This window comes from Mycetomoellerius zeteki, unplaced genomic scaffold (genome assembly GCF_001594055.1).
Source record: "Mycetomoellerius zeteki isolate Tzet28-1 unplaced genomic scaffold, Tzet1.0 scaffold135, whole genome shotgun sequence".
Lineage (NCBI taxonomy): Eukaryota > Metazoa > Arthropoda > Insecta > Hymenoptera > Formicidae > Mycetomoellerius > Mycetomoellerius zeteki.
Window position 1 is genome coordinate 4,590,463 of NW_017256287.1, and position 72,089 is coordinate 4,662,551.

The 72,089-nt window shown below is 35.5% G+C and overlaps 4 protein-coding genes across 6 annotated transcripts in view; 1 reads left to right on the forward strand and 3 right to left on the reverse strand.

Moving 5' to 3' along the window:
• Nedd4 (E3 ubiquitin-protein ligase Nedd4) overlaps positions 1-35 on the reverse strand; it is a 12,379-nt gene extending 12,344 nt beyond the window's left edge. Inside the window, 1 exon segment of the mRNA XM_018462222.1 lies at positions 1-35. This exon segment is cut by the window's left edge and continues 42 nt beyond it. The gene's annotated coding sequence lies outside the window, so the exon portion shown is untranslated.
• A 3,765-nt stretch (positions 36-3,800) lies between these two features.
• GPHR (golgi pH regulator) lies at positions 3,801-6,920 on the forward strand. The gene is made up of 8 exons (XM_018462010.1): positions 3,801-3,925; positions 4,419-4,582; positions 5,066-5,172; positions 5,267-5,677; positions 5,755-5,936; positions 6,011-6,196; positions 6,435-6,500; positions 6,581-6,920. Exons 1-8 carry the CDS (start codon positions 3,884-3,886, stop codon positions 6,779-6,781), a joined length of 1,359 nt encoding a protein of 452 aa, XP_018317512.1. The 5' UTR covers positions 3,801-3,883; the 3' UTR covers positions 6,782-6,920.
• A 161-nt stretch (positions 6,921-7,081) lies between these two features.
• Positions 7,082-11,048, reverse strand: GCS2alpha (glucosidase 2 subunit alpha). Of its 2 annotated transcripts, none has more exons than XM_018462235.1 (7): positions 11,006-11,048; positions 10,333-10,428; positions 9,840-10,250; positions 9,451-9,774; positions 9,123-9,372; positions 7,478-9,035; positions 7,082-7,396 (listed from the first exon to the last, which is right to left on the reverse strand). In XM_018462235.1, exons 1-7 carry the CDS (start codon positions 11,020-11,022, stop codon positions 7,284-7,286), a joined length of 2,769 nt encoding a protein of 922 aa, XP_018317737.1. In that variant the 5' UTR covers positions 11,023-11,048; the 3' UTR covers positions 7,082-7,283. The 2 variants fall into 2 exon arrangements, with proteins under 2 accessions (XP_018317737.1, XP_018317738.1); XM_018462236.1 differs by having other exon boundaries at positions 10,593-11,027.
• Positions 11,049-15,703: 4,655 nt separating this feature from the next.
• kon (chondroitin sulfate proteoglycan 4-like protein) lies at positions 15,704-58,350 on the reverse strand. Of its 2 annotated transcripts, XM_018462211.1 has the most exons (11): positions 57,982-58,350; positions 50,607-50,770; positions 43,692-43,923; positions 33,043-33,259; positions 26,508-27,102; positions 25,511-25,765; positions 24,144-24,341; positions 23,119-23,320; positions 20,205-22,919; positions 19,339-19,745; positions 15,704-18,884 (listed from the first exon to the last, which is right to left on the reverse strand). In XM_018462211.1, the coding sequence occupies exons 1-11, from the start codon at positions 58,079-58,081 to the stop codon at positions 16,926-16,928; spliced, it is 7,044 nt and encodes a 2,347-aa protein (XP_018317713.1). In that variant the 5' UTR covers positions 58,082-58,350; the 3' UTR covers positions 15,704-16,925. The 2 variants fall into 2 exon arrangements, with proteins under 2 accessions (XP_018317713.1, XP_018317714.1); XM_018462212.1 differs by lacking the exons at positions 43,692-43,923; positions 50,607-50,770; positions 57,982-58,350 and adding an exon at positions 33,414-33,495.
• Between the last annotated feature and the right edge of the window lie 13,739 nt (positions 58,351-72,089).

A 72,089-nucleotide genomic window follows, 5' to 3' on the forward strand; every position in this document is an offset into this window, starting at 1 on the left:
GATGACAATCTTTATTATTTTATATATAAGTCTTGTTATATGTTTATCATATATATGAAGAAAATATATATTTATGTGGAATTATAGAAATGGGAAAATAGCTATATATTCTTCGATGAAAACAAAATTTCGACAGAATTAAAATATCTGACGTTTGTATGCAGTTGAATTTCCTATTCGATTTAACAGTCGGTTCATTCGTAAGTCACATTGCAGCACTGATCTGTGTGCACTTGCCACGATCTTTGCGGAAAGAAAAACGAGCGTGAACATTCGTTCGTATTCAGACACTTGATCACTAACGCGAGGCAAATGTTAAAATTTTAGATAAGGCAGTATTGTTAATCATCGAGATAACATGCCACGATATCCAGCTGCCTATTGTACGACAATTTCGTCATTTCGCGTATGTGTCGTGTTTGTGTATGTAAAGGTGGATAGATAATCATTAGCATTTCTACTTGTCTCAAGTTTTAGCTTATTTAAGCAATAAGCTTTCTAAATCTAAAACTATCACATTAAATGTGCCTTACAATACGTTCAAATCTTTTATGTAGGACGGTATTCATTGTCCGTTATTATTTTAAGACATTTTAGCATCCGAAGTAATGTCTTAAGATGCTAATATAGCTCTCTGATAGGTTTTCCACACAACAAAAAGTGCAAAATCGTGTCATAAGACGTTTGATTTAAAGATGTTTTTTTAGACATCTTAAAACGTTTTTTAAAAAACTTTAAGACGTCTTATGTCTCGTTTTTAGACATGCATGTTGTCTGGGTATGACATTTTAAGATTGTACTCAAAACAATCTCAAATATAAAAATCGATTACGAATACCGGCCATAGAAAGCATACTTCTATATTTCGCTTGTGTCATATGAACTTTCGATATTCATAGAGGATGCTTTCCATTTAGTGATACAAATTGACACAAACGTTATTCTATCTTTCTTAGTATTCCATGAGTAACAAAGATAGAACAATACTATGTCGATTATTTTTCAAATGGAAAGCACTCATACTTTCTTCTTCCCTCTTCCATCATTTCTTATCAAGCTTAAGCTGTAATCATACTACCAGGCTGCTGGTTACGATTGCTAGTTAACGATTCTACATTTTAGCCAATCATCGTTGCATTAGTCCATATTCCCTGCATGAGATTGACTAAAATAGAACCGATAACCGGCAATCCGTAGTGTGATTACGGTTTATAATTGACTTTTATTTTCATTCGCAGAATTATCAGCAAGAACTCGGAAGTTAATGACACGAAGTATGCAACTTCGGCTATATTTATATTTTATCTCTTTTTTAATATCACGGTACTTAAATTATTTTATACAGTCATTAACAATCGCATTTGTTGCTATCTAATAACCCATACAGCACACTTTATCCCACAGATGTTCCTGCGAACGTTCTCAGTACTTGGGACATTTTCAAAATGTTCTTCAGAATATCCCCTGGATATCTATGCTATATAGTATATTGGAATATAAACTCCGATTAATTAATTGTGTTTGTGATTAACGATTAATTTAACCGGTATAAATTAAGTTGTTTGCAATAAAATTTCCAATGCGTAATTCATTCTTATAATAATCATCTTTTTCATCTGTCAAACAATATAATTAAAGAGAGAGAAGAGATTAATAATTCTATCCACTTTAATAAGACCTAGAGTGTTATAAATGTTATTTGACAAATTAATCGAAATTTGGTCGAAAAGTCTTTTTAAATCATATATTTATAAACAGTGTTTTTCGTAAACAAAAACTGTAAATAAAAATTATTATCACACTGAAAAAAATATAGTCAATTTTAATAAATATTTATTAGTTCAATACTGCCAACTAAACGTTTACTTACAGTAAATAAATATTTGTTCAGTAAAAGGAATGATTGTTAAATCAAATTAATGTTTCTTGTATCAAATAAATATATCTTTATATTTAATAAATATTTAGTTGGCAGTATTGAAATTGAACTAAATATTTGGCAGTATTGAACTAAATATTTGTTAAAATTGACTATATTTTTTTTCAGTGTATAAATCGGTATTGACTGCATTCTGGCAGAGCTTGCGAACATAACATAACGGTTATATATTGATAGTACATCGATTTTTCAAACGTAGGTTTTTACTTGGTTTCTACCGTCAATCTGTCTTGTACCATATGTTGCAGACCTCTCTTATCAATCCCTTATCAATTTACCATCACATATCTTATTAACAAACTTCAGTATACATAATATTTTTTGCCAGTAATCTATCGACAGCATTGCAAAATGTCTGTTGCAGACAAACAATTAAGTAGCAAGTATGTATTTTGTAAAATCTATATTTTTGACAATTCTTGATTGTTCAAAATTATCAAAGCAATTATAATTATCTTAGGAATACATAAAATTATCTTTTTCGTAACTTTAAATTGCATCTGTTTCTCTCACTCTCGCATTGTATGCATTTCTTAATAAATTAAATAAATATATAAAAATAGCAAGGCTGTGTTTTATAATAATATTACTAATAAATAATAAGGAACATTCAAGCCTAAGTATATTATGCTATAATTTTATTATAAGCAACGAATTTAAATAGATTATTTTGCAAAAAAGATCTTATGTATGCTTAAATACTCCTTATTGTTTATTATATGTATAGTGATAATTATTGTAAAGTGCAATTTTACTGTTATCTCATTGTTAAAAGTAGGATAAGACCGCCCACTTGAGTGGATCTAGAAAGACTACGTAATTATACAAGAGTGTGCACTTTTTCTTTCAGGCTATATAACTTAATTGTACAAGAATCCAAGTTTGAGCAGTAAAATGTTGCTTTTTGGTTATTAAGTTATTATTATTCTTATATATTATTTGAACTAAAAGTTTATCAAGTTTATCAATTTAATACACTCATTTTTATAAGAAATTAATGTTACTAACAATAAGAAGATAAAAATGCGAACTCTTGAGCGAATTCTTTTCGAAAGTTCGCAGAGTTCGCATAATACGCACAAAGGTTTACATTACAAAAAAAGTTTCACTTATTAGAAAAATAATGTTAATTAAGGTAAAAATAGCATTTATTTTTAAAAAAAAACATTGTTTATAAATAGCTAATAGTGTATTGTTTTATATGCAGAGTTCATACAAATATACTGAAAAAAATTTACTGAATTTTATTAAATATTTGCTTGTGGATAGTACTAACAAAATATGTACTTACAATAAATAAATATTTATTTAAAATAAAAAAATTATATTTAAATTAAATAAATATATATTTACATTTAGTAAATATTTTGCTTTAGTGTGTACTATTTAAATATCAGTAATCTGTAAAACGTGAAACCATAACGGCGGATCGCTTCTGATTGGTTACGCGTTTCCACGCTCATGTAATAGCACCTTGAGAATTATCTGAGAATCGATGTAAATCAAAAGCAACTTTTGCTAGAATACGTCTTTGGCTGTATTTGAGAACACTTCAAGATTCTCATGTAATTGGCGCCCATTGTTGCCAAGTTGGAACATTTCCCCTAAATTTGGAGGTTTCTCTTTCCACCGAGGGATTTTTTTAGGAATACAAGCAGTTTAGGAGAATTTTTGAGAAACTTTTTGGGAGAAAAATACAAAGAAATATCTAAATTATGGCTAAAATATTGAGAAAATCGCAATATATGGAAATAACTTTCGAACAGACTTGGCAACACTGTTAAATTGCGCCACGTGGCCACAAGACTATGTGGATTGATCTGAATCAGCCTTTAGGTATTTGCTGTCGTGTTCGTTTTGTTTGGAACCACCTGCGTCCTGTCAAGTGCTGAGCATCGCCGGTCAAAACTTCGCAATGCGAAGTGAAAATCGCGATAGTGGAAAATGGGTTTCATCGAGGACACTATCGTGATTCTCGTAACACAGGTGGAAATTCGTTTCCACTACAAAAATCAGATTTATCAATACTTCCTGAACTGATTAAGGTTATAAAGAGAGTACGGTGCTCTATACGTATATCTCGAAATAATGTGAACAATTGTTTGTTTCGCTATTAACAAAATGTTTAATGTAAAACATAATATAAAATTATACAAATCATTTGGTTGTATTCTGAAAAGATTTCTTGTTATATTCTCAATCAGCATTAATTCCTTGCGGATTATTGTCTATGGATTTTTCTCTCTGCATAATAACATATTTATGAAACTGTAACTGAATTGTGTGAGATGTATGTATTTTTGAGATTATTACAATAAATTTTGTATTGTAAAACTTTGCAGTTTATTTAGTAAAATAAAATATCGAATCTGTACGTGTTTCAATACATTATTTATTTTTGGACACACTTAATGTGTATGTGTGTGAATAGAATCTCTATATACAGATTCCATTTATTTTTGTTTCCTGTATATTTCAGATAATTTTCTTCTTAGGAGGATGGGTGTTCTTTGTGAAGAAATTATTCAGAGATTATGAAGTTCATCATAGACTAGTACAACTAATTTTCTCAACTACATTTTCGTTATCATGCACCATGTTTGAATTAATTATTTTTGAAATAGCGGGAGTACTTGATTCAAGGTAAAAAAATAAATTCACATTTTGTTTTAAGATGATACATTGTAAAAAGAAATGTAAAATTATAGCCAATAAAAGCCCATGTGGCTGTTAGAATGTACAATATACAGATATTTATTAGTAAAATATATAAAAAATACAAACTTTTCAACCTTGGATTTTGGGCCTCTTCAACAACAAGCGCAAAAAGATAATAAATTAGTAAATGGTTGGGAATACTAATGTCATTGAGCACGTTTGCGTTTTTTATATAATATTTTACTAATAAATATCTACATGTTGCGCATCTGTATGGGCTTTTATTGGGTGTCTTCCATTTAATACTAACTTTGAATACTACTCATGAAATCCAAAGAAAGATAAAACAACATTTGTGTTGACTTGTGTCACTGAATGGAAGGCATCCATTAGCTACTTTACTTTTTTTTTTTACTGATGTATTCTCAGAATCTTTTATATTTGATTATAATATATTATTTTCCTCAGTTCTAGATATTTCCATTGGAATGCTGGCCTTTACATGCTTCTATTTATGGTGATAGTTCTGATACCATTTTACATAGCATATTTTATTATCAGCAATATCAGATTTGGTATGTATTTATTATATTTTAACTTTTATTTCTACTGAGATTATCTTTGCCAAACATTTATATTAAATCTAATAAATTTTTTTAATCTGTGCAGTAAGACTGAATCTAATACGGCCATTGACAGTTGTCATATATCTTTTTTATCTCTACCTGTTCTGGAAAGTGGGTGATCCTTTCCCCATACTGAGTCCCAAGAAAGGACTGCTATCTATAGAACAAGGCGTTAGTCGAATAGGTGTTATAGGTGTCACAGTAATGGCCCTTCTGTCAGGTTTTGGCGCTGTAAATTATCCATATACTTCAATGACTTATTTTATGCGCCCAGTTTCTTACACGGATGTACAGTCTATAGAAAAACGATTGTTGCAAACTATGGACATGATTATCGCGAAAAAGAAACGAATTGCGCTAGCTAAAAAAGGCGAAGCTGATGGACAAATCGAAACTCGATCTCGACTGTGGGGAATGTTAAATCCATTAGGTGGTACAAAGGGAAATCAAGAAAGTATATATTTTCTTTAATTTTGCAAAGAAACTATAAATACGATTTATCCTAATGACACAATACATGTCGTTTTATAGGTATCAAACAATTACAAATCGAAGTTACCGCTTTAGAGGAATTGTCACGACAATTATTTTTGGAAGCGCACGACATACAAAATGCAAGAGAACGTCTAGAGTGGGCTGCCACTTGGCAAGGAAAATATTTTAATTTCTTAGGTTATTTCTTTTCGCTGTATTGTACGTGGAAGATATTTATTGTAAGTGTAGTTAATTAATGATTAAAATTATCTTTTTTGAAAAAATAATACATAATTATATTATATTTCTATAGTCTACAATCAACATAGTATTCGATCGAGTCGGTAAAAAAGATCCTGTAACTAGAGGAATCGAAATTGCAGTGCATTGGATTGGTTTCAATATTGATGTTACATTTTGGTCGCAACACATTTCTTTTTACCTCGTCGGCTGCATTGTTGTAACGTCCATACGTGGATTATTGTTAACTTTGACAAAGGTATGTAAAATATACATAACAATTATATACCGTCTTATATAGTAATTCTGCACTTTTTAATTTCTATAAAATGATGATTTACATGTATGTACTATCTATCTTATATAGTAAAAATTTCTAATATTATGTAAAACAAGATACATATGTAAATACAGAGTAAAAAACATGAATATTAATTAATGTTTTGTTGCCTCATCAATTTTAATAACAATACTCACTACCAACTTTTCTATTTTAGTTTTTCTATGCCATATCTAGCAGCAAGTCGTCAAATATTATTGTACTTATACTTGCGCAAATAATGGTAAGGATAGTCTATATAAGACATGTAAATCTTATAGAGTTTATTCATATTCCAAATTTTATGGCATTCTCTTTTTTCAGGGAATGTATTTTGTATCTTCTGTACTTCTTATGCGGATGAATATGCCAGCAGAATACCGCATTATAATAACGCAAGTATTAGGAGAATTACAGTTCAATTTTTATCATAGATGGTTTGACGTTATTTTCTTGGTATCAGCATTATCATCAATAGTGTTTTTATATTTAGCTCATAAACATGCACCAACGGAACGCATATAACGAAATAAAAATACTTTTTATTGAGAGAAATCTCATCAGCCTTATTTTATGAAGTAGTTTATTTAAAATCTACATTTGATATTTTGGTAGATAAGTTATTATTAAAATATGTTCATTCCTGGCAGAGAGAATAATGAAACTTTAAATGTATATATTTTTAAGTGTTGGTAACGTTTTTAAATTATATACATAAATGCTGTCGACATGTAACATTTTTTATTATGATGTGTGTAGTCTGAAATATTAATCTTTATTTTTTTATTAAATCAGAAAATAAAAGAACTAAATTACAGAAGATTGTATCTATAGCTTTAAAAATATTCTACTGTTTATATAATTGATTATCTCAGGAAGCAATTGACAATCATTTTACTGTTACAATAACTAAATTGTATATTTGTTCTAAGAAACAATCATCCAGATCACAGATAACTGAATAGTAATAGAAAATTGGCATTATGGTATGGATACTGAGTTGATTATGGATAATGAACCCATAACTCTAATGTAATAATTCGATGGTCCATTCCTCGCCCATATTTACAGCTGGTTTACGTATCGTTAATACATTGTTATGTGGGTTATATGTAGTTTCCAATGTTACTTTTCCCATATCTGTAAGAGAAATATAATATAGTATTATTAAAATATAGATTTGTTGCACAACTAATTTCACACTTGAATCTGATTACTCACTGTGAGATTCCAATTGGGCAGATTTAATTCCTTGTGGTGGATTGGCTATATCTATTCTTTCTAACCAGCTTTGTGTTTCATACGAAGCTAGTTTATCAATTAGAGTTGATGTTATTTTATTACTGTCCAACATTATTCTTAAATATAAATATTTTCCATGACGATATTCAAAGCTGACTTCGTCATCAATGTATAGATTACCGCTAGCTCTGCCATTACTGTCAGCAATTATTATCAATGTGTAAGGATCATTTCTCATAGCAACTGTACTACGTCGTATTCTCATTTTTCGGGGGACGACAGATCCACTTCTTTGGAATACAGGAATCTTGTGAATCGTTACCGGTATTTTAACATATCCTCCTTTTTCGTAAGCTTGCATTGTATCAATATCGTACCATATTACTTTGCCCTCTCCTGGAAAGTAAACTGCTACTTCAGTAGCACTGGATTGGAATACTGGGCGCACGAGTATTGAATCGCCAAGTAACAACTCATCATCAATAGTGAACGTTTCGGATTCGGTTGGATAATGCGTCCATAAAGGACGTATAACGGGATAACCGTTTATTTCGTGTTCTCTAAAGAGTGTGTACCACAACGGCAGATAAGAGTATCGTAATCTTAATGCTTCACGAACTATTTGAGTAGTTTCGTCATTGAATGTCCATGGCTCACGCCTCTTTGTTTCAATGTGAGAATGCTGACGGAAGAAAGGTAGCCATGTTGCAGCTTGATACCATCTAATGAATAATTCTGAATCTGGATTCTTGAAGAAACCTCCAACATCGGCACCGCAGAACGACATTCCGGATATAGCCACTGAGAGACACATGGGATAACTTACACGAAGGTGACTCCAGTCAGCCATATTATCGCCAGTCCACATTGTTGCATAACGTTGTGATCCAGCAAAGAAGGATCTTGTTAAAATAAACGGTCTCAGAGAACCGCCTGATCGACGGAATAAAGCATCGTATGTCGCACGAATGTACATATGTCCATTAATATTGTGAACGTCTCTGTGTTCCCAACCTCCATGATGAATAAGATCCTTTGGTGCCGTTACTTCAGGTCCATTAAACACACTTGGTTCGTTCATATCATTCCAAATGTAAACGTCGTTAGTAGTACCATGGAATTTATCTAAACTGTACAATCCAGTATAATAATCAACAACTTTTGGATCGAAAAAGTCTAGATACGACGAGGCGCCTGGCCAGCACCAACCCTCATAATCTTTTCCATCCCTGGTTTTGATGTAATAACCCAAACTGGTGGCATCATTATGTAAGAAATAATTGTTATCACGTTTAATATGAGGATCTATGATAACTATCAATTTTCTGCCTTTAGAAGTAAGGTTGTGTATCATATCAAGGGGATTTGGGAATTTACGTGCATCCCATGTAAAATATTTTTTGTTATCAGTATATTCAATGTCAAGCCATATAGCTTCTAATGGTATATCGTGCGTATCAAAACTTTCGGCGATCGTTGCAACATCATCTTGATCATTATAATTCCAACGAGATTGATGATATCCGAGTGTAAACATCTAAAATGCATATTTTAAGAAAATATTTCTATTTCAAAATATTTATATTTCACAACTTTTAATTTTTTAAATATTTATTTAACATACCTGTGGCAAAGGAGCTGTGCCAGTTAAAACAGTGTACTGTTTGAAAACGTCAAGTGGTTTCGGACCCAACATGAAGAATACATCAATCACTCCAGATTCTGACATGAAATGAGCATCCACCTGAGATTTCTTAATTGACCTAGATACAAAATTAACAATGCTTTCTACAACATTATTATCTGCACTCGATAGAATGTCGATCCATGTTTCTGCTGTATTATGCCAGAAAACAGCCGATGATCTTTCTTTTCTGAAATGTTACAAGAACAAATTTTACATGAATATTTTTCAAACATCCGATAGCTCATTAACTTTAATATGTTCTTACCCATGAGCGTAAAGCACTGGAATGGCACCGTATAAAGACATACGTTCATTTGTTTCATATTCAAATACATCTAAATTGTATAGTCTATATGGATCAGTAGATTTCGTTGATTGCAATGCTACTGAGTCAGCATGTTCCGGAATACCATAGGCATGTTCTGATCCAGGAAAGCTGAAATCCATAGCAATAGCTTCTGGTCCATATGGTTTTGCATCATGATGCTCTTTGAAGTTTTCTTCCCAAGCGCCGGAATCATTATCAGCACCATCGCCAGGATACGTAGTATTATTTGTTCCTGCCATTTCAGCGTTTCCATCTTCTGGTCTATACAATACATATAATTTTTTAGAAATCTTAATATAACAATTTTCTCTTCTAACAATACTCACTTTACTGGTTTTGTACGCGAATGCTCAAATCTCATAAGACCGCGGGCATTTGCAGATATTGTCAAAATACCTTGGGAATACAGTTCTACTTTAAATGGATTAATATATAAAATGGCTTTGTTTTCGCCTTTGGTTATAGTTATAGTTTCAGCAGTGCTCTCCACAAAATCCATCTCTACCGTTTGTGGTTGATCATGAAGGGCATATTCATTTTCATATCTAGGATGCAGTGGATCCTTTTCATTGATGTGCAACCGAAATGTGTTTTCTTTTAACGTGATGAGTTGTACCACGTAAGTGACACCGGTATCCTTATTAAATAAATCTACTATGATCATTGATTCATTCTGTACAAGTTTATCTGGCAAAAGCTGATACGGAGATTTTCCAGATTCCATCCCTCTGCACCGTCTACAAGAAACAAAATAAAGATTACATAGCTTTTCAGATAGTCTTTCAGATGACAATATTTACAATAGTAGATAATTCTTACCGGCAGAAACTACTCTGATCACATCTTTTGAAGTTGTCTCTGTTGACTGCGTCAGTAATGAATGGAGAACATAGTAGTATTAATAATAGAGCCAACCTGAAATATTTATAAAAATAAAAAGAGAACTAAAATAAGAACAAATAGAGAACAAAATTAAAATCAAATCTACATTTAACGAGACACAATGGATCACGTTCTACATAAATCACAGATTAAAGAAATATTCCTAAATCACATATACGCTAATAGACGAGTATTACATTGTGCTCTTTCACGTCCAGCTGGGTAACGACCTCAAGAGGAAATCCTGCCGGAAAACGCAGCCACGCGACAATTTGTATGGCAACGTTCGTTTATAAAACTGTACAGCTTCACCGTGGCGTATGGCGGCCGGTATCACAGTCGTTCGGCGACAGATTAGATTAGATTGGCGGCCGGCGACGCGAGGAGTTAATTGAAAAAAAAGTATTTATATCAGAAACAACATTGCGCGGAGGGGACACGTCAGCGGCGTATCAATGATCTGTGAGATCTACGTCACGATTTTATGCCAGAAAAATAGACGAGGACCGCCGCGACCATTCAGAATGTCGCGCACGAACGATCTCACGTACGCCCGCGATAAATCTGTATTTTCGCAGTCCAAAGGTTAAAAAGCCGAAAATAAACTCACCGAACACACGAAGCCATGTTGAGGAAGTGAAGTAACTACTGCCTTGGCTTGGCGGCGCTAAATCATGCGGCGTCGTGTGAGATTGATTTTACAGATGGCGCGACGAGGTCTATTTTGCGATTTTGCGACACTAATTTGAATTTGACGACGCGAAATATAATTCTCTCTTTCTCCAAGTATATAATATAATAATATATAATTAATTTAAACAGGGTATATAATAATATAGGTTCTATTTAATTAAATAAAAATATTATCATATATAGAAATTCCACGATTATAAAAAGATAATATATTATCTTATATCATGCATATAATAAATTACTATCATGCATAATTCATTGTTATCATCGTTATCATTTAATAGATTATCAATAGGTTATCATTCAAAATTCGTTACCATTCGTTATGTTATCATATATTCAAATATTTTAGATATATTCGGATAAAATATTCATTATTTGCATAAACAATATATAATTTTGCTTAGCAATAATAATAATAATAAATAAATCTTATTATTGAATAATAAATAAATTTAAAATTTTATTTTTATTTTACAAGATACAGTATCGTTTGTAATCTTTTGAAAAAGAGCTCGTATATGTATATTAAAGAAACTATTTGGTTCATATTTTTAATATTTTAACATTTTATTTTAATATTTTAATATTTTAATTTTTATTTAATAATTTTTATTTAATTTTTTATTTTCTTTATTTTATTTTAATATTTTGTATTTCTACCAATTAATTCACTGCTTCGATCGTTTCGATAATACCACAACTTGATTGTCGACAGACTTCGGTGCAGTTAATACATTTCAATTGCGTTTTCTGTGCTCATCTTTTGATGTTTCCTATATTCAGTGACACAATACAAACGTCATTCTATTTTTTGTTGATATTCAGTGAGTAACAAAGAATGGCACTAATTGTATCGATTTGTGTCACAAATGGAAAACTCTTTGTTTCTTGTCCTTTCAAAGGATTAGCGTATCATATCGAATGTAGAAAGTGCCGCTAAAATAAACGGGTTCAATTACCCATTTGAAGTTGCCGCTTTGTCGACCGTTTCGTTACTCAAACAACCGCCATGTTACATTTCGAATCGCGGTTGGACGTGCTGCGGGTGCTGCGTGTCGGGTTCGAATCTCTTTTCCGTATCTTTCGCTGTTACTGCCTAAAAGAATCCCGTGCACGCAAAGTATCTTTAATCGGTCTCACAAATATCCGAAATTTCTCTCGAGACCCGTTAATTGTGCGTGACTGCTGTCCATCAGCGTCGTGATCTCGAGGTTTGTTCGCGTCGCGTGCTCCAATATGCTCCAACATGCTCCGACCATAGCTCCTATTCATCCAACGAGCGCGTTAAAGTAAGTAAGAGCTATGATAAGAGCATGTTGAAGCATATTGGAGCATGCGACGCGAACAAACCTTCGGAGTCGACGATGCTCTTTCACAATGCAACGGAAATTCAATCAGAAGTGCACTTGGACCGTCAAGTACGTATATATTGTTAGATAACTGGCTATTATATAACGTGGATTATTATTTCTTGCATTCGAATTATTAAACATCATATTTGACTTAATTAAAATATTTAACGTTAGCAAATTCGCAGCAACGATGATTGTCGATATTTTCTCAAGGCAATCTTTATCATATTGCAATATACGTAATATACATATAATTTTTATTCAACAGGTCTCATATTTGCTGAAGAGGATCGAATGGAGTATAGAGATTGTAGATGGTATCTAATTTCGGTGAGTCTACCATAAATTTTTGCATAGCATAGAGATATTTTATCTCGATGTAGGATGTATGTATTCATCTCACCGTGTTTTCAAAATAAACTGCAAACTGACTACACTGCATTTAATTGTGATCGGTATAGCTTATTTAATTAGTACAGTAAATATACTTTTAATTACATACGAAAAAAATCAGTTGTTGGAAATTATTGCTGCATGCAATGTTGATTTATGACAAGCATCACACAATTATGCTAATGAACATGTTAGAATACAACGATCTGATAAACTTTCATGCAAATGCTAGGGAATGTCATTGTTTATATAAATTTGGAAAAAACGAAACTGCCTTAATAATACAATTTTATTGACATAATATTGGCATAGTATTGGCCCAATATTATCTTAATATATCCTCCATGTTGAACCAATGTATCGCCAATGAATTGCTATTAGGGTAAAAATTATTGCATCTTATCGACATTGTTTGATATTTTGCTCTTAAGCACAATATCGAGGTAAATAACTTATTTTGTTCACAAACCTTCCGCATTACTCTTTCGGTTACTTTCTTGATATATCTAAAAAGGTTGCGCACATTAATTTTTATTCTTCAGACAAATACTAAACGCAAATAAATGTACAAAAAAATTAATAAAATTATTTGATCGATTAGATCGATTTTATTGGCGGATTAAATAATATTCTATTATTAGTTAAAAGTATTATTTAAATTAAATATGAAATTAAATCTATAAATCTCTTAATTGCATATAATATATACATATATACTAGTATTGGTGTCACTCCCTAAAAAACTGTCAATTCTTAAAATAGAGAACTCAAGTTCGTGTTTCAATTATTCGCTCAATAATTCCGAGATTTATTTTCGTTTTTTATATACAGAAATACTTTAAACGAATTTTTTATTTTTTAATTATATTTACAGTAAGAAATATTTAAATTAAAATTTTAAAAAGTATATGAAACTAATATGAGAGAAAAAGTTTGTTTAAGACTTATTATTAATCATACAGGTAATAACATGGAATAATATTAATAAAATCAATAATAGATATTAATAAAAGATAAGCCACTGCAATACAATAAATACGTAATATAAATAATAAATCAGTCCATATTTACTTAACATCGCACATTTAATTTATTAGAATTAGAAGAGTAATGCATTCAGTTGGCAGGGAAAATACAAGTTCTATGGTCATTATTATATATATATATATATTATAGATTATAGAAGTTTGGCACTCGGATCAGTTCACTTTTGGTGGATGTAAAAAAGACTAACAGTTTACCTCTTCTAACATATTCATGAATCAACGAACGGGTTTTCTCTCTCTCTCTCTCTCTCTCTCTCTCTCTCTCTCTCTCTCTCTCTTTGATTCTCTCGATAAAATGTCTTTGATTAGAATCTATTAATGCGTATATTATGAATTCATGGAACAGTACGTTCTACATATGAGTGTTGTACGCATTATAATATATTATATATATTATTATGATTGCTATAATCAACATTCACATTAGATTGTTTTATTAGATACATTTCTAATTTTAAGAAAATTATCATTAATCCACTTTCGGCCAGATATTTATTCAAATTTCTGCAAAAGCGTATAAAATTTCATTTTCATCAATATATTGTGATTTCATTAAGGCAAATTGGATTGCCATCCATAAAAAATCCGTCTTTTTCTTTTAAAGAAAAGATCTTGAATAATCAGCAGTGATAAAATAAAGAGACATATTTAAGAATACCAGTAAATCTTTTGATAAAAATTCAAAAAATGCCTTTTCAAATATTATTTTATTAACATATAAAGATCTTAATATTTTCCCTGTGTTTTAAAAACAATTTTATTAATTTATTTAAATCAAAATTTAACTATTTAATTTAATAAATTTATATTGTTTGACCAGATGACGCTATATGCTGTTTATCATTGATATTGGTTACGGCTCACTTGATGCTACAGTTTGAAGTATTCTTTAATTGGTCAATTAGAATAAAATTCTTTCTTCTGATTGATCAGTCAAATATAGTACTTTGTAGCATCAAGTGAACTATAATTGTATCTATAGAAATAATTGGGGGGGGGGGGGGAATTTCATTACAATTATTGTGAACTAAAAAAATTTAGCATGGATCATCATATTATTCGATGTTAGCCGAAAGTGGATTCATTGAGATTACCGCGAATTCAATAGTAACGTAACGTAAAATTTTTCTTAAAAATCAACGACCTGGTCAACATGCCTCTTAATAAATTTTTCTCAGATAATACTGAAATCGCGCACGCACAACCCCGTTCATCGCTTATGAATTATGAACTCGTCGCGCGTCAACGATTCATAGAAAAGATTTACACTCATTCATGTAAAAAACAGCTTATAGACTTTGACTGTTACTGCTAATTCGCATTTAATATGTCAAATAATCATCTTATTTGGCGTCGTGTCTAACGCTCGCTAAAGCTTGCACAGAAACGAAACAGATAAGAATTGTGCATGCAGTATTCTGTATGTTACGATTCTACGTAATTCGATCTAAAATAATCATCATATATAATTCGTGAAAAAATGTAAGAAAACTTGATTTGTGAAAAACGACATCGGTTCTACTACTTCATCATTTTTACACTGAGAAAAAAATACTGTTGATTCACAATTAAAATCTATATCACGGGCTGTCACTAACATAAGTAATTAATTCATATATATTTTTATTGACATAAAAGTCTTGATTATTGAAATAATAATTTATGTCTTTATGTCAATAAAAATATACATAAATTAATCACTTATGCTAGTGACAGCCCGTAATATAGACTTTAATTGAATCAACTGCATTTTTTTCTCAGTGTACTACTTATAATAACAATCCAAAAGAATTAATTTTATCTCCTTATGACACGTTTTAAGCAGAATCATAATTCAATGCATGTCGCTACGTAAAGATAGATACATGTTATATTGTCGTGAAAAGAGCGATTCGATCTTTTTGCATTTCGCCAGGCAAGTATTAATTGTCGATTTATATTTATTTACGCAATATGAGCAACATCAAAATAGGGATAAGATGAAACGATTGCATGCGGGATCTATATCAAAAGAAAATAAGAGTTTGACAATACGACGGTATAAAAAGATATGTCGAAACTCGAGTATAGCTGTTTATATAAATGCGTTTCGTTTGCGTTCTTTGATGGCAAGTAACAAGTAACAGGAACATATATAGTCTCGATTACATTGTGTATATTTAATCATTGTACAATACAGTGTCACACAGTTCCTGTATTATCCCGATTACTCGATGTTTCCTTTGTTTACAGCTTAAGAGCGAAAGTTCCTTTTGTTAGTCTTAATACTTTTTTTATGTGGAACTTACGATAATGGGGATCGATAAATGCCACTTTTATATAACGATCTTACTATTCTAGATTTACAAAAGGTGTAAAAATGGAAGGAGGTAAAGGAACATAAAATTTTTCTGAAAATTTACACTCTAGAACGAGTCAGTATCCCGACGAACTTTTCGCTTAGACCAGAATTGAATTTGTCGTAAAAGTCTTGCTTTAATGAACAATTGGTCTGCCTTTACAATTGAATTTATTTCAATCCGCCGGAAGGAGGGGACGTAGACATACGAAAAATCGACGTGTAATTAATGGAAAGAATGTCAGCAGAGTCAGACATTTCTTAGGCACATTGAGCTCGTGATAGCGGCGATAGTCGTGACATTCAAAAAGATCTAGAGTTCCTGTTTATATCGTTTTAGGCTAATAGTACACGAGACACTGCGAACTATCCCGGATCGCGAATTATCGATCAATCCTTTTCGATCCATAAGTTTCTCCTATAATCTAAGAGTTTCCTTTGCTTTTTTTCAATTAAAATTAAATGCATCGAGATCGGATGCCGACGATCACTGAGTTTTCCACCAAAACATCGAATGTCATTTCACTATTTTTCGATACATGTTTGACATGATAATCTCGGGCTTCAATGAACAATTGTAAACTTTTTCGCAGATTTCATTTTTCTTAGGCACATTAAGTCCATGATATCCACGATAGTTTTAATGAAACACATCAAGATACGCTACGGCTTTCTTCGCGTAAACCGCAACGTGTTTCTCTCCTGCTAGACCCAGTATTGATCCCTTCTCAACAAAGGGTTCTTCTTGGTCCTTTGAGTTGTGGCCGACTGACAAGGTAGATCGGAAGTGTCGAAACTACTCCATTCGTCGCTGTCCGCCACGCCATAGGGATATCTTGCGGATACGTCGACCTCCGAACCGCTTTCCAGGGGGGTCAAGGGTATCACTTTACACTGAGGTAATGTCGAGGGTAACATTGGCAAAGGCGTGCTGGCCGTCACGCTGTTGTGATCATTACCGAATGGCTTTAGATGTGGAGTGGTAGGCATCAAATGATCCGGAGGTCTGGGAAGTGGCATCACCCCAACAGCAGGTGTAGTTTCCGGTTTTTCCTCCTCGGCATGCTTGTATTTATTGTGACGACACCTGATTGTGATAATTACAACCACGCCGAGAAGGAACACGCCAAGCAACATGCCGAGGATTAGCAGATAATCGTTGCTCATGTTCGGTGCGATCGCCATCTCGCCTTCGTGACCGACCGGATCCATTGGGCCGCCCAAAGTGATATTGTCATCGTCTATATCGAGCTTAATGTTGAATTCGAAATCTCCCACTGCCGGTTGAAAAATAGACGCCGCGAGGATGAAACTGAAGCTGTCCGCGACACCGTCTATCGATGGTATTTTTCTACATACTAGATGTATCACCCCCGAGATAATTTCCTGGTGCGAGAAACGCGCGACTTCTCGTTCGCGCGCGCCTCTCTTCTCGCCGGATGACGAGGAACTTCTGATAATCCTCTTGATCTTTGCGTATTTTGGCTTTTTCACAATGGTATAAAGGGGATTGCTTGTCGTTAACTTTGCTAGAGGAGTCGCGTCCAAATATTGTAGAGTTATTCGATTCTTTTCGCCCGCCAACGCTGTCAGCGAGTTCATGATCATGAGAGGCACGACCTTGATCTCTACGCGTATGTGCTTCTGCTCGAAGCCACTTAATCGCGCCGATAATTCCAAACTGTCGTTCGACACTGTCATATCAGTTTGCATAAACATTACACTTTTCGACTGCAGATCGGTCTGCTTGAACGTTGCCGCAGCGCCGTCCCGTACATACAATATTCCGTGTTTTGGATGCGTCGTAATCTCATAAACCACCAGGTCTTGACGTGCGTTTGTATCAAGCTTGACATCATTCTCCGAGATAAGTGCCACATTTGAACCTTGCTGCAAGCTTACAGGACCGGATACAGTCACATTTAATCGTATAGCTAAAATGTGGACATTAAAGACGGTATAAATTGGATTGTAGGCACCATCCCAAACTCTGAAGTAGAAAGAAGCAGTTTGTAACGTTCCATTGTGTTCGTACACCACTCGATTAGAATCCACGTCGTATTGGGTAAACTTTTCCACAGGACGTACTTCTGAAGTGTTTTGATCGAATGGTAAAAGCAATAATCTACCAAAGGTCGGTCCTGAAATTACGTCGTATATAATTTCTTCCGGTGGAGTATCAGGATCGGTGGTTAAAAGGTTCTCCCGGGTGATGGTCTGATTTTGATTTTGCACGACCGTAATGTATGGGTTGTTGGTAATGAGTTTGAAAGGCTGATCGTTGATTGGCTCGATTACAACGGGAATACTGGTGTTGCAAAGTAACACGTGACCGGGTGTCAAGTATAACGAGAATTGAATACGATCTTCTAGAGTGTCTGAGTGATCGTGATAGTAAGCAATTTTTCCACCCTCGATTTGCGGTTGCGTAAAAGTGGTCACGTTTAAATCCGGCAGAAGCATCACGTGTCCATGACTAGGTTGGTGAATCAATCTTGATAATACCGCCGGATTCGGGATGCCAGCGTTAATTTGTAGAAATGACACAATGCCACTTATATTCATCACGACCTCTGCAGAGCTACCCTCCATGACTCTTACGTTTTTCATAGAAATATACCTATCTAAGCCTCCACTCGAAACTGATATATCTATTTGGAAAACCTACGATATACAAAGTACACTGTTAGATATAAAATAACTTTACTTCTCGAAATTTTTATTAAGAGTATTAACCTTCGGTGCCATTCTAGATATAGCATATCCGGTTTTTTTCCAATGCTTTTCCAATATTTTTTCTATTGCTTATAACTGTTTTATTAATAAAGATACACAAATAAATTTACTTGACATTATTAAGTTCGTTAATGTTATCGGCATTTCAATTGAAAAGAAATTTTTTTACATGATCATTTTTATGAAAGTCATAAACAACCGAATTAGTTGAATGTGTCATATTTAAGTGTGTTGTTTCTGTAGCGTGGCATCGAAGATTATTAAAAAATATAAAAAAATGTTAAATTTCTTGACTTACTGAAAATGCTGTCTTTTATAAATTATAAAATATGCGTAACAGAAAATAATATATTTACAATAGATATTAAATTATATTATATACCTGATTCATTAAAGTTCCAGCGAAGTGTGTTTCGATGTCGAATATGAAAGAGTCATTGGCCGTAAGGTCCATGAACTGCTTGGTGTGCTCGTAAATTACTTTGCTATTGTTTATATCTCTCTGAGTAAATCGCTCGACCTCAAGCCAGACCCCTTCACTTGTCTCCATTATAACTTTACCTAAATGGGGCCCATTTCGCACAGTGTACCTAATCTCCCTCGCTTCGTCAGAACACGTCGTTAATAAGAGCTTGTCTGATATTAATTTTCTAGTAAGGGGGAAGACATTAAGGGGCATATTGTGTCCAATGTTCAGACGAATTGGCTTTGTGGTGACCAAAATCGTGTAAGATTTCGTCGTGTGTACACCATCATTTAAAACGAAATTGAATTCACCATCAGATCCATCTGAAAAAAAACGTTGTACACATTTTTATCATTTTATAATAAATATTTTACTAAGACTTTACAATCTTATTAATATTAAAAAGATATATTGCAGTTTAATTTTCTGAAATAGTATATTACAATATACTATTTCAATATTACAATATACTATTTCATAAAATTATTATACATTTATTTAATGTATGATTTATTATATAATCATTACTGTTTAACATTATATTTTCCAGTAAACATCGACTAATAAATAACACAATTGTTAGTTAAAATTTCCCATTCAATTTACGTATAATAGATGTGTTATTATATTACAATTATATTGTTGAGTGGCAAACTATAACTAACAATTATGTTATGTTAGTTGGTATTAATTAAATTGCATTATATGTATATAACTAGGGAAAACTCTATAAAATAGCTCGTCTATTTAAATTAATATTTCTGAATATTTTAAATACTTACTCGTATGTGTGAATACGATTTGTGATTCATTGATTTGGCTCTGCGTAAAATTATAAATGTCCACATCAGGTGAAGTGATTAATGAGATGTATCCATTTCTTACTCCAGTAACGTTGAATATTATGTCGTATGGGGCAGTGTCATTGTCTATAGCTGCTAAATTTGTCGATGTCAAAATAACGGAACCGCCTTGCCAAACATTTAGTTTAGTTCTATTCACTAACACAGGAACCTCGTCATTAACGGGTTGAACAATAATCGATACATCAAAAGGCTCACTCATTTTATCACTAGCAGTAACTATCATTCTAAAGGAATCGCTCAAAAATTCATCCCCGTTGTGCTTGTACAGTATAACCCCAGCGTTCAGATGCTTTTGCGAAAACTTTTTTACCTGAGTGTTCTTCGTGGAATCGAGAATCGTACCGTGCTTTGGCTTCTCTACTATTCTATAATCCGTTACCTTACCAGCGTAATACGGCGTCACAACCAAGAAGTTCGTTTCACTTAGTATCACGTCTTTCCCTTCCACTACAGTAAAGCTTTTCGCCTCGACGTAGAGTTTCTCTGGCACTATCACGAAGTTCACACTTAGTCCGCGTAACCACGTAATACCGTTGGTAACGTCTACAACAAAACGATCGTTCGTCTGATTCATAATCGATTGAACGTAGAAGACGCGATTATCGTTTATCAGACTCTGCTCGAAATGTTTCACCGCATTACCACTGTACTCTTCCCTCACTTCCTCGCTATGCTCATCATGGATTTGTAAATCTAGGTAGCCATTCTGCGGCCACTCTCGTATGAAATAGACAATTTCGGTTGGCGATATTTTGGGATGCATTATTTCGAGGCTTTTCCGATTCAACAGAATGCTAGTAGCTTCCTCGACAAATATCGTCTTGTTATTTTGTATAATCAATGATTCCCAATAGCTCTCTGGATAGACTTTGATTGTGAACACACCCTCGGCATCTGCACCCTTAACGAACACTTTAAATCTAAAAGTGTCTTTTGTTAAGGATCCACCCAAGTGCTTATATAACACGCTACCGTGCTTCAGATCATCCTCTGTAAAACTATTTGACTCTCTGCCATACTTCATCAATATACCATGTTTCGGTTTCTCCCACACATTGTATTTTATGTCCTTTTCTGTAACATACACATTCGTTTCTACCTCTAATTCTTTCGATTGGAGCACAACGGACTTGTTAAATTGAACGACCGAACCGTTATTCTCGCGTAACCTGATGTATGGCGGGCTGGCTTGAATTTGAAGAACACCAGTCCTGTAAAAGTGACCATCGGTGATACCGAATTCAATTTTCTCGTGTTCGTCCCCTTGATGTCGAAAGAGTATCATACCGTCATTGATATCTTGTTGCGAAAATTCACGTATTTGTACCGAGGGATTAGTTGTTTTATACAATCCACTTTTTCGAGCATCCCTCCTGGTGTAAATAAGTTCGCTCGCTCTAGTACCAATGTCCTTATCCATGTATGCGAGATCCTTATTGGTTATTAATTTTTCGCCTTTCGACACAACATGAAAAACTCTATCGATTGTTCGCTCTGGCGGATTATCATTTTTCATAATGATCTCGACTCGAAATTTCCCGACGTACATAAAATCCGTGTCCATAGACATTGCTACAAATTCGAAAGAATCTTCTTTAGTCTCGGAATCATCGTGCACATAATATACTATTTGCATCAATACATCTTCTAACGTAAAAAATGAGACATTTTTTTTATTTTGTGATATTGAACTATTCGCAATGGAGAGCCAACCATGATTTGGTTTTGTTGTGAGATTGTACATCAAAGAGGACACACCGTATTCCTTTGGATTCACATGTGTGATTCTCAGAGGTACTTTCGAGCCTTCGTCAACTTTCAAATTCTCCGCGCCTTCCAGCAACTTGCTGTTCTTGCCAAGATAATATCGAACTTTCAAATTGGCATGTATGTCGACGCATTGAGGTGCGTTAACTTTAAATGTTATTTCATCGAAGATATTGGAATAGGATCGTCTGAATAGACGGTAGCTCAATCTATTGGCCTCGATGTCTTCCTGAGTGAAGGTATCAGTCGCCACGAGTTTACGGTCGAACAAAAATAAATTGCCATATTTTGGTCCCATTATAAGAGTAAAAACAATTTTGCTTAGTGATGTAACTAGCGGATTCGTCTGGTACTTCAAGTGGTTGCTCGTGATAATGATGTTTGATGTATTGGTGAGATTAATAGGTACCCTTTTGGTCTCCTTTAACTCTAGATCGATGAAAGTAATGCGAAAGTCGTAGGTCTGCTGAGTCTTCACTTCGCGCACGCTTGCTTGGAATTTAAACTCGTCCTGATTAGGGCTGCCGACGTTATGAAGGTAACGAACGGTGTGCAATTCCACGTCCCGACTAGTAAAATGGTCTACGTTTGCCCAACTGCTAGAGACGTCCTTCAATTTCTGCAAAACACCAAATTGTGGCGGCGAGACGACGTCGTAACGAATGTCGATGGTGTTGTCGTCCGAATTTGTGGCGAACGAGAGATTCGCTGGTGTCAAGTATGAGAACGAACGATGTACCACAATGAGACCAGTATTGTGCGTCAACTTGATTTGCAACGGGTAAGCCGATACGCGCAAATACGCTGGCTGACTACTCTCGATGCCATCGCTCACTTGTAAACCCAACATTGCATTCGGTTTAGCTAAAAAATTAAATGTTTCGTTCATATAAAAGCTTTTGATGAAAATATAATCCCTCATATATTTTTCACTGCCGGACATTTACATTACGGTTTTACAGATTTGAAATAAAAGGTATTGCAAAAACAACATAAAAAGATTAACAAATATGCTCATTTAAAATACAACGTTTTTTGTGAATTAATAATAATGAATTGTTACCGTTTCCACGATGCACATACGCAATGAGACCTTGCATTAATTCGGCTTGTGTGAACGTGTCGATAGGTCGAAATGGATAAGTAACTTTCTCGATATGCCCCGCGTCAGTATCTGCTCGTAAAACCGTATAAATCAGCATTTCCGACGGAGTGTCAGCATCTATGGCCCATATTAACTCCTTGGTCAGTGTTTTTCTTGTACCCTGTGAATATCAGCGTTTTTCGCACATTTTATATTTGCCCGAGATCATCCAACGAATGTTGCACAGACATATTGAATGAAAGGATTCAACAAATTGGCGAAAAATTGCGTTGTTATTTTCGCGCTGACGTAAAACGCATCAAGCGAGATATAGCGAATACACACTTTGATATTTTGTATCAATATATTCGTTTAGCAATCAGTTTTTTCTATTGAAAAATAATTTGAGATAGTGAATCAATGTAAAAGGTCTTGTTTTGATTTTAATATTATTACGTACTAGTTTTAACATGACAATTATTTTTGTTTGTATATTTTTATAAGAGTTTAAAAAAATAATTAAAGGTCAATTGTAACATTTACTATAATTTACTATTTGTATTTGCTATATACTATTTCGGATTTGCTAAAATGGCTGTAGCGTACTTAGCGCATTGGAATTGCCCCGGAATGGGTTAGGTTAAATAAACATATATATCGTAATTATAACTTCCGTCTTTGAATACCCTCGAACTTACACGCGCAGTTAATTAAGAGCGATGACCAGCGCGCGAGCGAGTTAAATCGATTTCGTTGCGGCTAAATTGCCACGTTCTCCGAAGATGCACGAGCCACAAATAAGCTACTATTTCATATGGCCTCCATTAATTGATTTAGTTGAGTGGCATGAACTGCCGGTTGTTTCGGTTAAGCCGAACGTAACGTGTTTCGAATTATCGCGCATTGTCGTCGGTAACATGACGAAAAACGTATCATGATAAATACATTGCTGAGAGACTAGATAAAGAAAAAATAAGAGCTTACAGTTTATTTTCGTGTCTTACTTGGGCCAGACGCAGCACTTTGGCAGTCGGTATCTCGAGTAATGGGGGGTCATTGACAGGAGTGACATTAACATGAAGAGGGAACCTGAGGCGTCCTTGGAGGTATCCTGGAAGCGTATAGCCTGTCTCGGCCACCAACGTCAATTCCAGAATCATGCTGTCCTTTGTGGTTTCGCTACCGTCATGCATATACTGTATCTGTTGGGGAAGTCAATTATCATAAGGATAATGCCCTACATCATATCCAACACATATAGCAATGTTCACATATAGCAAAATCGGATAATTAATGGTTTAAAGAAATTACTTTTACTGTTAAACGATTACTAATAAATCGCAAAATTGATAACGAACGACACGGTAATTGATCGCGTTTTTCATACTCGTGCAAAGTCTGGTAAAGCAAATTTGCATACGAAAGAAATCAATAATCTGTTATGTATCGTAATATTGGTTAGGAATAACCGTACAACGAGGAATGTGTGAACCTTAACTTGTGCGAGAGCTCGCTGTTTCACGAGAATCTCGATCGGCAAACACACACTACATCGTGCTACAGAATCAGAATTAATCATGGGAGAGTACGTCAGAGTACCCGACTCCGTGTTATCCTTTCTAGCGTTTGATCTAACACTCGAGATCGACCGCGGTTGAAAATTAATTAGAGCGACAGGAGTACAGGAGTTAAATCGTCGATTAGCATATCAAGTGGGCGTCGTCCTGAGATGATCCGAGTCGAGACAAGGGGAAGACGCGAGCTTTTTCCTTGTTCTTTTTTTAACGATTGGAAAGCAATTGGCAATAAACGACAGATGCTGGGGCGGCGGATAAAAAGCGACCGTTACGCGATCTTTAACGAAAAACCATTAATGAGTGGTGGCGGGAGCGATTTATAAATAGAGCACTGTCGCTAGATAAATTGAGTGTGGGTAACATGAGGAGCAGGGGCGAATGAGCGAGTGAGAGCAAGTCGGCCGACCCTCCATATTCCCGCCTCTAACGATTCTAAAGTTAGTCCTTATGGCGCGTACTATGTATAGCAACGCGTGGTCCTATGACGAACTGGAAGAACACATGATTTTCCATGTTTCTCCGGCCTTCTATGGCCCATGCCCGGCCAGCCGGCTCTGGCCGCGTTTAGTCACCTGATATTAATTAATGTCAGGTGCATATCGGCCGAGTTTCGTCTCTTATACGTGCTTCCGCAAACTTCTCGGCGATTTCGACTTTTATCGTCACCGACAGATGGATTAATATTGTAGCAATCCTTGTGATTGCAGGCTTACAATCGCGCAACGAGTTTGAAACGGAATTAAACGTTAATTAAAGGATTTAGTAAATTGATGACTAGCTGATTAGGCGATTACCTTATCCTGATTGATGTCTTGCAACGTGAAAGAATGATCATTTCGGGATGTTAGGAGATCTAATGCCAAGGTTCCGTAAGTTGGTGGTGTCACTAAGGTAAATGAGACATCAGTTTCTTCCAAGCCGTATTTGGCGATGTCCAATACCATCGCGATGTTTTTGCTCGTTACCAACACATTTTCCCCTTCGGAAACTAGTACAGGACTCAAAGAGAGAATTTCCAAATTTACAGGGAGGGTGGTATTTGAGTACATCTGTAAACACACCATATCGATTCTTCATTCTATGAATGCAGATATTAGTTTTATCTCAATATTATCAACATCTGTACTATATATATTTTTTCTATATGTATTTGTAGTCATATCAGACATTTTGTGGTAATGATACTTGTTTGTTGTTAAAAAACTGTTAGAATTAATTGAAGAAGAGTTTGAAGATGAACAGTATATTAATTAATGAAATCTAAAATTATTTTATTATAAGTTTTTTGTCCACTGAGGATGGTTCTATGAGAACCGAAACGTTTAGAGTATTTTATATTGTGAAAGTAAAGATTTAGTTGCACTGTCATCATGCTAAGTCCATTGCCCTTTCATAGATACTTTATTACATTATAGATGTTGTTAATATTGAATTGCATATACATATATATATATATTGCTTTTATTAAATTATTTATTATTTTAATAATAATATATAGATAATAGTATATATATATATATGTGTGTGTATGTATAAATGATATACTTTATATATAATTCCTTTATTATTAGATATCAATGCAATAGAGATGCAAATAAAATTAAATATTTTATATTAATTACTTACAATGATTAAACAGTAATTTATATAAACAATATATCTTGACTAAGTTAGTTATGCATCTCCGTAAATCCATACGCTAGTTGCCTGTGACACAATTAGCTCATAACCGCAACGTAACCCTCGCCAAGAGGGTGGAGCATCATTGAAACTCAATTAAAATTGATCTACCTTGTAGTCCTCGGCGTAATTCGGCTTGATGCATAGCGACTGATCGCAGTTGCACCTGAATGAGTTGACACCCAGTTGCATGCACGATGCACCGGATACGCAGGGATCAGCCTCGATACACGGATATCCCCAGACGCAACCCACGACAATACCCTGGCTGACCTTGACGTCCGGTAAACCGAGGTCCTTGTTGTCGAGGACCATATTCCGTATGCAACCTTTGTAACTAACGTCCCCGGATCGAAGACCCTTGCCCAAAGCTCGGGCGCGTTTATTCAACTCCGTGCCACCGATGTACAATGTGTCCGCCAGATCGAGGAACCGATTGCCGCCGGACGGCAGAGCCATTGTTTTCTCGTGATGATCAACAGCGATACCAAGGCCGCTCGGATTGAAATCCACAATTACGCTGTGCCATTTACCGTCAGCCACCAAGGTACCATGTGTCAATTCGGTCGGGCCATTCCCTTTATTCATCAATAGCCGAATCTTACCCTCGAACAGCTCGATGCCGAGGTAATCGGCGTAAGATGATTGCCCCGTGTTATAGAGCAACAGGCCACTATCGGCGCCGGTCTTCATCTCGAATTCCCATCTGCAAAGTCGTAAGATGGAATTGGCAGGAAACTTTGTTACTATCCCTTAAGAATGGACTGCGCAACCGAATCGGACTCGTCTTATGTTACGGTCGTTACATGACGATTTCATGAATACTCGCCATCGAGAATACTCTTCTAGATAAGTAAGTTACTGGTAAGTCGTTGGTGGTAAAATAACGGAAAACTTTGATATTACATGCATCTTATCAATCGGATTTCGCAGTTGATTTCTTCACATGATTCATAAACATTACAATAGTTGTATTGTTGGTAGTGAAGTATCATACAAGGTGTTCCGAATTTAAATGTCAAAACTTTTGGAGTGCATAAGGGATTGATAAACTAAGAAAGAAAGTTCTTTAGAGATATATATATACTCGTTTTTGCTTCGTTTTGAAAAAAATCGCAAAAGGACAAAAATAGTTGCTTCGTTCTCGCACTGCCTTTGAAATATTATCATCGTTGAAATCGTATACAAAAACAATAATATTCCATTTTCTGGTGAGAGAAAACTTTATTTATATTTCTGCCTTTCTCCTATAAATTCCTAATTCGTTAGTTACTCATCGAGTGAGTTACTCCTGTTACAATATGCGTTTTAATGTTGAATATGCTGATATGTATGGTTTCTGCAATGGTAATGCTACAGAGGCGGTGCGAGAGTTGCGCGCCGATTTCCAGACAGAAGAGTGTCGGATCGGTGAGTCATTACGTTGATTAGTATTTGGCATGGACACATGAGCTGTCCGCACTAGATGTAATTGCTTGCATTGTAAAAAGTAAACATTTTGAACGATATCTACATTAAGCAAGTGACAATATGAATAATAAGTGTGAATGAATAAGTAATAAATAAGTACAAAAATAAAAACTTTGTCTTTTTTGCGATTATCTTTTTCTCCAAAACGAAGTAAAAACGAACGCATCTCTAAAGAACTTTTTTTCTTAATTTATCGATTCTCTATACGCTCCCGAAGTTTTAACATCCGGAACACCCTGTATATGTATATCATGAACGAGAAACTTTACAAATGCATCGATTGATCAAACGTGACACCGTCGAATAATTTGTCATTTTTGTTGAAAGGCAATAACGATTCTTTTTTGAAAAAAACGAATTAAACTGTAATCAATAAGATATACAAAATTCTACAAGATTAATTGAGATATACACGATACAAAACATATACAAGATACAGATATAAAATAGAGATGAAAATCACGACAATTTAAAGATGTGATAATTTATAAATTATCACAATTTATAAATCTTCAAGAATATTATTTCTACAAGATAATTGTATGTTTTGCTCTCCGTTTAATCATCGTTCTTGAAACGGTATGGTGTTCAGACCTTACTACAGAACGCGATTAAACAAGCGAAACGTTATTCGCCGTGCAACACGAGTTAAACGAGCGAGGCAATGCAAACGATGGTAGCAAGAGGGGAAAGAAGATTGTTCGCCGTGAATTTATAATTGTAATCAAATCAAATTTCGCTCAGTCGACTTCTACTCGGAGAAACTTTGGGGCGAATGATTTTCGCATCTTATGCGAGAAGACGCCACGGCTGCTGCGAACATGAAAGCCGATTATTTACTTCAGCGGGTGGATTCATTACTTTGCTTTTGAAGTAACATCACAGTGAAGTGGTACAATGGTGGTTACGAAAGCGGAGTAGACTTTCATCGTCATAACAGACAGATGTAGTAACGCGATAACGATGTATATATTGGGAATTGGAATTACTATTACACGTATTTGTACAAATACTAATATTGCATTTAAAAAGTTATACCATCTATAACTGTGTGGTATAATACCATGTACGTATTATACCACACACATTCTTAATATATTTATTTCGTTGTTATTAACCTTACAATCGAAATAGTAACCCTTGTTGATGTCACAATTATTACGATAGTCTCTACTTTCTATGCTTTCATTATCTTTTATTGATGGTAGTTGAGGAAAAAGTTTCGTGTTAGAATATGCATGTCATTAATTAAGCTCCAAGCCGAGTTTAATTACATGAATCGTGGTTACGAAAGCGTAGCAGACTTTCATCATCATAACAGAGAGCAATAATATATAATAATGCGATGTATATACCGAGAATTGAAATTAAAAAAGTTATATCATATTATTGTACCACACATTCTTGATATATTAATTTCGTTGCTATTGAAACAACGACAATAATCATTATCGATGTCATGATTGTTACGATATTTTCTACTTTCTGTGTTTTCATTATCTTTTATTGATGACAATTGATGAAAAAGTTTTATATTAGAATATGCATATCATTAATTAAGCTCCAAGCCAAGTTTAATTACACGAATCATGATTATCTCATCGAAAATTAACTTATAATTTGACTCTGTTAAATCCAGGAGTTAATGAAAATACCTGATATGTTAGTCAATGTCTTAAAGCTACACAATGCAACGCGCAACGGTTGTAAGCAAACAGGTACCTGCGCGAATTGTAAACGCAATTAATGGTTTACCGTGCTGGAGGTGCACTAAGGATTCTAATACGGTCCGCTTGTGTGTCTCTACGTTCCTCATCAGTCGATGTTTTGCTTCCGAAAGCGCAGTATAACGTGTTCGGTCTTTGTATGCTAACTGATACTCGTGAAAATTAAATTCGAAAAATTCCAGCGGTTTAAATAACGAAAAAATATCCATTATTCCTTCAATCTTTATTGATTTAAACTGACTAAATATATGAGAGAAAATCAAAGGATAAGCTACATTAAATACGACAGTTCCACGTTTTATACGCAACGAAAGACAACCAATGGAACTAAATAACGATTTAACGGCAAAAAGTACACTTTGTTTAAGTGGAGACAACTCGAACGTCTGTATGAATCATGCATACAAGTGACACTTGAATCTTCCAGATCAATTGAACTCAGAAAGCGCACGTCGAAATCTTCACGGTTCATCGACTTTACGGTAGAACTCCACGGAAAGAAAACAGTTACGACTGTCCAAGTGTCCAGTCATCCATTCAGTTCCTCTTGACTATCTACTTATCCGTTTGTCGACGAGATCTACTAGGGTGCACTATGTATCTGTTCAATGCGAGAAGAGAGGTTGGTTACTCAAACATTTATGTGAAAAAAAACTGACCTTTTGTCTCGCTTTTAGCCGTATTAACGCAACAGGTACCAACATTTATTTTCTCTGATAAGTTGAATTAAGGCACTACTCGGAACTAGTGTGCTTTTAATTCAAGACAACAAAAGGGCCTGAGTACCTACAGCCGCAGCTTCTGTGAACGTACGAGACACGGGAAACCATGCGTGCAACCCCAGGACTTAACTATCTGCATGTGAAGGCCGGTATTAACCGCGCTTACTCGGTGTACACCGCATTCGTGTGAAAATGAAGTGTTTTTCTGCCTCTTAGTAAACTCTCGAATAATTTTCGCTGGGATAGCACAGCGAGGACACATCTGGCTCACTGAAGTTTTTACTCTCAGACGTGCTTAGCGTTTTCGTACTATAGCTGCGTATGTACGAAGGTAATTTGAAAAGTTTTCGGCCTGACAGAGATGATGCCAGAAGTGTGAAACTGCTATAATTTTTAACAAGTTTGATTCTGCAGAGTTACTGTCAAAATTTCAGACAGGGCGTTTACTAGTTCCTTTGTTTTGATCGTGTAAAGCAACCAACTTTTAATTTTTTTTTTTTAATAAATGAAGTCGAATGTTGCGCAGTAAAATACTTTTAAAAGGTTTAACACCAACAAAAATAAAAAAACAAGCTTAGATTCAACTTTGGGAGAGGCTTCACATTTTTTTAAACTGTTAACAAATAAGCTGTTGAATTTAAATGAGGTCGTACGTCCATAAATGGTGATGAATGTTCAGGTTGTCCGAAAACCTCTACGACTAATGACATTGAAAAAAACCTATAATGCTGTGTTGAATGATCGACGAGTGCGTGAGCTTGCAAACATCTCAAATGATCGCGTTTACAACATCTTACATGAGCATTTGCATATGAAAATGCTTACACTGCGATGTCGTATTTGCTTAGTCTATCAAAAACGTAGTCGCGAAATTGCTGAACTTTGAATTTGGTTCCGCACGCACCGTATTCACCAAATTTAGCCCTTAGTGACTTTTTCTTCTTTTCAAACATGAAGAAATCAAACATGAAGAAAAAACAGGGAAAAGATTTGGTTCAAATATTAAAGTAATCGATGAAACTAGTGCTTATTTTAAAGGATTAGAAAAATCGTATTACACAGACGGAATATAAAAAAGTTAGAATATCGTTGGACTAAGTGTATTGAGCTGAAAGGAGAATGTTGAAAAATAAAAAGAGTCGTCAAATATCACGTTTTCTTTGTAAGATGGAGAACTATCCTCGTATATATAAACGTAGATCGTTTGCATTCTTCTTGCGAAAGATTAATAACTAAAAAAATAAGATAAAAATATAGATTGTAAAATGTAATATCCTGCTGTAGCCACTATTGGAAATGCATCCTACGTACATTTTTCAATGTAAACATCGCTGGTTCCCGTTGAGCTTTTAATTTATAAAAACAAAGGTTTTCGAGGTCGTAGTTCTATTCTGAGATACTTGGAGATATGCTGGGAATCCACGAAACCACAATGTACACAATCTGCTCCTGGGAGACTTGCAATATGCTTGCACATGTCCACTTACGCTCAAATAAAAACGACGCATTTATATAGTATGTATCTCGAAAATACTTTAATCCGTTTTAAAAAATATTATATATGTTCGTATGTATTTTTAGACATATTGCATTTTATCAACCAGCTTTCTATTTTAGTGACAAATACATCTTCTTTAACTAAGTGTCACAAAAAACGAGCTTTAAAAAACTCGTTACGTTTTTGATTAAGTTATACGCTTTTTTTATCTGAATTTATTAATAACATTATGTCTCCTACATTGGCAGGATATATTGAAGTTATCGTTGCCGTACAGAATTTATCATTCAATAAAATTGCATTCTACCTGCGTGTACACTATATTGTACACTAGGATATTTATTCATTAATGTAAATTATGACCCGCGACTTTACATCATGAATAGTATTAATTCCACAAACGATTGCTAGCACACTAAGTAGCTTTATAAGCTTTCGAGCCAATCGACCGTTTCGCTTCGTCGAAGTCGTTATGCCACACTGAAAAGAGGGATCAAAGTGTTCCCATTGACGAAGCATTGCTGTCTGTCTCATTGCGAGAGTTAACAGTGACGTAACTCTCGCGATTGAAACAGTTGTTTCCGAGCTCTTCGAGATGTAACAACGTTCTCGTGGATTTAATCGTTAAAAGCTGCACGAAAGATGAAAGTGGTAGGAGTCGCGTAACATGAAAGGCCTTCCCTGACCGATGACTTGAATGCGGCCTGGATGTAGATGTACAGCTATGTGCACGAGTATGCGAGTTATGCAACTCCGTCGCCGTCGACCTCAGAGAAACGGATTTCCCGCGGTATTACCATAAGATATTGGATTCATGAACCACGTAAATGTATTTATTTTACGTGATGGCACGATAGACTCGCTGTTAAAACTGAAACGTTGTCTCATATGTCTCGCAAAAAAATAGAGAACTTGATCGAGTTTGTGCAACCATGAATTTTACAATGCCTTTGAAATTTTTTTTTAAATTATGATTGTCGAGTAAATGCAAAGCTGTGTATAAATAACGACGAAGATAATTAAGTAAAATAATGCTGGGGTTCGGTACAATAACTTAACGAGATAAAGCATGTTGCATCCTTTCTTGCATCGATATAACCATTATCGATAATGTAGTTAATACGGTTGCGTCGCGACAGTTTAATTACGTTTTCTACGGTCCCGTAGGTGCGACGATGATAAATGGAGGTGTATACATTATAACGGAAAATGGTACTTTTGGTATATACCTCGAACCGGAGCGCGGAATGGGGCGCGGAATGGCGACGAAGGCGCCGTCCTCGACAAAGCTGACTTCCGTGCTCCTCGTGGCGTCGAATTCCGGCGAACAGCCCCACGTTACGGCTGTTGCCTCCGACTGGCCCTTCCTCGACCTAGCGTACTCTATAACTTTGGCGCCGTTGTAAATTATGTCAGCCATGCATCCTCTCAGATAATCTGTATGACCTGCGAATTCAGATACATGAAGAATTAGCCTGGCAAATTAATCTCGATATGTATGTAATGTCGACAGAGAAAACTTTGTGTAAAAATCATTACGTAATGGTGATACAAACTTTCGATGGATTTGCATTCAGACAAATCTGTAAAGTACGCGTACAACGTGTTTTACAGCTGAGTTTTGCAGTTGGTGTCCATTAAACATTACGTTAATGAGGTCGTTATTGATTCGCGTTTGAAACTCTACATAGAAATACAATTCCATGAATGATTGCGATTCTAGACGAATGAGGGCTTTTAACAGCGGCAAGCGTTATTACTTTTTATTTCTCTGATTGGTGAATAGTACGTCATTAGCGAATCGAAGAAAACCTAATTAAAAGAGGAATCATTGCGAATATGCTATTAATCGCATTGCCAGAGAACACAGTCGATACATTACAAACGTTTTTTTTAATATTCTTCTCTTGTTAAAAAATATGTTTTAATAATTCTTTCGTAAAAATGGACGATTGAATATTCGCTTCATTTGCTTGATTTCACTTAATTGCAAACTGTTCCTTATGAAATTTTCCTTATGAAATCCGATTTCGCCGAGAATTTGAAACTTCCTGCGACGTAAGGTGTCACGCGAAGATTCGAATAATATATAACATATATATATATATATATATATAATATGCGCGCGTCGTATATACTTGATATTTGCAACAGATGCAACGGATTCGGCGAAATCGGCGGTTTCACGCCGCGGGTGGGTTTGTCGCAACGCAAAGTTAATTGTCTTCGTGTGTGACAAGCGTATCTCTCAGCGTGTTGGCGGATTATCCTCGAACTGTTGTGTGTCAATGAATGCTGAGACGGCGCTACCATTCTGGGTACGACAGAAACCAACGGGATATGTGTATATAAGCGGTCCGATATGGACGTTTATTGGCACGCCGCGGAATCGCGAATACAGATTGCGACGGAATACCAGTGGCTACACTAAACCGATCCTACCTTACAACGTCGTTGCGGTCTACCGCCTATGACTTCGCAAACGTCGTCAGTCTCTGGCTTTTTTGCATAATGCAAAATTTTATTGATTGCAAGATGTTTTGGCACATGGCCAATCGCGCCGCAGAACAGCGGCCACCACAGTTTACGCGTCTCTAAACACCGGTGAATTCGCCCAGCGTGGTTACTGCCATATGTCGGGGTGAAATAACGATTTTCAGAAGATAGATTTGCATGGGTAACGGCATAATATTTCAGCGGTCTTACGAATTGACGGCAATAGTTTCAACAAGCTTTTGCTAAATTACACACACACACACACACACACACACACACACACACACACACACACACAACACACACACACACACACACACACACACACACACACACACACACACACACACACACACAAAAGTATGATCTAATCAAAATTTGAATTATAGATTAATAAAATTGAAATTTATATTTAAAAAATTATTTCTTATATATAGAAAAAGAAATAAGAGGAAAAATTATTTTAGTTAAAAAAAAAAAAATATATAGTAAAAAGTGAGATTCTTCAAAAAGATACTTTGAAGATAAAGAAATAGTTGACAAAATGGATAATTTATGTGATCGAAAGAGCTTCTCCTATAGATATTGGGATTATGATTTTGACACATCGGAATGTATATATTTTTTTTATTGATTTCTCGTGGCTATCAAATATATGTCGTGTGGTGAGAATATCCTCTATATTTCTGTAGAGCCGAGGAAATAGCGGTCGATAAGCGAAATCCACGCCGAGAATCTTGCAATCGACTATATAGGTATAAACTTGCATTGTCCGCTTCCGTATGTGTACGTACACGTTCACTTATATAGATACGACAAATATGATACATATGTATGTTATATGCCACATAGATAAAATCTTATTTCATAATTTATATTTCGTGTTTGCACTGAAAAAGTTAAAAATTAAACTTCAAAATTATGTTTAGACAATTAGAAATATTATCTTTCCATTACTATGAAGTGAATTTCATTTCAATAGAAACTATCTCGATGTTTAATCACTGATATACCGAAAACTAAAAGTTGAAGAGCAAAGCGAGAAGATCTTAAATCGTCTGTACAGAAATTGATTGCAAATTCCTTCAAGAATTTTGTAATTACAACAAGTTGATGCTGTTTTCCGGGTTCTGTAGAACTTTATACGAATCCGTATCGAAAATAAGTTTCGCACCCTCCTTCGAATTGGGTTAGTTCTTTTTCTTTATTCCTCGACTTGAGAATTTAGCGAGGCACATGCCAGAGAATTAATAAGACCTCCAAGGGGTAGCTCATACCGCACCATAGGGTACAAATGAATTGTCATGAATATGTAAATTGCATTTCGAGCTGGTCGTGGAGTATTATGCGTGACGACCGACAGGATAACGACGGGGGCGCGTCTGCAGATAGAGAGAGAGAGAGAGAGAGAGAGAGAGAACGGACAACGCTGTTTGTGCTGATCATATTCAATTTCGTTCGCGTCAATTCGAATGGAATGACCCAGTTGAATTTTTTGTCTTGCTATGGAGAAATGATTACCAGTCGCTGCGGCTGATGCGCCGGGCGTGCATTAAAGAGCCCGGTCGTTATCAAGCTGCTTGTGGCACGTATGGAACACGAAGAGTGCCGCTTGAGCATAAGACAGCCAAGTTACTCTAACTAATTGTAAGTCAGATGACAGGAAATCATAAGCACGACGCGGAAATTATTATTACACATGTTATAAATGTGGATTCCCCACTACTGATTTTATTTTCACATACTCTCACGAATTTTTAAACTTTCATTTTTTGCATTTACATTTTCATATCTGTTTGAAAAGTATATATCAGCGAAATTACTAACTTTATATTGAGAAAAAATTCTGATAGAAAGTGAATGAACCAGGAGATTCTGATCATATCAATCAGAATTCCAATTATCATGGACATCTCGACTGGAATTATAATAAATTTAATTACATTGGAAAAAGAGTTTGGTTGCATTAATTGGAATTCTGGTTAAAAATGGACAAATCAGAATTTTTTGGTCCAATCTATTATAATTCTATTATAATTCTAGTTGAGATAATTAGAATTCGAAATGATATAATCAGAATTTTTTGATTTGTTCATTTTCAACCAGAAATTTTTTCAATGAATTTTGATTTATCCATTTTCTACTAGAAATCCAATTAATGCAATCAGACTTTTTACAGTGTAATTTATTCTTCTAATTTACTTTAACATTTCGTGATAACATTTTAATCGTAATACTATGCTTTAGTATACGTATCTTTGTTTTTTTTTTTTTTTTTTTTTTCGGAAATACTTGAGAAATAATAGTACGATTCTTTTTCTTATAAAGCTTTTGGCACATTTTGCGACAGATTGAAAATAGAAAGGAATATCCCCGCCTTTTCTTGGTCGTCCAACTCGTAGTGTTCTATGACCGGTGGGTGTACTGTCAAGCAGAAGAACGTATAATCTGGAATTTCGCCGCAAAGGCGTAATACACCCGAGCGTTGTAGCCACGAGAGGTGGAAGGAGAATTTTCCAATCGCCGTTTCTCACGGGAGACGTATCGCGACTTCCAATTTATTCGTGGTGCAAATAGAATCGCGAGTGCGGTAATGAAATTAGGATCGACAACGAGATTATAAATACGATCGACTTCACGAATACATTTTACGATTGACCGAAGTTACACTGGCATTGATGAAGTACTGCTCGAGCGGTACATCGAACAGTAATTACGACCGTTTCTAATGCACGAGACGAGTCTCGTTCCATGTTGTGCTGTTCACACAACGAAAACAAAAGCAAATGTTTGAATTACATCCCCATCCGTGCGATTTTGTGCAACGCGTGCTCCCGGTGTACTATTATTTAAGCCCTCTGCCATTGCGGAAACACGAGACAGCGCGTATGTCATACTTTCGATATAATAATATCGGCCACTGTGCCATTGTAATCATCTGTTTTCACTCGTTGTCACGATTCAGCGCAATGACAAACAATTGATTCACTACTATAGTATAATAGAATCTATTATCCGTGGCAATCATCCAGAAGGTGCTCTGTGACACATTTTTAATAATCGATTTCGACAAATCCAATCTATAAGTTGAGGAAATAATCATAATTAAAATTATTCGTAATTTTCCTGTTATTCAAACCTGTTGATCGGTTTTTTAATTAATATCGATTTACAGTTCTCATATAACATAATTTGTTTTTTCCATCTGTTTATTAATGATGTTTTACACTGAATTTCATATTTTCTCTGTAGTTCGTCAACTTTCCATTAATATGATTGCTCTGTGAAGAGAACACCAATAACCACTATATTTCCGGAGGAAAAGTCCACAAGAAGTTTTTTAATTTTCTAGAAAATGTATATAAAATATATCACGTTTCTGCTTTAAAAACTGCCATCTAAAAGTTAAAAATTTCTTTCAAGTATGATATATTACGGAATGCTACAGATTTTTATAAAACATAAAATAAATATTAAAACAAATATATTGAAATGTTTCCAGATTATTATTCTCACAATATTATTATCTAATTACTTTAAAAATACTTCATTTTTAAAACGTAATTTTTCCTTAAAAGTATTAAATTCTTCTCTCCTGACTTTTTATACTCCAAAACTTTTAATATTTAGAAACTGCAACATACTTTAATAACGAAATACGACGTTTAAACTTCTTTTATTTCCACTGTATCTTCATTCTATCTCGTGGAATTGTCATTACAGAAATCATACCTGCCGAAACAACATTGTCTCGACAATGTCGTCGTTCTATGTTGACATAGTTCTCGTTGTAATTTCGTTGTCCGCAAGTGGACTTGAGTATAAACACAATTCCAGGAAATAATTCATCAAGATTTCATGATCACATTAAACTTATTTCGTAATACAGTACGTATCATTTCTGTATATAAGTGTATTTTCAATATTTTGATATACAAAATATATCTATATATTCGTACAATATACAATATCATACCAAATTTTAATAATTATATATCGTTTCTGTTAATTTAATAAATTAATCATGACACGGAAATTAATAATATTATATGAATAATGCACGGAATTCATGCTCTGAATTATTAAATTGCAAACGTTATTTATTTTATATGTACATAAGGCACACAACTATCGATAATCGTCTCATCATTTTTTTATCAGTGCTTATTATAAATTACTAAGCTTATTAAATTATTATATGAAGAAAAAAGAAGTAAATATACTATAATTATATTATACAATAACAATCATATTATATTTTAATAATATTCTCGAAACTAATTAGAGTTGACAATCTTAATGTTAAAAAATATTAATTCATATAGTTGCATTTACACATATACCGATTTGATGTCTATCATTGATTTTTACAATGTAAAGACTAATTTTTATTATGTTTAGCTGATTTTATTCTTTTTTCTCATATAATTTCTAATATACATTGATAAATAAATGCAGCAATCAGCTGGTACAAATTGATTATTAATTATAAACTTAATTACTACATGATTATTTAATGTTTTTTAATGAAAATTTGAATAATTGTAATAAATTGCTCCAAATAAACAAATTATTAAATTTCATACTGTATGTATAATAAATAAGGTTTATCTTTATTTCATGATAGGAAAAATAGAAAAATTATTATTTTTTGTTCCATGAAAATTAAAACGGTGTGTTTTTAATAATAATATATCAAGGGGAAAAAGATATTTAATCCAATTTAATTTTCTTTATTTATTAAAATCATGATTCGTGAATTATTTATTAAAATCACGAAATTTTACATCTCTTGAAACGTGAAAATGTAAAAAACGTGATAATAATATATTAATTTACACGAATATATTATTAAAAAGCAAAGATAAATTTTATTCTTTAAATTCATAAATTATATACATAGAAAATAACGTGCGATAATAGATTATCAAAATTATAATTTGCAATACATTATAGAATAGAGCAATCTATTCAAATACGTTATTGTATGCATGAAATGTTTTAGGGTGACAAATTGATTGATACAACTATCGTATTTGTTTTGATGGCAAGCAGCAAGTTGTTGTGTGTAAAATCGCCACGTTATCACGCGGCAACGCTCGAGGGAACAGATAGCAAAGCAAGTTGTTCTGTGTATCGTCACATAACGCCTCGAAACGCGATTCATTAAAAGTACGTAATCATTCCTTACAATAAGCAGCTATTGAACTAGACCGTTAATTAACTTTCGCATTAAAGAATTTTCGAACGAGAAGGAATTAATGCGATGGGAGAGAAGAATTATAAATCATCATCGAGATATTTGCAAACGATGGATCGTTTCTCTATAAAATTTTGTTAAATGGTGAGATAGGAATACGTCTCGTGTTTCGACTCTCACCAATTTAAATGTAATTTGCCCGCTATTTCCATATCGCGACCGCAGAGAGTATGTGACTCGCTGAATCGAACGACTTAAATAATGAAGAACCGCGAACGTATATATAGTATATATATATATATATATACACGTCGTTTCATAATATTAATTAATTTGAAATTAATTGAGAACGAAATAACTACTTGATAACGTGATAAACAAATTTTATAACAACATTGGTACAGTCATTAATCATTTAATTGTGACGTTACGGCGCAGTGTTTACGCGAAGACACCCACCGCGCCTAATATTTGCTGCGCTCAGCAGAAAAAGCAGCTTTGCAACTGTTGTAAAATTCTTTAATATGATTAGTTTTAGTTCCTTACTTGACCTAAATATAACCAATCTTATTAAAGAATTTTACAACGGTTGCAAAGCTGCTTTTTCTGCTGAAAGCAGCCATTCGCACGACGATAGTGAAACTGAGTAATGGTTGCAAGCAGCTCCGTATGCTGTTGCATTATTTGCTCCCGAATCACAATTATATCTTATGAATATTTAAATTGGCAAATGGTTTACATCCACGATTAACGATTTATAAGATATCGAGTAATCGAGTGTTTATTGTAGTAGAAGTTTCGTGCTATTTTGTTTATCTCTCGCAGCAATAAAAGATCTGAGTTATATTCAAATGTAATGAAGAGCCGTATATTATAAACGTTTATTAACAATTGTTAATTCTTTAAAAGCCGAGAATTAAGTATAATATTTAACATTAAATATTGCGTAGAGATAATGAATTGGCAGAGGTGTGGGATGTTTGTAACTTGTTTTTTATGATGTTTAGTTATTGTATAAAGCGATCTTGCTACACTTTCGAGATTCGAATCGAGCAGGCAGCTCGATTCGAATAAATTGCACTGCGTGTCGTATAATTATCCCTTGAAATATGATCGCGACAAGAGGTGCTGAACGCGATTATTTCCTGCGAACACATTATGCCGATTATCAATCCGCGTATCGGGAGTGCCGTGTAAATTTTCGCCCGATTGATTTCTGGTGATTAATGCGCGCGAGATCAATAATCAATGCATATTTTCGTGAGTGAAAAAATAAAGAGGAATTTGAGAGGAGAAGCAGGAGAACGGGTTGAGGAGGAGGAAGGGATGGAGAAGGAAAAGGAAGAGGAGAGGGAGGAGGTGGAGGTCTGAGATACATGGATGACGGTGTAGCAAACGGGACAAGTCATTTATTTGTTATTTATTACTTTGAAAATTAGTCATTTATAATTATTTTATGTGCGCGCTAATTGTTTTTTGAAATATTAATTATTTTGGTTGCTGTTATAATTTGGGTATTTTGTATTTTACGGTTTAATGTAGTTTGCATCGTAGCGTAAAATTCCACTGCTGAGCATCATATCGGTGAGTGGCGAATTATTTTTTCAATTTTTAATATGAGGTAATGAATTTGTAAACATTGTATATATCAGAGATTGTAAGAGTACTATAAATAAATATAACACATAAATATACAGATAAATATAATATCTCCATTACCTTAAATGGATAAGTTATGAGACAGATTGGTCTTAATAATTATTTAACTTTGGAAATATAATCATCCATTGATATATTGTGGATAACAGAATGTACTTATACACACAAAAAAACTCGAAGAGCTTATATCAATTTTATTATATAGATTATTTATGACTTATTATATAATAAAAAAAAAACTAATTTCGAGAAATATATAAAATCTAATTGGTGAAAATATATAACCTAAGCAATTTTGAAAACAAATAAAAAAAGATGGAAAATATTTTGTGAATAAAATAAGTTTAATAAACCATAACATAACGATTTTAACAAAAGAAGAATTGCCTTTAAATCTGATAAAAATATTCATTACGTTTTTGTACCAAGTATTCTGTATTTAGATAAAACTTTTAAGAAATGTAAAGAACACCATGAGGATCATATATTAATAACAATAACGGTACTTTTGAAAAATTTTTAAGTATCAAATACAATGTATTGTAATTGTTAAAATTTTAAAATTTATTGCCTAGATAAATAGTGAGTAATAAAGAAAAAAGGGAAAGTAATAAAAAGCCAAACTATAGCAAGTCAAACGCAAACGTTTTTAGAATAACCGTTAAGTTACTTCATGATGTTCATATCTCATGGACAATGAAGTTCGAAGACAATAGTTATTTATATATCATGTAGATATATACATATATTGTACATATTTATATAAAATAAAAGTAAATTAATCTTTATAGAACATCTCAGGAAAAATTGTTGTTATCTCTTTGTCATTCTATTTCTTCTTTTTTTCATTCCCAGATATACTTTTATTAGGATTTGAGTTCTGCCTCTTTTGTATATATGTACATATATCTCTTTCAAGGACTAAATATTATACGTGCTGCTGCGAAAAAAACAATAAATTTTTTCAATATGCACAAGTATGAATAAAAGAAAAATAGGAGATGCTTTTTACAATTACGTACATATTCCAATTAATTTGTTTAACATTTACAGAACGAAAAAGCCACTATAGCGGCATTGAAACAATTATTATATTTTGGAGCAAGAAATACAATGAAAAAATAATGAATTATAACAAATCTTACTCAGAAAAAGCTCTAAGATTTTAAAAATAGACTTCCATCCTTTAAAGTAGGTTAATAAAAAGGCATAATAATATCTAATCATTTTATCCAAATCTTTCATCTATATTTATTGAAAATTGGACTTATGTATACTTAAAATAAAGCGAGGTATATAAGAAATCAAAATGTAATAATCAGTGTAGTAATATGAAATCAATATAATTCGATATATAAAAATTAACAATAGAAGATAAATCGATGTAGGGCTTAAGCAGATAAATTTTTATGATTATATTGATCAATTTTGATCATTTATAATTCGAAAAATATTATAATTTCGCTTATTGAAATTATTGATTCTAATTAATCCCCAGAACATTCCCGTTATTGAAATATTACATATTAATGATTATAGGGTACTGTGTAAAATATTTAATATTTAATTAATGCTGCTTTAAATTATCAAAGTAAAAGTATATCCGTGCATAAGTCATTTAATTTAATTATAATCACGATTATTCTTTAAAAACTTATTGGTTTTATGCCTATTAATTTGATTATCCTTATATTAGCAATTTGGTTGTCTCATTTCATCAAATGAAAAATATGTAACTGTCCTAACATTTTTAATGCTTTTAATAATTTGTTTATAAAATTCAATTTACACTGCAGATTACTTCAGTCAAACAATTGTTAATTTAATAATTTTATATTCTCTCATGCGCACTGTTTACAAAATTAAAATTTTACTATAATTCATCACTGTCGTAATCATAATTTTATTGGGTTTATTTTCTGGTGTATGATAAAAGTAAAATATTAAAATGATTAATTTTTATTCAATTTAAAAAAAAAATTTAATAAACGAAGATAAAATTAAAAAATTGTTCCAAATTATTGTTTTTTTGTATCATTTCATCTCAATTTCAATACAATAGTTTATATGCAACAGTTAACAATAACATACAGAAAAATTCTATATAACATTTTCGTTATAAATTTATTTACACTTGTGTATTTTTTTATTTCATCAATATTCCTCACGGACATATGATATAGTGCAATTTACTGAAAATCGTGTGTCACCAAAGTCTCTAACACAGTAACGAAAAACGATATAATCGAGTGCGAACTAATTATTTATTAAGCGAAGCTCTTAGACTTGATTATTTAATCTCTCCATCGTCTTCGCTGCAGTTGGGCTGGATTGCCGACCATTTAACGAAACGAAGCGAAAGAAAAGAGAGGTAGTCGTGACCACGGCGCGAATGCAACGTCGACGGATATAGTATTTGTCGGCGTGCTGTGTATCGAATCTAGTTCAGTCACGTGGCGAGACAATTTATCCGGATAAACTCAAGGCTTGCCTCTCTTTTCCTTGCTTGCTTTGCCGTCTTACCTAGAAATAGCTCGTTGAAGTCGCCCTGTCCGCCGATGAAAACGCCGTAGTGTATGTTCAGCTCGAAAAAGCGACCCGGTAGTTGAGATCTCGTCGTGTGTATCACGTCGATCTGCAGGCTGATGTTGGCCTCGCGTCTTGTCAAATTGACCTCGTGCCAACTGAGGTCGTTCAGTGTCAACCCGCGGGCACTCGCCATCTCATTCTCACCCGCGCCTAGATTAATGTGAACCTGCGACAAAAAGCAGTAGGAGCGCCACTCGTAAAAGTCAGTCTCATTTTTACCGGAGTATTGTGAATGCACCGCTACCGCAAATGGGTTTTATACGTACGCGGGGTACAAATGCATTCTAGTTTTGTTTTTCCTCGGTCTTTTTTTCGAGACCGCTTGTTCCTCCTCAAAATAGAGCTTCGGTTTCCGGCCGTAGACTCGGTGCGCTTTATGCCCTTCCGCGTCAGCCAACGAGTAGCACGTAAAAAAAAATATTATTATGGAAACGCGTAAAGAGTTTTCACCGATGAATAGCGAGAGAGAGAGAGAGAGAGAGATGCGCGTATCCTTTTAGGAGATTTAATGAACGAAGTAACCGACGGCTGCGCACAAAAGCCACTAGAAGCGTCCTCCTTCATAAAGTTGTAAGGTAGCTTTATATCTTCTTTGCAGTCTCGACGGTTGATCAAAAAGTTTCGCACTTACTGTCAAATAATTATATCACCGAGAGCGAAAAAAAATAGGCCAAAATCTGATAAAAATCTATAAGCGGTAAAAAAAAAACATTTTAAAATGCAAGTTATAATCTTTTGAAATAAACAAACGGTATTTTTTTATTCATATTATTAATATTAATATTATCACAAAAGATGAGAGATTCAACACGAGAATTTAATCTCATCTCGTTAAAGAATATTAATTCGAGGGAATTCAAAGTTTCAATGGAAGTATTCAATTCTTCGCGTTTTCGAGGAATAGATATAAAATATAAATATACAAAAAAGTCTAGGTTGCCAAAGTAGGTGTACCAGAGTACGAGGTTTCTCGGCGCCAGTCATGCCCTGCAAATTCTCCGACAGCGTGAGCTGACAGGAATCCGACAGCTCGAGGTTTCGTGTATTCCGTCTGCACTTGAGGCACTCGCACAATGAGTTTGCACACCGAGAGAATGAAGAAGGCAGACAGCTAGACAGACAGTGAAAACGGCTTTCGGTCTCGTGTAGAAAATAAATGTCGAATGTCTCCGATAGCTCCAGCCAGCGTCCTGATATTTACCAGTCTCCGTAATGAAAGAAATGTGCGATAGCGATTTAGTGATGTCGTTGCATTGTTCTATTGTATTATTCAGGTATATAAGAATCGCATATGAGGCAGAGACGTGTATCGTTATTCCCTTAAAACACATCGTGCAACGGTTACTGCTACTTTGTAATCGCACCACTGGGGATTCCTAGTTACGCGTGGCAGATTTACAATATATTCGCTGGGGTATAAATTCCAAACTCCCTGTGCATATTTAGATTTGCGGAAGTCACCTAAATCAACCGCTGCTTGCTACGTTGTCGCTCGTAGATTCTCAAATAGTCATGGATCGCAGCATGTTTGATAATAAATTTCCTTATAGTCAGATGAATATCATCTAAGATATTTATACGGAATTTGATATGGAATTGAAATGTATAAAATTTAAAAAAAAAACATGAAATTAACAAATCTACATATACAAATAATCCATTTGATAAAATTATGTGGCTACGTACCGTTTTCTTCAACTTTTTATTAATTTATCGTTATCATTGTATCAAATATTTCATTAAAAATTTAAATATTAAATTATTTATATTTTAAAAAAAAGATACGGAATTGAAAATATATTTGCACGTTAAATTAACTTTTTTCTAGATTATATAGAACGGAAGATGAAATATATAGGATAAGTATATAGTGTAGATAAATGCCTTTCTCTCGGGAGATTTTCTATAGCTCCGCTTAAGCACGCCTTATGTTTCAACGCGGTGTAATGCATTATCGAGTTACCGGATAAGATAAAGAGACTTTAATCGCGACCCGGATCGAGCGTTCGAGACTTATAGCATTCCGCTACGACGTCGCCATGGTATTCTTCAAGTAGTCTTCGTTGATCCTATGTAAGAGATCGCCCGAGAAAAGTCTGCTGAGGTTCTCCTCTTAATGAAAAGTCGATCGTCCGAGACTAAAGTCGCAGTGGCGGCACAACGTCGCGTTCAAGTCACCAACTCTTTCGACTGATATAGCAGTGCACGTCGTCGGTTTTATGATCGATTCGGTAATAAAAGCGCGAGCTTTTGCGAGTTGCGAGCATAGCCGACGATAGTAGTCGGAGCAATGCCGGATGACTATGCAAGACCCATTAATATGTATAAGCGCGCGAGACGAGACACTTTGCAGAATGTAAACGCGCCTTTGTACACACACAGTCGCCGAAGAGGGTAGTCGCATTATGAATGCATCGACGATTGGAAAGTGAACAATATCGGAAGCCACTGATGTATTCCGGTGTGGCCGAATCGTCGAATTATCCGGTGGCACAGTTTGCGGTCGAGTTATTGATATATCAGTATCCGAGTTCACCGCAAACCTAGATTGCGATGATACAAAATAATAGCGGAAGAAATGTATCCTGAGGTAAGAGTGTCCAATTAATGATCCGTTGATTACCGTGATGTGTGTCGCAGAAAATTTTCCTTTCCCATCAATAAATCATCAATAAATGTCGCAATGCACCGAAAAGTAAATATTGCGATAGGCTAGATAATTAAATTCAATTCACTGGATTATCGAGAGATTCAATATTAATGATCACTTCGCACTCGAGATGTGCACTCGTTGGTGAAACGAAATGCTCGTTTTCCATTTACTTGTTAAGATAGGCATGTTTCCTCGTTATTTTTTAACTGCATGTATAACACTGAGGAGATATTTATTTGAGTCGGGAAAAATGTCGCGCATTGCTAGTAACGATGTTTCATAATTATTAGGATTATGGTCCTCTTAACGAAGAGGTACAGTACGACTTCTTCTCTAATTACAAGGCATTATGGCCCATTATATTAAGTTGCTACTATTAAATTCTTAATACAATATTTCAGACTCATTAAGGTGCTTTCGGTGCTCTCAATTTATTAAATACATTTTATTCTAACGAGGATTCTCTATCTTTTGTGTTCATAATTGAATATAATTGAAAATTTTATACAATAATCATAAAGAGAAAAAATCAAAAACTGACACACAAGTACGCTAAATCAGGATAATCACAAGAATATGAAAATAAATCTAATAATTTTACGAGGAAAAGAAAAAACTTTTCAAGTTTCGAACACTGCATGAGAAGATGTAGACTTCGCAACACCAGCCATGGAAAGCAAGTGATACCGCGATATATCGCCGCAATTAGGTTTTGAATTATCGGATTATCGCCTCGGATAGAGGGGCTTTTAAGCCTCCGAAGGCGTCGTCGGTCGAGACTCCTCCATCAAGGAGGCACACGAGAACCCAAAATTACCGTTGCACTTTTTGCCCCAGCCGTTTATCCTGTCTTCATCCTTCTTAACGATCTTCTTAACAAATTTAATTAAGCTCTGACGGCGAGCAGCTTCTTTGCGCTGCACGGTCTTAACCCTTCGCGAAATTAGATTCGCGCGGTTTTCATGCCGGGATTCATGCACGTAATCAGGATACCGCACCTCCACGCGGCTAATGCACTCAAAGTAGAGAATATTTTAATACTGTCTAATACATAATGCATCGGGAAATGTATTACGTGGTTCTATCTCAAGGTTAAGACAAAGTTCTTAACTAAGAAAGAGAGAGAAAGAGAGAGAGAGAGAGAGAAAGGAATAAAACTATTTAAAATTGATACAAATTTCGCGATTGAAATAGACTATGTTCAACACTTTGGAATAATCGTAGCGGCAGCGGAAATCGATTATACTAATTACTCTTTTCAACAAAATAATATTCGTCCCCGCGCGCGCACGCTTGTACTTCTCGCAATTGCGAGTACTAGTTCGCGAGAGTTTAGGGTGCCAGGCACGTTTCATTTGAAAGGGTGGGGAAGAGAGCGATAATGAGTCATGTAAAATATGAGAGTATGCACGAGAATATTAATCGTTGGGAAATTAATAATCTGCGGCGAAGTTGTAACTTCGTTCCAGCGTAACGTTCTTTGTACATAATTAGAAGCAACGCGGCTCTCATCAGCGGTTATTATCAAGAGACAGAATGGCTACTACGCGAGTTCTATCGCCGTCAGCCTCCTTCTCATTATGGCTTGTGAAACTTGTTTATAGGCGCGCCGCTGTACTATTCAGTTACGAACATGTTTCGTATATGGGCAGCCATGTTCATCTCTACCACTGGGAATCTTAACGCTTGTCATAATAACATATATATATATATATCGATCACGAAAATTCGTATTCCGCGTGTATTCAATCAGAATTTCAATTTCTGACGCTAACGAATAGATATGAAATTAGAATTTTGTTATAATGCGATATGTATTCGATGTATTTTCACGCCTATAATCCAGCAATGCGAAAATGTGTAGATATTCTCGAAAAATCACGTTGAAGAGATAATAAGTTGCTTTAATATTTTATTTTGTAGCTTCGGGAATGATTTTTTTTCTATCGAACACGAGAGTGAATCTTATTCATTCATTTCGTATGCATTGCGTATACCGTACGTTTAATAATTGCGCGTAAATCAACGTGGGACTTGCGCTTTCAACGAATGAATTATTTCTTTAGAAGTAATTTTTAATGGGACCTGTTCATCTCCAGGGAAACGAGAGGGAATACCGTTGCATTTGCGCGTAACTCTTGCACGCGGTCTTTTTTATCGAGGTGAAAAAAAAAGATTCGTTCTATCATTTCTATCGCGAAGGTTCATTATTGCGTGAAATTCGACTGAGTGACTTCGTCTCGCAGTAGACTGCAGTTTTGACCGATCGTGTGAAATTTTGACCGATGCGTAAAAACGAACGCGGCGAGCAACATTCCAGCCTCGAGCCGAAACATCGTCGCGCTTTATTGACGCGTAATAAAATGGGGTGTAAAAAAAGAAAAAACTCCATACAGTATCACCGCAATTTTATTTCGCGAAACATCGATGGAAAAGACATTATGTGGTTTTACTCCCGTTGTTGGACGTGTTTGCAGAGCGGGGCCACATCGACGTTGATGCGCACTACGTTATCAAAGCCATTAAAAGGAAGTCGATTCTGTAACGAAATAACCAGGGTTTCGTTGAGCTGCTTGTCAATCACCGTGAAATCTTTCATAACGCCGAAGACAAAAACACGTACGAACTTATCGCAAAACACTCCCTCGCCATCATCGACTATAGTTGGATAGTGATAGCAGGTTAACTCTTCGCGATCGAGGCGCAATTGCCACCGGCTGAAATGCGATATTCCGCGATATCGAAATCTACATGCGATTGAATTTGGCGGCTAGTTTGGTTGTATCTCGCCCGTGGCGAATCAATTTATTGAATTCTTTCTCTGTGGCACATGTGTCTGGTCCTTTGTACATAAGGTTTTTACATATACGCGTATGTAAGGTATTTATATCAGAATAAGGTATTGTGAGACTCGGGTTCGACATCAGCATGAGAAAAACAAATAGCGTTGTTGCATATCCTATCGATATTATTATCAGAGTTCTAAAATTAACGTATTTAATCGAAAATTATTCTTCTCCGTTTATTTTTAAATGATATAGAAACAGTTTTTTAATAGGTAGAATAGATTGACATTTTGGTCGAAGAAATTACTTTGTTATTAATTACTTTGTTATTAATAGGATAAAAACGTTTTTTACAGAAAACTTTACTTCTCCGTTTATTTTTAAATAATACAAAAATATAATTTGTTGATAAGTAGGATAGATTGAAATTTTGGATGAAGAAATATTGTTTTGTAGCATTATCGATTTCAATGTTGTGATATAAAAGTATATTATCCTATTCTTAACTCTTATCTCACCCTTAACCGCTTAACATTATTGCTACCTTCTTTTATTAACCCTTAACTGATATGTAGTGTAGTGATCTCACAGATCACCGCCTTTTATTTTATCCCTTCATTTTTCTTGTCCTCGTCCTTTCTGGCCTAAAACCTATTCTTCTATCTTTCTTCTATTTTCCTCTTAATAATAATATAAACGCTTTCTTTTTAATATTGCTATCTTGCGAGTAATTATGATAATTTAAGAAATTGCGGTGTTAGTTAAAAGAAAAAGATACGGGCATGTTGGCTAAATATTAATTTAATCCTAAAGTAGTTAGGATAATTGAACATGGCCGGAGACACTACCGCGTCTCCTGATATCCTTCTCACGGAAATTGTGTGCGCAAATATTTCGCGATATTAAATGAAAACGGCATATTAAAACTTACAAGGTTAAATGTAAATAAATATTCAGAAATAACATTACGGATCAAGAATTAAGATTATATTCTTATTTGCGCGATATCGCAAGCATCAAATACGCGGACCGCAAAATTCGCTACGTTATGATGATTAGGATCTTTTCCTAGATGCAATGTCCTTCGCCATGTCGTTGGAATCGTGCCATCTCTTTCGCCAAGAAATAAGATTCTCGAGTAATAAGAACCGCGGACACGCGCGCAAATGTTACATCTGCGCGGTGAATTCTCCTCTTTTCTAGATGCCTTGCGGGGGAATATTTTAACGTACGCGAGACTCCGCTTTTTTTTTAGCGTGTCACGTCGCGTCTAATTTCTCCGCAAGGACAAGGGAGAAAAGAGAAGTCTGACAGGCGTATCGTAGCACGTGCGGCCCGTTAACGACGACAAGGCGACCGGCACCAAACAGAAAGCCTATTAATAGAAGTGAGCGCCAGGGGCAAACGAACCTTCAATCTGCCGGCTTCGAGTTTGATCAGGCAGTAATCCGTCTTGCCAGCAGCCAATAGCAGCATAGCATCGGCGAGATGAGTTCGGAACCGGAAACTGATGTCAGTAGCACCCTTGGCCTCTTGAACTGGAAGATGGATGTAGCTCGCCCCGTAAAACGACACTGCAAGTTTAACAAATTTAATGCGTTTAAGTTGTACAAAGTGGAAGACCGATGATGCGCGTTATTATACAGCGGACGGTTTGTTGGTAAGCGAGAAAGAGTTAGAGGCGAAAAGAGAGATAGAAAGATGCGCTATTAACGTTGCGCAATCCTTCATTTTAATTTACGTAATGTTGTAAACGTTCTTTCTTTTACCCTCTCTTTCTCGACAATCCCAGACCGGTCCTGGAAATTGTGTAGGTTTCTCGTAAGCGATGAAGGTAGTCGTTATTACGGTTGATTTACATTTTACTGATTAATATAGTAGTAATTAAAATATGAGTTTATGAAAAAATTATGACTGTTGAGCATCGCGAATATTCCTATTTCTGCGTAAAACAAGAAGCGAGGTGAATACGTTGCAGTCGGCGCGCAAGACCTCATTTTTCTTCAGTGCTGAGGAAGAGAAATTAAGTGTCACTCGGGAAGTTTTATTTCGTTCATCTGTTTCTCCGATAACTTTTGAATTGCAAGCTGAAGTGGCTTTCTTCAGGAAATTTCATATATTTATCGTACCGCGCCGTAAGTAGCGGTAAATAAGTAAATAAACTGCAACGGCTATGAAGATAAACAACAAACTGGTACTCACAAGATTTTACAAATCTTGTGAGTCTTCTATAACTCCATTTACTTATTTCTAAAGACAAATATTAATTTTTCAACTATGAGAATTCCATTCCGTGAGAGCGTTAATTAAAAAAAATCGTTTATTAAAAAGTCTAAGCATGTGTGTTAGACGTACACTGTTAAATTTATAATGTCAATTATATCCAACTTGAGTTATTTTTAATCATTTTTATGGATCTCTACTGCTACTTCTTAATATGTCATTAATTATAATTAAAACAATGAAGTTAATCAATTTAACTCGAGAAAATATATTAAATTTGATTAAAATCTAGTTTAATATTTACTAGTGCACGTTCATAATGAACGTTTATTCATAATGTTGTTTACTTTAAAACTAACCACAGAAATGGAATGATTTACATTTTAATACACATGTAAGTTGAAAATAACATAATAATATTTAACTCAACGGATTACTGTTGCTCTTTTAATATCTAACAGTGTATGATTATTTATAGTAATTTTATATCAAAAGCACTAAAAAGTACAAATGCACGAAATCGACTTGAACTCTAATTGCTCTACCGATTTCCATATTTGAAATTTCCAATTTTGAAATTTGTTTTATTTCTATCACTTGATGGAAATGAAAATTCTTTCATTTCCATAAATTTTCGTAATCAATGATCATTCAGATCAGTGAATAATGTATACGAAAGTAAATTTTTTCACGACATTAATAGATGTAATAAAAGTTTTATTTCCGCGTGAAATCGTTTTCCTGCATTCACATCAACTGTCGTTCACATATGTCAAAACAGTCATCGTGTCGAAACAAAAGAACGATATTTCCAAATAAACGGTGCTCTTGGTTAGTTCAAAGCCTTTTTTTATATTTATTGGTATATTTAAACCGCGGGGCAGGAGATGAAAAGCGTCACTTTAGATTGACATGTTTAGTAATCGGATAGTGAATGAAAATGGATGGGGTACTGACGATCTAAAAGTTCAAAGAGATTATATAGAGACGCGCATGATAATAATTAATCGCAATATTTCGAAATTTATCCCTGGATTCTAAATTCTCAAAGTCTATTATAGCGAGTACTCGCTCTAGCTACTTCATTAACAAAAGCGGTAGAAGTGGACCTGGCGGCAGGTTGATGAATGGATCGTCAAAGTTCTTCGAATCTCCCGGGTGTTTCTACGGACTTAGACATCGTTTTACAGCAGTACAAATATCTTTTGCGGACTAAATAAAAAGTGATAAATAGAGAATCCATGGTTAAGTCTGCGAAGTTCTCGTGGATCTCCTATTCAGGCTATTACGGTCGTAAAATATTCTCGATTAGTGAAAGCACGTTTCTAAAACGAGCACGAGCATAAAAGAAGCGCGTCGATGCTTCGATTGAGCCGATGAATGACCAGCTTCAGTCGCTTCAAACGAGCAATGAGAAAATCCCGTATCTCGCGACGCGTCGTCTATAGACAACACATAAAGGAATGAACGAAGTTGCCAGGGGTTTATTTCCCACCCCCGTAAATGATCTAAAAACGCGTTCAAATACGTGGAATAACTGCACGGACCATTAAGTACGAAGAATCTCCCTTTCTCTCTTGCTCTCTATCTCTTTCTCTTTTCTCCCAACCACCTCCTTCACGGTTAGCCGGTGCATAGAAACATTAACGTCGACCGCAAATCGATCCTAGGTATTGCCCTCGGTGTTTTGCAGTTCATTGCACCGCAGCTTACTCAATTCGCGTTATCCACGAAACGCAATATTTGCGTACGTTCAAAGGGATGGCCTGACGTAGAAGTGTTGATGCTCGTCAACTCTCTCGCATGACCCACCAAGCAACGATTCAAAGCCTCGAGCGTTTCTCGCCCATAGACAAGTTAATATTTGTAAAATTGTTAACCTGGATAATAATAAGAGAATTTCAAAACCGAATTCCACAAAAAAATTACCTTTAGAAAGTTTTAGGCTGAAATAAATTTTATTTAACTTTAAATAGTCACGTTTTAAAAAATAATTTTAAAATGTGTACATATATTTGTTAAATTAAATTAAATTTTATAAAATTGCCACAATTGAATTTTATAGCTATTAATTATAATTCAGATAAAGAGAGAATTATAATTAAAATAAAAAGGAAAAAATTACAAAATACAAATAAATCGGAATATATTCTAGTGCTTATAATAAATGATAGATATTTGCTTATATATCTAAAAATTTCATGTTTTAAGATTATTGCACATATTTTACATGTATATCTAATCGTACGTATTGCAATATATTTGAGATATACGTTTGACAACTGTCCATATATAGATTGTTATTCAAATCGTACACCCGATATGTATCAATCCATACAGTTCGCTACGGTAATTACGATTCTCGGCGGCTATGTATATGAATCGAAAATACGCATTCGATTGTTATTCGATGGGTTATTTGTTTTATAGAATTACTAAAAATCGAGATCCGCTTTTAGAGTACAAAATAGCAGGATTGTTACGTAAAAGAGATCGAGTTAATCATGCGAATACATCCGCTAGCGGTGTTCCATGAATTTCGGTCACAAAGAGGAATTTATTTTATACTAAAAAATTAAATAATAAATTGAAACTTGCTGACTCGTACGTAGAATGTATTACGTAGTTATTTCACAAAAAGTTTATCTCTGGCGCAACATCGAAATATCATTTTGCACATTTGCGTAGATGACGGATTAGTCGAAATGAAAAATCGTGCGTTGCACTTTTTAACAAGTAGATCTTGTTATCGTTGGAGAGGATATTTTTTGAGATCCTGATATAAATGACGTAATTAATAGCTAATCCGCTGTAAGCTGATGCATTCGCGACTGTACCATTAATTATTAGGCTAAGTGAATGCATCGGGTCTTCCATAATTTCAAGAATATATCTCAGATTGAATTTTCCACGTTTTCCCATTGATTATATTGCATCGAATTTCAGTAAATACATCAGCTGACTTGCATTCAGTATAAACCCAAATAATTGTATATAGGATAGAATCTCTCTTAGTCCATGTTATGAAGTAGCATTTTTTAAGCGAACATTTTGCGGCTTTCGTAATTGTAATTTTCTTTACGAGCCGTACAGATTGTTCGCGTTACATTCGTACCCCCAAGCGTAATTGGCCGGCGGCTTTCGAGAAAAAGTATACAGTACATTAACGCGGGATGGTGGTTGCGGTATCTCGCGATGTGACTGGCAAATGGAAACGACCTCGTAAGGTTTCATGGAAACTGCCGGGTATTCTGTTCCCTGATGATTCTTTCAACGGATATCGAGAGCTGCACGCAAAAATAAAAATTAGCAATTTACGAAGCAATCATTTTAATCAATCTCAATTTTCCATCAATATTCAATTGTATCCGTCTATACAGTAAAAATGATTAGGTAAAGACTGCGAATGGTAGACGAAACATATATTTTTGTCTCTCTAAACGGTTGAAAATTAATCGCGATCCGAAATTATTTATCATGAAGTCCTAAAAAATAAAAATCCTAAAAAAGTCTGAAGAAAGTCCGAAATAGAGTAAACTGTGTATGTTTTTTTTTTATATTTTGACGATACTATATAATCACTGTAATTGAGCACTTACAATAATGCTTAGACTCTTATTGGTCATTATCTTATTATTGCAAAAATATTTAATTGCGTTATAATACATACTATTTTAGCGTATCTTCGCGGACATAAACCGCATAACTGGCACGCAAAAAATACATGGTCGATGCGACGTGGCCACGCAATCTGAATCTCTCTCTCTCTCTCTCTCTCTCGCGTATATTTTTCACGAGAATATGTATCCAGTCGGAACCACTGGAATGTGTAAAAACAAATGCGCGATATGCCACGCGTGACGCGATACGATGCGACGTCTCGCACGCGCCACGCAGATTAATCCGACAAACGGAAACTGATTAGCGAGCAGCAGGTATCGCAAACTCATTTTGTTTCGGGATATTCTGGCATACGGTGAAAAATATAATTTCACGTTGGATCAACCGTAAATAACGTACAATGTATATTATGTTGCCGATCATGTTTTTTGGCTATTATGGCACATGTTGTTCGCTGTTACATTTCGTGCAATTATTATTTTAATCGAAATTTAGTGTCTAATTCCGTATACAAATAAACCACAAACCATTCTTTAATCATTTCGAAACTATGAACATATATAAGTAACAGGAGCCGGCAAAAGTTTTGAAAAGTTTGCAATATGCATTAACACACGAGTGGCGAGTGCATAGATGTGTGTCGAGAGTATACAGATTTTATTGGTACGGAAATACGCGACACGACGTATTGATTGTTACCAGCACGCCAGGAAAATTTTTTTTTAGAGTTCGATGGGAACGTTAACAATTTTCTATTTGTACTTGCACTATGCACATGAGTACCGCGATCGGATCTCTTGTTAAATTCAGATCAATTTACTAAGGTATAGTGCTGGAAAGAGCGGTAACGCATGGATTACATGTTTCGATTATCCGGTTTATTCGGATGAAATGTTAAATCATCGAGCATTGCACAACGATAACGGACACGCCGGTAATACGTATACAAGTGTACTTCGATATGTATTGCAACGGCGTATGATTTAGTAGCAAGTTATTACTTCAACGTGATTTCCGCGTTCGATTATTGCAAATTGGGTAAATTTAATTAGCGAGTCTGAAAACGTTCACTTCCATTCTTCCCGCTTGCCCGATTTTTCCATGGAGCTTTCTGTATTGTAAAATGTTAAAAAAATTTATTTTCTATTTTTACCATATAATTATGTTTTTAACTGATTTTGCTTATCAACTGATAAAACGCATTATGCTACGTTATGTTCTTTAACTTTTATTAACTTTTATTATGTCTCTTTTTCAAGAATACAGTCTATTTGTAATAATAAGTCTTATGAAATACGTGTAAATAGTGTCAAAAAAATTTTAATGATTTACTTTGCAAAATTATAAAATAATATTTCCCAGCCTCCAGCATATAGTCGCATATAATCGACTATTCCTCGTACAAAATATCTCGCGCTCCGGTATAACGAAGGACATAATGCAAATATTTAATAATATGCGCGAAACTTTGGGATAATAATGACAGGAAGAGCATAGAAACAGCATATTCGAGTTAATCATAAAGTGACTATAAAATGTAAAAAATTGAATTTGATAGTGTAGTGTAATATGCTACTACCTACAAAAGAAATTCAATATTAGCTTAAATTTCTTCTTAATAAAAGAAGATTCAAAGTCAATTGTAAGTGTTAATTATTTACAATAACGTCAGAATTATAAGAAATGCAAAACTACACGGAAAGAACAATTTTTTTCTACAATTTTTAAAAATTTGGCTAGCTAGAGATTTAAAAATAATTTTGCTGGTCCATCAAAATAATTACGTAGGATACTTGAGCTTAATGAGCAACACTGCAAAATGTTTTGACATTCTAACAGCCAGCTTTGATTCTACATAATATTTTAACGATGTAACAAAATTATTTCAAATCTCTATCTACACTCTTGGATATATCAAAAAAGCAGTCTTTTCAGTTAAATAACATTTTAACTTCCGTGTGTCGAAATGTAAACCTTTTTTTGTGGTTAGTTTCAAAATAAACAACATCCATATTAACGTACAGACTTAGTAAATAATAAATAAAAAATAAATTTTATATATTTTCTTGAGTCGAATCATTTAATTCCATTTTTTTAAGTAGGAACAGTAGCGACCTGTACAAATGATCAAAAATAACTCAAACTGAATAAAATTTGACATTATACATTCAACAACATAGTTATTTTTAAAAATTTTAGCAAAACCGCATTTTTTCTGTGAATCAAAGATCCACCTCGATAACTTTGCCAAACGAAAATTTTAAATTTCGATAAAAAAATGATTCGAATTATTTAAAGCCATTCCGAATATCGATTCAAAATAAATTGGATTTTTTATATATCTTGCGATTTTACACTCGCAATTATTATAAATAAATGTACATTCATAATTTCGATTCTCGCTTTCCTGTCCTCACTACGGTAATTTTATATTGGAGGCATTTTTCATTTATTTTATAAATTTCTACCATCACAAGTACCGAAAAGTGGTAATTTCGACTATCTGCTGACTATTCGCGGATTAAGAATTAAGAGACTTACGCTCGATATATAATTGTTTGCGTGCGAGGGTGTTTACGAAGGGACGTCGCGCCGAGTGCAACGCGGCCATAGTCTCGCGCACTATTAAAAGCGCCTGGCAATGTATGTGCGTGGCGACCATTAAACCGCTCCCGCTATAAGTAAATTCGCGGGAACTACTCATGCCGGCGGCCATAAAAGTTAATCTTCGCCGCTCTTTCTCGCGCACGGCGCTATTCTCGCGTCCCTTCACCCTCATCCGAGTTGGACGATGCGGAAAGCGAAATCCGTATTTCTTTCGACGTCGCCTTCGCAGCCGGGGTAGATAGTAAAACGCGGGCACGTGGGAGAGAGATAAGGAAGAAAAGAAAAGGGATACGGTAAGCAAAGAGAGGTCGCGAGTCGTGACTCTGTGTCTTACCTTTTTCGTCCGTTTGGCAGTAACCCAACAGAGAGGCTGTTACCGCTAAGAACATTAGCAGTCCCATGTCGGTGAGGAACGTTGGCCTTTTCCGGTGCATCTTCTTTTATTCAGCTAACCCCGTTCCTGTCCACCTCCACCCGCAGACTCCCCGCAGACTAGCGCGCACTCTCTCTTCCACTTCCACGGGGGATGAAACAGGCAACACCGGTCTGACGAACGACCTCACGGACCGGCTCTTAAGGGATATCGATTTCACGTGACGGGGGTTACAAAACGCTATTTACGGGGCAGAGCGGGCTAAGATTCGAACGTACTTTTCCCATCCATTTCTTGCTCGTACGTCTTCCCCGTCACGCACATCTCGGAATCTTCCTCTCTCGCTCTTCCGCGAGGTCGAATTGAGACGCTTCACGTGAGCGCTTATCGATCGTAGATCGGAGTGCGCGGTGCATCCGTAGGGATTTAACGGACGTTAACGGCTGATTTAGTAGAAAAGTGTAAAACCGCCAAGTGCTCCCACGAACGTAGTCGTCGTTCTCGCGGGATAAGGTATCTCCCAGAATGCGATGCGAAACGGTGCGAAGGCTGGCATCTCGTTGCACGTATTCCCTTCGGTCTCTCGTGCCGCACCGCTGCCGATTCCTTCGAATCTGAAAGAACAGCGACGCACAGCTGCAGAACGACGCGCAACGTACAGATTTCTCGTGAAACGATGTTCTGTACCGCTAACACCAAGCTTTGAGCTTACGAGCACGTACACGCTCGTTGCAGAAAACCCGCACTCGCGAAAACTTGAGTCAAAGCATTGAACACCGTGAAACAGGTGCATTGCACTTCCGGGATTTCCGAGAGTTTTCAAGTAAAGAAAGAAAAATATTTTTATTTTAATTAAAATATTATTGTAACACAAAAATGCGCGGTAGAGGATAATTTATTAGTAAGATTCTTTGATTCTCTATTAATACATAATCCATAAAGCACTATTTTGAACTAATATTAACTGTCAGTCATTTTCTTTAAATATAAAGCAAACGATATAATCCTAAAAGCGCTGAATTTTATTAACTCTTTTGTAGTGAAGTGCATTTTTAAAATATCCAAAAAGTAGAATTAGATCCTCCTTGCCATAAGAAAGTTAAAATCAGAAAAAATAGATAGCTATTGAAAATTTTGATGACGACTATCAATATGAGTAGTTTTAAAAAAATCAAGAAAATTCGTTCTGTGCATATTTATTTTAAAATTTCCTCTGCTGAGTGAAATCTCTCATAATTAATATGAAATATGATAAGAAAGCAAAACCCTTTTAAAAATATTCTCTTGGTAGTGAGCGATTATTTTATCGTTATATATTTGTTTCGGCGATGTAAATATGTAGACTATTGTAGACGGTTATGAGAGTTCTTGCCGAAGTTTTTCCGAAGAATTATTTTCAGGATGAAAAAGCAGCAACGTGCCGCGTGACGTTATTGTTCGAAAGCGTCATAATCTCAGTGAGCCTGGTGTAAAAAGCAATAAACGTAAAGCTAATATTTTTCGACCAAGATATTTGCGAGCCCGTTATAATACCGGAATTAATATACTCGCAGACAATTTTAAAAATATCTGGAAATATCGATAAATGACTATTTGAAGATAAAACATGTCTCAAATAATAAATAAAAAATATTCTTGACGATACGCGATGAATAAATCTCACTGTCGCTACATTGGAATATCGCAGCTGTTTCGAGATTGCAGCAAGCAGACCGAAATTCGGAGTAATGTATTCTTGATAATCCAATCGATATAATCAGAGCAAGAGAAGCTCCATTTCAGTCAATCACGCGTGTGCGCGAATCACATGCGAGAACGAATTTCGTGTGCGTCGCGTCGGCTGTCATCTAAAATAATTATTCCCTGTTGGAGGTGAGAGAGGCGTCGCCACTATCCGCAACTACGAAGATTACCGTGGTTCAAATTAAAACTACTTGAAACCCCGCGTTCGTGCGCGTTCGTGCGCGTTCGTGAGCGGTACGGTCCGGAAGGCGGTATTTTTCCGCGGTGCGAAACCCCCTTGCATTCCAAATGTGCAAGCGCTAGCTTTCGTACGATAAGAAGTTTTCCACGTAAGGGTAAAAGAGGGATTTTCACACCGCGAATCTAAACATTTAAACGACCCTGTGCCAGCCCGCAACTTGGCACTCTCCTTCCTCTCGCTCTGCCATTAGTTTACTTCGGGAGTTTCTCATGAGAGAAGAGAAAGAGATAGAAATAGAGAGAGAAGAGATAGAAAATGAGAGCGATACGAAGAGGAAGAAAGACTGCTTCCAGAGAGGACTTCTCTAACGTCTCGGCCTCTGCGAATCTCATTTACAGTGACCGACATTCGACACGGTCAACGATCCTCGAGTAGCGAACGACGACGAAATAGAAAGACAGAAAAAAGATAGAAAAAAAAAGAAAAAGAGACAGAAGCACAAGCGAGCAAAAAGGCAGCCGACACGCTCGACATGCACACGGGCCATATTTTTCGTCCCCTTGCTGCCTCCTCCTTTTCCTCCTCCTCCTCCTCCTCCTCCTCCTCCTCCTCCTCCTGCTTCTCCTCATCTCCTCCTCTTCTCCGTACAACTCGTCCTCTACATCGTCTCGACGCAACACTTTACATCGCGGGAAAAAGCGCACACCGGTGCGAGTCGATTGTTCCTATTCAACGGACGAGGGCAAAACAAACCACCCCCAACTGCAACCCCTATTTCCAACCGTCACGATGAACGAGACTTCAAACGCTCATCCATAACACAACCCGTGTAACTCGTTCTTGTAAAACGCATCGAAGTAGCAAACTGCACGCTTTTGTTTCGAAAGCTACACGCTCTGGATGATCCGTCGTTTTGTCGAATCTAGCTTCCTAGGTATTCTATGTGATATCACTTCTCTTTTTCTCACCGTTTGTTCCCACGGTTGGCCGCGCGTGGAATCGGTAATGGTTTTGCCGCGTCTAATTGTCGCTGTGAAGAAGGGGCGTCGGGCGAAATTTACGGAAACGATGCCACTGCTCGCACAATGTGGACGTTACATATACGTATATATACCCGTACATAGAAAATACGCACACACGGACATATATATATATATATATATCGGGAAAGCCACTTAATCTCGCGGCGGATTCACATGAAATAATCGGGAGAGAGATACATCTCGGTAATTTCCAGTACTCCCACCCTGCTTTGGAGTCCGATTTAACGGGCTTCAGCGGGCTCAGGCTATCACGGTAGAAGGGGGATGATGTTTTTACCATACTTCCTGTTTTTACGCGGTGTTGAAGAGGGTCGCGACAACTGGTCGAGAGACCTGTCGCAATGATACGATACTCTCTTCCATAGAAACACACATACACGTGCGTACCTAACGCGTTTTTGGAGCATATATGTGGCCGTTCCGCGCACATATGGTCGCGTTTACACACGCGGAGTTTCGTCCGAATGTAGACGGAATGGGGAATATAATAGATACGAAAAAGACGTTTTCGTTAAAAGGTGTAAGAAACCAATTATAATCTGCAATTCAAAATATGGATACACTATAAGCCAGACCGTTTCTTGCAGTTGATCATTTTCACTGTCATAACTTCGAAACATATATTTTGATTACCAATTACAATTAATATCGATTAATTGAAATCTGAATTTTCAAGAAAATTATTTCTAAATTTTTCGAAAAAATGATACGATCTTCTTTGAAATAAAAATATACATTATATATTTGTTATCGATATCCGTCATATTTTTTAAATGGTTGAATAATCCTGAAAAATAGCGTTTTATCTCGACTAGCACATTTTCCATCCCCAGTTATTTCGCCCCGATCTCACCGTGAACGGAGGGATTTTCATCGTATTTGCGAGACGAATAATATTTTTATCACGATACATCCTGACGTCTTTTGCCTGTTGTATTTGCGAGGATAATGTATTTGCGGATAATATTTTCATCGCGTCTCTCTCCTCTGACTGCTACGTTACCTCAGCAATCAGTATGAGACGAGGGCAGCGCAGCAGCGATACGTTGCATCCTTTCAACAAAGCACGCGCATACACTGCATACTACTACGATCGGACATACCGACACGTAGGGATCGACGAACACACCGCGAATTTCGGTCAAGATGAGCGGGCAAAGAGCGTAGCCTGAGTAAGCACGTCGAACGTCAGCACACCGGGTATATGGAGGAGATAAGGATAATGAGAGAAAAGGAGGTGGACGAAGGTGGCCAGAATTTGCGTCCGTGGACCGTGACCGCTCATATAGCCTCCCAGTCGGCGAGAAAGCCGAGGACCCGTGTAATGGCTCACGTAGGTGAACCCGTGCACGCGGCTGAAATTTGAACCACCACCACTAGCACCATCACCAACACTAGGAACCACTACTCCCACACTAGAGAGCACCCACCGGTACAAGCATCCACACACTACTGCCGCCACTGCCACCGGCGTATCACCACCCACCCTTCGTAGTAGAAAGAGGGAGAGAGCGAGCGAGAAACGAATAGAGTGACAGGAATGAGAGGCGGAGTTGAGGGAGGCTAGCAACCCCCAGACCGGCGTCGTCGTTTCGTCACGGAATCCACGCAGCGGACCGGTCGCTCCGCGCGCATTCCGATAAAATTTGGCGAGTTCTTCTCGCGGATTCTCTCCGTCAAGCGAGGGTTCGGCGAGGACATACAGCTTTACGGCTGTACGTAGCGTACTGCGTGTACCAAAATGGTGAAGGTCGGTGCGGCGCTGCCCGGCTCGTTTTCACTCGCGACTCGCGGAGTATATGTGTGTGTGTGTATGTATGTGCGTGCGATAGAGGGAGCCGGTCGTTTTCAGTTTGGTCCAGACAGAGAGAGAACGCGAGGCGGATAAAAAGAGATACGCGTGTGGAGATAGGAGACGAAGAGAGTGGAGAGAGGACCTCGGCGCTTCGACCGGGCGCTCCTCGGCCCTCCTCTGCCGCACGACGACTGAATCTTCGGGGTGGACTGGGGAGGCTGCGCGCAGGGTCGACCCCGCTCGTTCCTGCACCCCTGGCCTGTCTGCCTGGCTGTGCTTGCTTGCCGGCCAGTGGTGGCGGCGACGCGAACTACGGGGTGGACGTTGTTTTAGGATTTCTCTTTGCGACGACCACGCATTTAGACCCTCGATGGACAAACCATGATCAAGTTTGATGACAACACCGTTATAAATATTAATGGTGCAGGATATGGTGAGATACTTAAACGCGAAAGCGTCGAAGCACCGCGTCGCGTTTATTCTCTTTCACTCCATCGCGATTAATTAAGCATTTTGTCGCGAACAATTAATCGTCTTGATTATCAAATGATCAAGGTTACATTCCTCCATTGTTTCCTCTACTAACAAGTTAATTTAAACTCAATGGAATAATTGATCCTTTAATCTCGGCCTTTAATCTGGATAATTATTCATGTCGTACTGTACATATCGATAGAAGATAAACATAATATGTTTAAGCAACAATCGAAAGACTAGCATTTAGGAAACGGAAACTTCGATTTACTTTAGTTGAATCTTTTTTTATTGAAACACGCTGATCTATGTATTTGTTCGTCAAACAAAAATTGCACCAGTGCGAAATGAAAACCGGGTAGAACTTTTATTGACTGTTAGTTCTCTTTGATCACAACGAACATGTTGAGTTTTACCTTCCAAGCAAATTGAAGGATTATAATAGGAAATTGAAATAGAAGGAAGTTGTTAAAGTGGCTAAAATGTACTTATATATTCTGTTACATTAATTATTTTTTATTTAAGTAACAGATTAGAATATCATTTACAATTATTATAACGTTAAATTGCGTATATAAATTATAAAATAAGTAAGTGTGTGTGTGTAAAAAGTTATATCTTTTTCAGAAGAAAATGATAAAAAGGAAATTAAAAAAAAGGAAATTGAAAATAATTGCAAACACTTTAGAAAAATGTTAATTTATCATAAATAAATGGACATAATTAGAATATCGTTTTGTACATATAAACGGCTAATATGTTTTTGGCAGATAGTAAAATCGTTTTTGGCCATAAAACAAAACAAGTTGTATTAACATACACATTGCATTAAAACATCGTTAATTTTCGAATCTCTCTTTATACTGAAATTTATTAAAACATTTCCGGAATTTAAGATTACAAAGCATTTTTTTTATCGCTTTATCTAGATATTCATATATATAATAATTTTAATTAAAATTATAAAAATAGATTTTTATTTATTGATTTAATATATCATATAAGCTATTGTTTATATTTAATACATGCATTTATAATCTATAGTAAATGTCAAACTGTCAGATTAAAATCTGAATCATAACATACAAATGTCTGGGCGCGATGCACTCGACCGAAAATATCCAATCCTTTATTTCGGAAATGTTAAAGCATTCAGTGAACTTTAGTATACAATGACGTATGTAACTCTGTACTATAAATAAGTGACATAATCATCGAGGGGCATATATTAGAGAATGTTTAAATAGATATTTTATTTATTTTGATTACATGGACGCAATAAACGAATATAATATTTAACAAACTAACATATTATTATCAATATCCAAATTTTACCGATACGCAACAGTGACATAAATATTATTAGGTATAAATTGTAGAGATATAACATTTCCCCGGATATAATTAGCTCTTCTGCATTTAGCGTAGGCAAGCAGCTTGTTTGTTTCAGGAGTGATAATAACTGCTCACCAAGCCTGCGTGATATATAGAGACACTGTTACCTTTCGACTTATTAATTATAGACGTACCTGCTTAGAAAGATAATGACATTAATAAATCGTTAAATAATATAAGTTCTTTTGCTATCAAATAATCACATACACGAATAGAAAAAGAAGAATTTATAAAAAAGCTGCTCTGATAGCCTTATTCTGCGTTAAATAAAAAATAATTAGAGAATCGTTAACGTAATCATTTGATAGATTGCCATCATCTAACGTTAGTTTTATTACATTACTGTTCAATAGTTTGCTTGGATATTGTTTTTTGACTTTGTCATTTGAGAAAAATATAATTGTTCTTACTTGCATAAATTTCTAAGGACGATCGCATTCAAGTAGCGTTGCTAGATATGAATTTGCAAGTCATTGAAGAATAAAAAAAGTAGGACTTTCTTGTTAAAAGTTGCTTGGCGTTCTTCTTCCGTTCGATTCGTCAAGAATAAGAGATTAATATAGAATGTCAGTATATTAAGACTTGATTTAACAGTGATTTAAGGATATAATAGTTCGTGTATACAACTTTCTATGCCCGTTGAGAATACAAAATTGTGAAGGGAGTAGCTAAAATGTGTTCAAACCGTGTGTATTCCCTGCTCTATAAGCTTAAGCGTATATCGTATATTGCGTATGAAACTTCTCTTCAAACATCGAGCATGTTTAATAAAAGCGATTTTGCAAATCGTTATTTAAATACAGTATTTGTATTTTCAACTGTTATTAATGTTCAGCAACGTTGCAGTATTTCAATTGTAATCTTCAATTATAATCGCAATAAGTTTAATGAAGTTGGATACATTTGCAGTTTAACGGGTGCAAGGTTTTTGCGCTCCATGTTTTTATCTTCAATAAAGTTTAACAGCGAAATTTGCCGAAGTCAAGCGGTGCAGTCCCTCGAGCGTTTTGCTAACGTAATGGCAATTTAAGCATCTCGAGAGTGAGTCGGTGGGCACGGTTTACCGACCGCCTGCATAGTTTCCCGGAGTGCACCAAGCGGCACAAGTGGCGGATTTTTGTAAGACGTGAGCCGCGAGGAAGATGACGCTTACCCGCATTCTCGAGGGGGCCATTTCCGTTTTCCCGAGCGGTTATCGTGCACGTACGGCAATTTCAGGTAAATTGTTTGTAGCGAAGCTTCCACGAACTGAAACGAGCATATTAGCCTGCGCACGTGGAGTAGGTTTATCTGCTTCAGTTTGCAGTGACCCGCGGACATCAAAGCGATTAGAAATTTACATTTGCTGTCGGTGCTGTACGCACAAATATTCTCACAATCGATTAAATGTTACCGAGCTTTCCAATGATTGAGGTTATTCGTTTCATTTATACATTCTTCTATATACAGTTCAATGACTTGTGTTTTGAATTTCGGGTTGAATGTACACATGCATTTACATACGTATGTAAATATAGTTTACACATATGTTTTTCGATATACTAATGAAATCCATTAAACACGTTAGCGGTATTTGTCGGCATGCATAATTAACACCTCGTTCATGGAATATACTTATCCGCAAATATTTGTTAGTCCCACTTCGGACTTCGTTGAATTCATGGGCCACACATGTGAAATTAATCATTTGTCGTGGCGTTCAAGCGAGGAGGGGTAAAGTCAGGCAGATAATAGTAGATCAATAACAATAATTCGTGCATTTTGATCAAAATTGGCACGAGGTTACACATAGCATAGATTTTAAAGCGGAACGTTTGCAATATCCTGCTGGAGATACGACTGGGTGATCTATTTTGTAGGCCCTTTGTGCGTCCGAAACTGCTTCTTTGCCGCCTCGTCGACGAAGCGGACAATATTTTCTTTCTCTCCTTCTCAAATTTACTTCACCCCGGGGAAATGTTGCAGAAACATAACTAGAGCGAAATAACATGATGTATCTACAGAAAGAATATGCAATGAAATTATGACGAAACGGCTTTAGCAATTGTTCTTGCTTGCAACTCTCAGACCGACCGTGGAACTTCCTTTTCTTCTCTATCTTTTCTATCGTCGAAGTTTCCGATTTCATCCTATATAAGTACGAGCCAATTATTCGCCAGTTCGGCGTTATTGGCACGACGCGACCGTTCTCTCTTTCCCGTACAAATTTACATGTCCTCGGGGAAATGTCGAAGGAACACGGCAAGATAAAACGGTACACCGGCAGAAGTGGAACTGTTCGAAAAGTCGAAGTCGCATAAAAATTATTTATACGACTTTCACGCGGCGGCTCTCGCCGCCTGCACGTATATCGACCTCCTTCGTGCGACTCAATTTTCCATGCAATTTCTCGTGAATGGCCAACAGTTGCACACGTACATAAGCTAATCGACTTTTTTATGCAAACGTTAATTCAAGGTCCTCACGGCAAGCCTCGACGATTCGACGAAAATGTATTTGTTTTTTGCCATTTTTTTCGTGCGATTCTCCTCTCCCGAAAAGAACGAACGTGAGATGTTCCTTGCCTCTTGAATTCACCTAAAATTTACTTTACCTCGGGGAAACGTTGGCACGATATGAGCAAGATGATATAAAACGTTATGCTGAGGAGATATGTTCGTTACGTTGGGAAATTACCGACACCTTGCCCAGGTCGAGATCCTTAACTTTTAGATCTCATACTGCGAAGTACCTTTAAACCCTTCGCCGGCTTAAATCTATCGAATCTGCGAACAATATTTCCTTCCTTGAGCGAATATTTACTTCGCCCCGGGGATACGTCGCGGCCATATAAATCTGGGCGTAACGACACGGAGAATATGTGCGCGCAATAAAGTTAGACCGCGAATTGATGTGCCACTAGGTGCAAATGTAGTGTCCTTCGTTCTTTACGACATGTTATACTGATGCTTTTAAAATAGATACGTACTATGTTGATTAGTTTCTTTTTTATCATTCGTCGAAGTTTATTTTCAAAAAACATTATAATTTTGTTGTAACATTTCATTACAAGAAGCATATCACGATAAATAATCTTGTATATTATAGATTATTGCGATTACCATAAAATTTGCACTAATCGAGAGACACCTATGACAGAGAGGTAAAATGTTTTGGATCACATTATTAACCACCAAAGAAAATGTACAAGATCGTATCAAAATATCTTGCTGGAAAATCATAATATCTTATGTCCTACATACTATAAGAGAGCATGGAACATTTATATGTAAGATATATTTTTAGAATGCTTATATATAATGTAATCACTCACCTCTACATGTCTACTGGTATATATGTATATATTTTTACCACAGCGGCCAAGATATTCTAAGGATATCGCACGCAAGAGATTTTCTTTATAATTCTACATATCTCCCGAGATATCTGAATATTTTATACGAAAAAGCACTTTGAAGTAATACATTTAAATTAAAATGTACTGATAATATTTTGAAATATTTCTAAAATATACTGATATCTATTGTAATATTTCAAAGAAATTGAGAAATTTTGGATATTTAGAATGATTAGAATATATCTCTTACCGAATTTGCATTGCCTTACTTCACTACCCAGATCCTAAAAAAAGAATGTTTCTCGTGAAAACGTCCACTACAGAATCCCCTTTTTTCAAATATCGAGCTACATGCGACCACATTAGGTAAAAAAAGATTAACGTGAATGTAAAGGAGGTTCCCGACGGCGATCTCATCCCCATCATTGTGTACATTTCCGTCTACACTTTCACCCACAGACGCCCTCGGTCGTGTACATTGACCTCTCAACCGAAGAAAGACGAAGTTTATAAATATTTCGCGGTTTCATCGTGTTCACCCTCGTCGTCGTGCTGGCGCGCTAGAAAATGATGTTTGAAGAGCTCCGCTCGGTCGATCCGACGTATACTGGAATACGTTAATAGGTTTCTTCTTTCCATATGCGAAGGGTCAATAGAAAATTTCGACCAGAGGAACATACACGTACGTCCACATAGACAACACGAATCGACAGTTTTTACAAGGCACGACTGTGAAACATACAGGCGCGAGTACTTGCGATATAAACGGGACTAGAATTGGAACGGAAAGTTTTCACAGCGAAATCTGCTTGAAAAATTTTTGCGACGGTCGTTTCTTTAATTACGCGATATTGCACGCCTCTGTGTCGCGCGAATGTTTCACGTTGCAGGGAAGCGCTTCGTCCCACAGTGTGTAAATACACGATCCTTTTCCATCATCGCTTCTCTATTGGAATTCGGAATCGCTCGATTCCACTAGAAAATTCATCCGATTTGGATTTTAAGAAACTCGTGCACGCGGCGCATAATTACTTTTTACGAATGCGCGTTCTATTCGGGTGCATTCAGTCGAATTGGCACAAGAATGGCACTGCTGCACTGAACTTTTCAATGAAAGCAACGCTCGGAGAGAGAGCGGCGTATTTTTCTAGTAGAAACGACACAGTTTGTCCTTCCGCTTCGCGCAGTTTTCTCGTAAGTAAGTTAAAAAATTTAGTAGTATTATATATAATACAATGTTATATCGGTGATTTAAATGAATTGTCAACTCTATTACTATTCATTTTGGTTCGGAATTAAGAATAGAGTCAGTCGTAACAGGTTTACATTAATTATTATAACCTGAATAATGTTGCTTTATTAAAAAATGTAGAATATAATTGAAACATGAAAATAGTCATATTTGCAATATCTGTAAATTATTAAATTTCTTTCCGGTAAACAGTCATATTTGTGTATTTCGTATGTTTTAAGAAAATCGTCGTCGTAATGACTGAATTGTTAAAAATACACCTCATTATATATCAGATAAGTCAACATCACATAATTCGCATCGTTAACATGCCGTGTCGGTAATTCATGGCACGACGAATGATTAAAAATTCGAATGTTTATGCACGGACGTAATTAAGATGATCTTTTTTATAATAATTCCAATATTAATATTATTTATATTAATATTATATTATATTAGAGAGAGAAAAGGAGAGAAAGAAAGAAAAAAACAGAGGGAGAGAAAGAAGAAAACATTTTAATAATTCGGATAATTTATTGAGAGAATATATGCGCAACATCCGTCATTACACTTTTTTAGTCGAAAAGGAAGTAATCGTCAATAATTCTCCTTAATCTCCTCATACATTAAACATTAGTTCTTATCCTCGAGAGACACTTTTTCTCCAAGGAAAAAAGAGGAGATTTCAGACGGATTAGAGAAATAAATAAAGAAGTATTTCAAGAAGTATTTCAAGCCCGATTGTTCGAATAAGAGTTAACACACGATCGTATGCACCTCGTAGATGTACATTCTATTATCATTCCACCCGAGCAACTTTATTACGCGCTACTTATTAGCGTTTAATGCTCGCGTCGACGTTGGGAAAGAGCGGAAGCGAACGCTCCAACTCTCGATGCCAACAAACTGTTTCGCGAATTCAAAAGGGAAGGGGTAGTTTCAAACATTCGTAACCGCGTGCGGAAAATGCACGCGAGGACCGCGGATGCAGGTGTGATCTCAACGAGAACGTGACTCGCCATTGACGTAACGATACGATACGCTCGAGTAAACCAGCCGTTTTCGACGTGTGCACCCTCTCCATCGATGATCGATACAATCGAGAGGATGGAGGGAGAGAACAGACGAAGCGGATGGGGCTGTGGCAGAATCGGCTTCGACTGTACGAGAGCGGAAAAGGCCACCTGCACTGGCAAACGTGCGGATGCACTCGCGCGAACGCGCGTACCGATACACAAAAGCACGATGGCAGGAGGAATGATATTGAGACGGGAATCTGTTTGTTTGTTCAAAATCTGCACCATTAAATGATATTTCTGCAGGGGAACGACTTGACATGCGATATTGGATTAATGGGGAAAAACCAGTGGCGCGGGATCCGCGAGCGGTTTTAAATCCGAGGGTGCCGTAATTGCTTTCTCGTCCGAATCCTATTTTTTAAACTTGTTTTTTTAGAGATGCCGAGCACACCGGCTTGTACCACGTGCCGCGTTCAGGCAATGTTTTGGGGCTGCTATCGTTTCTTATACTGTCTCCGGGCACTTTCGAAACGCAATTAAAATCAACAGCGGAGGCTTAGATGGAGCTGAGAATGCTGCGTTTGAAAAGATCTATCGATTTTAAACATATACAGAGAGGGTCGTGTTTTTGCGCACGGTGGCCTTAGCGACAGAATACACGCGCAGAATTTAATATCTTCTTCTTAGAAACACTTTTGTCGGGTCTATAAGATGTATCATATAGATTTCGAAAATAATTCTCAAAGAAGATCTATCGAAGAAAACCGATTGTATCTTATAAAGTTATATATAAAAAATTGGGGCTATAATAGTACAATATTATGAGTTTACGCATACTTCTTTACATACACATATACATATATATGAATAATTTCTTTCTTTAGTTCTCTTTCTCTCTTTATTCTTTATTACACTGTGAAAAAAATTATTTATTTGACTGAATTAATTGTTTATTTCATTTAATTAATTTAGTTGTTTTTATTTCTTTCGTTGGAAAGAATGTATATATTTAATATAATATATTTAACTTAAATACGAACATTCTTCATCAAAAGAAATACAAACGAACTAAATTAATTTGGTCTAATGAACAATTTTTTTCTTAGTGTACTATTTATTAATTATTTTACAACATCGTTAATAATATTCCTTATTTAGATAAGTATTATCTAATGTTCTCTGGACGTTTTAATGCAAGATTCATTTTCCTTCAATTTTTCTGGAAGATCTCACTTGAAGTTTGCTTTAATAACATCAGTTATTAAATGGTTTGATAGAATTATTGAACTTCGGAGTAGAATCATCTTTTAAATCTTGCCTTAAAGAACAATAGCTTTGGACGATATCTTTAATATCGCTCCCTTTAAAAATTATATAACTCAACTTTACAGAAAAGGAGAAAAAACTATTTTTCTACTTGACAGAATTATTAATTAATTAATTAATATTGGCAAAAAAATAATATCAATATTTACAATAAATATCAATATTTAAAAATATTTTACAATTAAATATAGGGACCAATCCAGATAAAAAATTAAACGAGGTATATTAGGTGTAACAATGTGATATATATATTCACAACTATAAGTTTCAACGGTACGTTTCGACTTTACTTAGTCCTCATCAGCCGTGTGGAAATACATGATAACCCCATATATTAAATTAGACTAACAAATAATCGGAAAGAGAAAAAGCCAAAAACAAAGAGAGAGAGATAAATATCTTAAATATCGAATAAATATTTTAAAATAATTTATTAATTTAAATATTTTAATTTAAAATATCTTAATTTAATTTATTATATTAAATATTTAATATATAATAAATAATTTAATTTATATATAT

What these genes read in the sequence shown, in the direction of transcription:
- GPHR (XM_018462010.1), top strand. Translation starts at nt 3,884, where the DNA reads ATGGGTTTCATCGAGGACACTATCGTGATTCTCGTAACACAG. An exon ending in TACAAAGGGAAATCAAGAAA is followed by an intron (nt 5,678 to 5,754) that starts GTATATATTTTC and finishes GTCGTTTTATAG; the next exon opens with GTATCAAACAATTACAAATC. An exon ending in TATTGTTAACTTTGACAAAG is followed by an intron (nt 6,197 to 6,434) that starts GTATGTAAAATA and finishes TTTCTATTTTAG; the next exon opens with TTTTTCTATGCCATATCTAG.
- GCS2alpha (XM_018462235.1), bottom strand. An exon ending in GATCAGAGTAGTTTCTGCCG is followed by an intron (nt 10,251 to 10,332) that starts GTAAGAATTATC and finishes TGTTTCTTGTAG; the next exon opens with ACGGTGCAGAGGGATGGAAT. An exon ending in TCGCGTACAAAACCAGTAAA is followed by an intron (nt 9,775 to 9,839) that starts GTGAGTATTGTT and finishes TGTATTGTATAG; the next exon opens with ACCAGAAGATGGAAACGCTG.
- kon (XM_018462211.1), bottom strand. Translation starts at nt 58,081, where the DNA reads ATGCACCGGAAAAGGCCAACGTTCCTCACCGACATGGGACTGCTAATG. An exon ending in TCGAAGCCGGCAGATTGAAG is followed by an intron (nt 43,924 to 50,606) that starts GTTCGTTTGCCC and finishes TTTTTGTCGCAG; the next exon opens with GTTCACATTAATCTAGGCGC. An exon ending in ATTACGCCGAGGACTACAAG is followed by an intron (nt 25,766 to 26,507) that starts GTAGATCAATTT and finishes GTGTGTTTACAG; the next exon opens with ATGTACTCAAATACCACCCT.